The following is a 60,948-nucleotide window of genomic DNA, read 5'->3' as shown; positions in this document are numbered from 1 at the left end:
TCCTGTGCCAATCAGGGACTTGTAACAACAAGAATATACAAAGGAAGACACAAGGTAATCAGGTTGTCCCAGATGAGGCTCACAGTCTTAATCCCCATTTTACAGATGAGGTAACGGAGGCACGGAAAAGTTAAGTGGCTTGTCTAAGGTCACACAGCAGACAAGTGGCAGAGGCGGAATTAGAATCCATGTCCTCTTACTCCCAAGCCCGTGCTCTTTCTACCAAGCCATGCTTCTCAGCGTATATTGTGCTACGTGCTTGGAAAAGTACACTATATCAGAGTTAGAAGACACATTCTCTGCCCACAAGGAGCGGGAAAATGGGACTTCATCAGGGAAGGCCTCTTGGAGGAGGTGTGACCTTAAAAAGGCTTTGAAGGTGAGGAGAGAGGGCAAGAGAGTTCAGGCCAGAGGGAGAATGTGCGAAAGGGGTTGGCAGTGAAAAAGATGAAACTGGGCTACCACCACAGTCCTTAGCACAGTGCTTGGCACATAGGAAGTGCTTAACAAATACCATGATTATTATAATTATCATTATTATTATTATCATTAAAGGCACAGGTGTAGGAATGAATACGCAGTAGGGCAGAGGGAGTGAATCGGAAATAGAGGGAGGAAGTTAAGACATCAGGAAGGCAAATTGAGACACTATTGAATGCGATGGATGTTAAATGAGTTTGAAGTGGCAGAGCAAAGGTCAGTGACTTACCCAAGGTCATACAGCAGACAAGTGGCAGAGTTGGGATTAGAACCCAGTTCCTTCTGGCTCCCAGGGCTGTGCTGTACCCATTAGGCTGCATGTTTTCTCTGTTCATCTCAGGCACTTAGAAGTTTATGATCTACGCACCCCCTTTCCCCGGCCTCAATTGCCAGAAATGAGCAAATTTCCATTCTCTTCTGTTTCTCAAGCCAGCTGGTTAATAATAATAGTAATTGTGATATTTGTAAAGTGCCTACTCTGTACCAAGCACTGTTCTAAGCACTGGAGTACTTCCAAGTACTCCAAGTACTGGAGTACTTCCCAAGAGCTTAGTACAGTGCTCTGCACACAGTAAGCGCTCAATAAATGCAATTGATGATGGAATAGATACAAGGTAATCTGGTTAGACACAATCCCCATCCCACATGGGGCTCACCGTCTTGATTCCCATTTAACAGATGAGGTAACTGGGGCACAGAGAAGTGAAGGGACTTGTCCAAGGTCACAGAGCAGACATGTGGCGGAGCCAGGACTAGAACCCACGATCTCTGATTCCCCGGCTCGTGCTTTTTCTACTAGGCCAGCTGCTTCTAAAGATAAGGTTACAGACTTCAGATTGTTGCATGCAGTAGAAAAAAGAAAGAATTCCCCACTTGAAGCTCACAACAATGGTTCCGACCCTCGTCATTGTCAAAAATAACTGCAGATGCGAAAAGTGAGTGGGTTTGAAAGGTCCAATCTTGTCTAGCTCGTGAGGAGCAGCCTGGCTTGGCCTCTCTCCCTGGCCAACAGAGAACCTCTTTATGTGACAGAGTGCACAGATCCTCCGCTTCCTCCGTCTCAGATGTGGAAGTTGGGAAAAAGCCCAGGGCGGACTCCCCAGCTCTGTCTAACAGGCAGGATTTTTCCTCGGAGCTCAGTCGACGTTCCCATTCCCAGGCAGAGCTGAAGGGCTTCAAGGGTCTTTGGTCTTCCCCTTCCCGCCCGAAGGACCTCAGGAAGTGCAGGTGAATTTTCCCTATGCAGACCTCCGGGTTTTGGGTTTGCTTTTTAATGGTATTTAAGCACTTATGATGTTGTTAAACTCTTTGCTAAGCACCAGGATCCTTCTTTTTCAAATGCCATCGAGTCGTTTCTGACCCATAGCGACTCCATGCATACACCCTCTTCAGAACCTCTTATTTTCTGTCATAAAGTGATCCTGCTGTTGGGTAGGGACCGTCTCTATATGTTGCCAACTTGTACTTCCCAAGCACTTAGTACAGTTCTCTGCACACAGTAAGCACTCAATAAATACAATTGAATGAATGAATGAATGGTTTGTGCATCCGTAGAGTTTTACTTGGTAAAGATGCAGAAGTGCTTTACCAGTACCTTCTTCCATGCCAAAAAAACTTGAGTCTCTGCTGTTTTCTTTGATCGATGTTTCGATCACTTAATCATCCGCCTTTGACGCTTTCTCATTCATTCAGTCATATTTATTGAGCACTTACTGTGCACAGAGCACTGTACTAAGTGCTTGTGCAGCTAAGAGAAGCGGCGTGGCTCAGTGGAAAGTGCACGGGCTTTGGCGTCAGAGGTCATGGGTTCAAATCCCAGCTCTGCCAATTGTCAGCTGTGTGACTTTGGGCAAGTCACTTAACTTCTCTGTGCCCCAGTTCCCTCATCTGTAAAATGGGGATTAAGACTGTGAGCCCCCCGTGGGACAACCTGATTATCTTGTAACCTCCCCAGCACTTAGAACAGTGCTTTGCACATAGTAAGCACTTAATAAATGCCATTATTATTATTATTATTATGCCCAGCACTGCTCTAAGTGCCAGGATAGATACAAGATAATTAGGTTGTATACAGTTCCTGCCCCACATGGGGTTCACAGCCTCCAATGTGGTAAGTGGAATATTTACTCCAACCATAAATGCTGGCGCAGATATGAGATAATCAGGTTGGACAGTCCCTGTCCCACTTGCAGCTCACAGTCCAAGTAGGAGGGAGGATTTAATTCCCATTTTACAGTTGAGGAAACTGAGGCCCAGAGAAGTGAAGTAACTTGCCTGAGGTCACACAACAGACAAGTGGCAGAGCCGGGATTAGAACCCAGGTCTTTCTGACTCTCAGGCCCAGGATCTAACCATTAGGCAACACTGCTTCCTCTCAAGTTTGTTTGCCTGAAGCCCGACTCTCATCAATTCTCTCAGTCTTGCCTTTAATAACAATAATAATAATGATGATGGCATTTATTAAGCGCTTACTATGTGCAAAGCACTGTTCTAAGCGCTGGGGAGGTTACAAGGTGATCAGGTTGTCCCATGGGGGGCTCACAGTCTTAATCCCCATTTTACAGATGAGGTAACTGAGGCCCAGAGAAGTCACCCAGCTGACAATTGGCGGAGCCGGGATTTGAACCCATGACCTCTGACTCCAAAGCTCGTGCTCCTTCTACTGAGCCACGTTGCTTCTCTGACTGGAAGCTCATTGTGGGCAGGGAATGGCTCCGTTATATTAGTGTGTTGTGCTCTCCCAAGCACTTAGGACAATGCTTTGCACACAGTAAGGGCTCAATAAATGCAAATGGCTGACTGACAGGCAGGAGCGATGTTGGGCAGGGGAGGGGGATCTGGACAGAGGAAACCCACAAATGCATTTCATTCGAAAGGAAAAACAATTTTCACACAAAGCAATGGGCGGCTTTTTATATTGAAATCCCCCAACAGGCAAGGATCCTGCCTAATTTCCAGTTGCAGTCTTTCCCAGCACTTAGCACAGTGTTCTGCACACGGGAAGCAATCAATAAATATGATTGAATTAATAAGTGTGAGAAGCAGTGTGGCCTAGTGGAAAGAGCCAAGCTCTGGGTTCAAACCCCTGTCCCTCCACTTGCCTGCTGCATGACCTTGGGCAAGTCATTTTATTTGTACTGATGTCTGTCTCTCCCCCCCCCCCCCCCCCCATCTAGACTGTGAGCTTGTTGTGGGCAGGGATTGTCACTTCTTATTGTTTTATTGTTCTTTCCCAAGTGCTTAGTGCAGTGCTCTGCCCACAGCAAGTGCTTAATAAATGCAATTGAATGAATGAAAGAATGAATGAACTTCTCTGTGCCTCCATTTTCTCACCTGTAAAATGGGGATTTGATAGCTGTTCTCCTGCCTACTTGGGCTGTGAGCCCCATGTGGGACAGGGACTGTGTCCAACCTGATTATCCTCTATTTACCATAGGGCTTAGTACAGTGCTTGGCACCTAGTAAGCGCTTAACAAATACCACAATTGTTATTCATAAATATTGTTACTCCTACCAAGGGATCCTAACGGCACAGAAGAACGGAAACTATACTGCCTTTTCTTCCGTTCACCCTTCTTGCTGTCTACAGCAAAACCAGACAAGGAGGAAATGTGGCTTGCTGGAGAGAGTGTGGGCCTGAAAGTGAAAGGATCTCGGTCCTGATCCCACCACTTGTCTGCTCTGTGAGACCTAGGGCAAGTCACTTGGCTTCTCTGTGCCTCAGTTTCCTCATCTGTAAAATGGGGATTCAATATTAAATAATAATAATGATGGCATTTGTTAAGCGCTTACTATGTGTGATCCTCCTCCCTCCTACTGAGTCTGTGAGCCCCAGGCGGGACAGGGACTGTGTCCAACTTGACTATCTTAACTTGATTAGAGAAGTAGCGTGGCTAGAAGTACCGTGGAGTCAGACGTCATGGGTTCAAATCCCGACTCCACCAATTGTCAGCTGTGTGACTTTGGGTAAGTCACTTCACTTCTCTGGGCCTCAGTTCCCTCATATGTAAAATGGGGATTAAAACTGTGAGCCCCCCATGGGACAACCTGATCACCTTGTAACCTCCCCAGCACTTAGAACAGTGCTTTGCACATAATAAGCACTTAACAAATACCATCATTATTATTATTATTATTATCTTGTATTCATTCAATCATATTTATTGAGCGATCTACCATAGCGCTTATAGTTGGAGTAAATATTCCATTGATCTCATTGGCAGATGTCTTCTACTATAATCAATTAATCATTTTACTGAGCACTTCCTGTGTGCAGTGCACTGTACTAAGTTCTTGGGAGAGTACGATATAGCAACGTAGCAGACACATTCCCTGCTCACAACAAGCTTCCAGTTTAGAAGGGATACAGGCATTAATATAAATAAATGATTTAAGGATTTGTACATAATCGCTGTGTGGCTGGGATGGGGGATAAATAAAGGGAGCAAGAGAGAGTGATGCAAAGGGAGTGGAAGAAAAGGAAAAGAGGATTTAGGGAAGGCCTTATGGAGGAGAAATCCCTTCGATAAGGCTTTGAAGGGGAGAGAGTAATTGTCAGTTATAATAATAATAGTAATAATTATGTTATTTGTTAAACGCTTACTGTGTGCCAAGCACTGTTCTAAGCACGGGGTAGATACAAGACAATCAGGTTGGACACAGTCCCTGTCCCACAGGGGCTCACACTCTTAATCCCCATTTTACAAATGAGGTTACTGAGGCCCAGAAAAGTGAAGTGACTCACCCACAGTCACACAGCAGACATGGGTGGAGCCAGGATTAGAATCCAGGGCCTTCTGACTCTCAGGCCTGGGCTCTATACACTAAGCCTTGCTGGGGGCGAGAGGTCAGCGGGGAGACAGGCGAGATCGAGGCATAGTGAGTAGGCTGGCATTGAGAAGCAGCGTGGCTCAGTGGAAAGAGCATGGGCTTTGGAGTTAGAGGTCATGGGTTCTAATCCCGGCTCTGCCAATTGTCAGCTGTGTGACTTTGAGCAAGTCATTTAACTTCTCTGTGCCTCAGTTACCTCATCTGTAAAATGGGGATTAAGACTGTGAGCCCCCCATGGGACAACCTGATCACCTTGTATCCCCCCCAGCGCTTAGAACAGTGCTTTGCACATAGTAAGTGCTTAATAAATGCCATTATTATTATTATTGGAAGAGTGAAGTGTATGGGCTGAGTTGGAGTGGGAAAGGACCCAGGTGAGGTAGGAGAGGGATTGAGTGTTTTAAAGTGGATGGTAAGGAGTTTCCGTTGGATGCGGAGGTGGATGGGCCACCACTGGAGGTTCTCAAGGAGTGGAGAGACATGGACTGAACGGTTTTGTAGAAAAATGACCCGGGGAAGCAGAACGAAGTATGGACTGGAGTGGAGAGAGATAGGTTGCAGGGAGCTTGGCAAGGAGGCTAATATAGTAATCAGGGTTAGATAGGATAAGTGCTTGGATTAACATGACAATAGTTTGGATGGAGAGGAAAGGGCAGATTTTAGTGATTTTTTGAAAATAGAGCTGGAAGAATTTAGTGATAGATTGAATATGTGGGTTGAATGAGAGAGAGGAGTCAAGGAAAACGCCAAGGCTCTAGGCTTGTGAGACAGGAGGGATGGTGGATGCCGTCTTAAGTGATGGAAAAGTCAGGGGAAGGACAAGATTTGAGTGGCAAGATAAGGAGATCTGTTAAAGTTTGAGGTGACAGGTGGACCTCCAAGGAGAGATGCCTTGAAGACAGGAGAAAATGTGAGACTGCGGAGAGGAAGAGAGATCAGGGCTGGGGATGGAGATTTGGCCTGTCCAAAGTCACAAGCAGACAAATGGTGAAGCTGTAATTAGAACCCAGGTCCTTCAGATGCCCAGGCCCGTACAGAGCACCGTGCTAAGCTCTTGGGAGAGGACAATACAACAGAATTGGTAGAGAAGTTCCCTGCCCATAACCAACTTATGATCTTGAGGGAGAGACAGACATTAATATAAATAAATAAATAAATTACGGCTATGGACATAAATGCTGTGGGGCTGAGGGAGGGGTGAATAAAGGGTGAAAATCCAAATGCAAGAAATGATGATGATGATGATGATGGCATTTATTTAGCCATCTCTTCTAGACTGTGAGCCCACTGTTGGGTAGGGATCATCTCTATATGTTGCCAACTTGTACTTCCCAAGCTCTTAGTACAGTTCTCTGCACACAGTAAGCGCTCAATAAATACAATTGATTGATTATTAAGCGCTTACTATGTACAAAGCACTATTCTAAGCACTGGGGAGGTTACAAGGTGATCAGGTTGTCCCACAGGGGGCTCACAGTCTTAATCCCCATTTTTACAGATGAGGGAACTGAGGCACAGAGAAGTGAAGTGACTTGCCCAAAGTCACACAGCTGACAATTGGCGGAGCCGGAATTTGAACCCATGACCTCTGACTCCAAAGCCCGGGCTTTTTCCACCGAGGCACGCTGATTCTCAGCAGCAGAGGACAAAAAGAGGAAATGCAGCAGTGACTAGAGCATAGGCCTAAGAATCAGAAGGAACTGGCTTCCATTCCAGTTCAGCCACTTGTCTTCTCTGTGACCTTGGGCAGGTCACTTAGCTTATCTGTGGCACAGTGATCTCATCTGTAAAATGGGGATTAATATTGTGAGCCCCATGTGGAACACGGACTGTGTCCAACCCGATTAGGGTGTTCCTACCACAACGCTTAGTACAGTGCTTTGCACATAGTAAGGGTTTAAAAATTACCAAATTCTTTTTTAAAAAAAGCAGAATCCGGGGTGGTGTTCAGATTGTGCCAGTGAAAGGGAGTTCTCCATTCATTCATTCAATCGTATTTATTGAGCACTTACTGTGTGTAGAGCACTGTACTAAGCGCTTGGGAAGTAAAAGTTGGTAACATATAGAGATGGTCTCTACTCAATAGTGGGCTCACAGTCTAGACTGTAATCTCACTGTGGGCAGGGAATGTGTCTGTTTATTGTTCTTTTGTACGCTCCCAAGCACTTAGTACAGTGCTCTGCCCACAGTAAGCGCTCAGTGAATGTGACTGGCCGAATGAACCACCATTTACTGCCTTTCCCCTGGAAAGCCCCATTTCCCTTTGTAATAATAATAATAATGACGATATTTGTTAAGCACTTACTATGTGCAAAGCATTATTCTAAGCACTGGGGAGGTTAAGAGGTGATCAGGTTGTCCCACGGGGGGCTCACAGTTTTAATCCCCGTTTCGCAGATGAGGTAACTGAGGCACAGAGAAGTTAAGCGACTTGCCCAAAGTCACACAGCTGACAGTTGGCGGAGCCGGAGTTTGAACTCATGACCTCTGACTCCAAAGCCCGGGCTCTTTCCACTGAGCCACGCTGCTTTTAATCATCTGGGCATTGCAATGCGTCAGGGGAGATTGAAGATAATCGGCTCACCCCCAGTCTCTGTTCCATATTTGGTTCCCAGCCTGAAAGGGAGGGAGAGAACTTATTTTTTCTCCATTTTGTCGATGAGCGAACAGAGGTTCCGAGAGGTGAAGTGATTTGTCTGAGGTCACAGACCAAGCTAGTGGCAGAGGGAACTGAAATTCAGATCTCCTGACTCTCTGATCAACGTCCTTTAGGCCTCCCCTTCATTTCACCCAGCTAGACTCAGCATAAAAGTTGTTTTCCTGGCCTGTTTCCAGCAAACACCCCATAGTCAGAATGAGGAAAGGAGACAAGAAGGAAAGAATAATCTGACAGTCTTAGCAGACAGTTCTTTTCTTTACACACTTTACGGGAAGCAGCATGGCATAGTAAATACAGCACGGTTAGAATAATAATAATAATAATAATAATGGCATTTATTAAGCGCTTACTATGTGCAAAGCACTGTTCTAAACGCTGGAAGAGTCAGAAGAGTCATGGGTTTTAAACCCAGGCCTGCTACTTGTCCTCTGTGTGACCTTAGGCAAGTCACTTCACTTCTCTGTGCCTCACTAGAGAAGCAGCATGGCCTAGTGGTAAGAGCGCAGGAGACAGAGGACGTGGGTCCTAATCCTGGCTCCACCATTTGTCTGCTGTGTGACCTTGGGCGAGTCACCTAACTCCTCTGGGTCTCAGTTAACTCATCTGTAAAATGGGGATTAAGACTGTGAGCCCCACGTGGGACAACCTGATTACTTTGTTATCTGCCGCAATGCTTAGAACAGTGCTTGGCATGTAGTAAATGCTTAAAAAATACTATTATTATTATTATTATTATTATTATTATTATTACTTAGTTCATCTGTAAAATGGGGATTGAGACTGTGAGCCCCACTTGGGACAAGGGACTGTGCCCAACCCGAATTGCTTGCATCCACCCCAGCACTTAGTACAGTGTTTGACACATTGTAAGTGCTTAACAAATATAGAAGCAGCGTGGCTCAGTGGAAAGAGCCCGGGCTTTGGAGTCAGAGGTCACGGGTTCAAATCCCAGCTCCACCAATTGTCAGCTGTGTGACCTTGGGCAAGTCACTTAACTTCTCTGTGCCTCATTTCCCTCATCTGTAAAATGGGGGTTAAGACTGTGAGCCCCCCATGGGACAACCTGATCACCTTGTAACCTCCCCAGCGCTAAGAACAGTGCTTTGCACATAATAAGCACATAATAAAATGCCATACAAAATATATCATAATTATTTTATGGTTTTTTTGAGAAACAGCATGGCTTACTGGATAGAGCTCAGGCCTGTGAGTCAGAAGGTCATGGGTTCTAATCCCTGCTCCGCTACATGTCTGTTGTGTGACCTTGGGCAAATCACTTCACTTCTCTGAGCCTCAGTTACCTCATCTGTAAAATGGGGATTAAGACTGTGAGCCCCATGTGGGACAACCTTATTATCTTGTACCCCCCACAGTGCTTAGAACAGTGCTTGGCACGTAGTAAGCGCTTAACAAATGCCATCATTATTATTATTATCTGTTTGTGTCTGTTGTTGTATTGCACTCTCCCAACAACACGTAATTATTCATTCAGTCGTATTTATTGAGTGCTTACTGTGGGCAAAACACTGTACTAACCGCACTGCTTTGCCCACAGTAAGCACTCAGTAAATACATCTGAAAGAACAATTACGTGTTTTTTAGAATTTCCCAAATGATTAAATCTTTTGTGAAAAGAGGATATCCTACAAATGACCGGACCGACTGCTGTTGCCTTCTTCCCCTCATTTCCCCCAATCCCAGAAATCATCTGGACCAGGGATGGGAGAGGGATGCGTCTAGATGCGCTTGAATACTCTCATCACTTGTTTCTTGCTTTGATGGGAGTCAACTTCTGCAAAGACAAGAAATGAGCTTTAATTTGACCTGCTTGGGAGGGAAAGCTACATGAACCGAGTAAATCTCCCTCTGCTCAAAACCATTCAGAAAGGGGGACGATTTGAGCCCACCCTCCTCTTCCCACACACCCGTCCTTTTCCTCTCAGTGGGTAGCAGGGGATCTCTTAGAACTAAGAATGGTTTTCCTGTAAAAGCCCCACGCCGGAGAAACACTGAGGGGGTTTTACTGGAAACCACCTCCTCGTTCCTCTCCTCTCTTCCCTTATGCCTCCTCTCTCCATCCCCAGAGTCACGCTGACCAAGTGTCTGTTCTTCTTTTTGGGGCAATCGTCAGTGTTTCCTGGCTCCAGCCTTAGGCTGATACGAAAGTAAATCACTCTCCATCAACCGATGGTATCAATTCAGTGCTCACTGGGTACAGAGCACTGTACTAAGCGTTTGGGGGAGTCTGCTGCAGTTGGTAGACACTACCTGTGCTCTCAAGAAGGTGACAGTTTAATGGGGGAGATGGACACTAAAATAAATGACAAGGAAGCAACAGGGTAAAAAGATACGCCTTTAAGTTCTTTGGGGAGTGAGTGCCAAATTATTTAGGGATACATTGAGTGAATAGGTGATGTAGCAAGAAGAGAAAGTAGGGTGGGGAGTGTGAATGAGAACTTAATTGGGAAAGTCTTTTTACAACAGGTCTTGCAGAAATAATAATAATAATGACAGCATTTAGGGAGTGTGAATGAGAACTTAATTGGGAAAGTCTTTTTGCAACAGGCCTTGCAGAAATAATAATAATAATAATGACAGCATTTATTAAGCGCTTACTATGTGCAAAGCACTGTTCTAAGCGCTGGGGAGGTTATAAGGTGATGAGGTTGTCCCACGGGGGGCTCACAGTCTTATTCCCCATTTTACAGCTGAGGTCACTGAGGCCCAGAGAAGTGAAGTGACTTACCCAAAGTCACACAGCTGACAAGTGACGGAGCCGGGATTTGAACCCACGCCCTCTGACTCCAAAGCCCGGGCTCTTTCCACTGAGCCACGCTGCCCGGGAGCCAGAGGCCCTGAGATCTAATTCTAGTTCTGCCACTTACATTCTGAGTGACTTTGGGCAAAAAACTTCACTTCTCTGTGCCTCGACCTCTTCTCAGCAAAATGAGAATTTAATACCTATTCTTCCTCCGCCTTAGACAGTGAGACTCATGTGGGGACATGATGACCCCATGCTTAGCGCAGTGCTTGGTACATAGTGAACATTTAACAAATATAGTGAGAAGCAGTGTGGCTTAGTGGCTAGAACCCGGGACTAGGAGTCAGAAGGACCTGGGTTCTAATCCTGTCTCCCCCATGTGTCTGCTCTGGGGGCAAGTCACTTCACGTCTCTGGCCTCAGTTCCCTCATCTGTAAAATAGGGATTAAGAATGGGTGCCCCGTGGGGGACAGGGACTGTGTCCAACCTGATTAACTTCTATCTACTGCAGCACTTAGAACAGCGCTTAGCACATAGTAAGTGCTCGACAAGTACAATGATTACCAAGTACGATGATTATTATAATTATTATTATTAGTAGTAGTAGTAGGAGGAGGAGGAGAAGCAGCGTAGCTCAGTGGAAAGAGCCCGGGCTTCGGAGTCAGAGGTCATGGGTTCAAATCCTGGCTCCACCACTTATCAGCTGTGTGACTTTGGGCAAGTCATTTAACTTCTCTGGGCCTCAGTTCCCTCATCTGTAAAATGGGGATGAAGACTGTGAGCCCTCCGTGGGACAACTGATCGCCTTGTTAACCTCCCCAGCACTTAGAACAGTGCTTTGCATATAGTAAGCGCTTAATAAATGTTATCATTAGTAGTAGTAGCAGTAGTAGTAGTAGTAGTAGTAGTAGTAGTAGTAGTATTGGAGGAGATGCCATTTCGGTAGGAGTATGATGGCCAAGTTGCTTAACTTCTCTGGGCCTCAGTTACCTCATCTGTAAAATGGGGATTAAGACTGTAAGCCCCCAATGAGACAATCTGATCACCTTGTAACCTCCGCAGCACTTAGAACAGTGCTTTGCACATAGTAAGTGCTAAATAAATGCTATCATTATTATTATTATTATTATTATTATTAATTATTACCCGCTTGGCATTTTGAGCATCTGAGCGCGATTCCTGGGAAAAATAGCTCATCCCAGGATGGAATTCTCTTGTGACCACCCCTGCCCACCCGCAACCGTTGGCCTCCAGGTGAAACACTGGATCTTCCCCCCAGCACACACCCTCTGGGTGGTCCCACCCTCCGGATAGACATCCGCCCCACCTTGGACGAAACCCCAAACTGCCTGACGATCACCAGGCGGAGTCACTGGACGCCACTTCCCTCGTCTTCCAGAATTGACAGGTGGGAGAATGCCTTTCCAGACCTGCTCTGACTCTGCAGTAGCCACCAAAGTAGGGATGGTACTTCCTGAGCAACCCTGGGGTGCAGAGTACTGTAGTAGGTGCCAGGGGAATGAACCCCCGAAGATCAAGAGGCCTTTCCCACCCACTGGACCCAACTGTTTCCTCCACATCTGTGTGGACATACGGTCCGTGGGCTCTGAGAACACGCCGTGCTCACCGCACTTCCTCCCATGGCGCTGAGGACCAAATGCCGACTCCAAGTCAGGGGAAGTAGCCCTAGTCCCAGCCCCGAGAGGGTCTCGGCCCTGAGATTAGCAGTGGGGGCGAGTCGGTCACCCCTTAGCCACTGTGGGCAGCCATCGAGGCTGGAGGACCTGCATCAGTTCCCTTAGGCTGTGGCGGTCAGTCAATCATATTTTCTAAGTGCTTACTGCTGGCAGAGCACTGGACGAAGTGCTTTGGAGGAGTCCAGTACAACAGTATGACAGACGCATTCCCTTACAGAAGCAGTGTAGCTCAGTGGAAAGAGCACAGGCTTGGGAGCCAGAGGTCATGGGTTCTAATCCCAGCTCCGCCGCTTATCAGCTGTGTGACTTTGGGCAAGTCACTTCACTTCTCTGGGCCTCAGTTCCCTCATCTGTAAAATGGGGATTAAGACTGTGAGCCCCCTGTGGGACAACCTGATCACCTTGTAACTTCCCCAGTGCTTAGAACAGTGCTTTGCACATAGTGAGCGCTTAATAAATGCCATCATTATTTATTATTTATTTATTATTATAAGGCTCTGGATGCCACTGTACTCAGTATTTTGGATCTTGAACGCCCAGCCGCCCTCCATCTCAGCCGCCGCTGCTGAGTTCCTTGGCTCAGAAGCTCTGCCCGTGATCATTTTACAGTTGAAGAAACCGAGGCCCAGGGAAGTTAAGTGATTTGCCCAAGTTGTCATAGCTGAGCAGGTGGTGGAGCTAGGTTTAGAAGGCTTAGCGGCTAGAGCCCGGTCCAGGGAACCAGAAGGACCTGGGTTCTAATCCTGGCTCCACTGTGTGACCTGGGGCGGGATGCTTAACTTCTCTGGGCCTCAGTTACTTCATCTGTACAATAATGGGGATTAAGGGGATTAAGAGGGTGAGCTCCATGTGAGAGAGGGACATGTCCAATCTGATTAACTTGTATCTATCCCAGTGCTTAGACCAGTGCTTGGCACATAGTAAGTGCTTAACAAGTGCTTAACAACCACGCTGAGAAGCAGCGTGGTTCAGTGGAAAGAGCCCGGGCTCTGGAGTCAGAGGTCATGAGTTCGAATCTCGGCTCCGCCACATGTCTGCTATGTGACCTTGGGCAAGTCACTTCACTTCTCTTAGCCTCAGTTACCTCATCTGTAAAATGGGGATTAAGAATGTGAGCCCCCCCTGGAACAACCTGATCACCTTGTATCCCCCCAGTGCTTAGAACAGTGCTTTGCACATAGTAAGCGCTTAACAAATGCCATCATCATCAAGTACCATAATAATAATTATTATTACTATTATTAATAATAATAACTGTAATTATAATTAAGTGGTTACCATGGGCTAAACCCTGGGATAGGCTCAAGATAATCAGGTCAGCCAGTCTAAAAGCTAAAATGGGTATCCAATCCCCATGAGGGTCCTGAGGCCCAGAGAGGTTACATGGCTGTCTCAAGGTCACACAGCAGACCTGGGACTAGAACCTAGGTCTCCTAACTCCCAGATATGTGCTTTTTCCATTGGGGCACGCCGCGTCTTGGGAGAAAGCTGCATCTTTTCCAGTACTCCCAGCTATATGAAATGGGAACACCTCCAGGGCAACCTCTAAGGGGAAGACAAGGCACCTTCTAGAAGCCCAAGGTCAGGAGTGGATGGAAGGGATTTTTCCAACATTCATTCATTCAATCAATCGTATTTACTGAGTGCTTACTTTGTGCAGAGCACTGTACTAAGCTCTTGGGAAGTACGAGTCGGCCACATATAGAGACGGTCCCTACCCAACAACAGGCTTACTGTCTAGAAGGGGGAGACAGACAACAAAACAAAACATGCGAACAAAAATCCAACTCACCGTGAAAGAAGCAGACTTCAGGGGCCAAGGGCTTTTGGGTAGGATGAGTTTTGCATCCCAGGTACATTCTAGAGGCTTAAAGGTGACATATCTCAATCCCTTTGGTGGCTTGTCTTTCAGAGATTGCAGTCTGTGCACTGGGAGAAAAAAGAGAAAAGCACGCAAGTCAAAGCGACCACATACACCAGTGGCAACTGTATCCCATTCATCATCAATCGTATTTATTGAGCGCTTACTATGTGCAGAGCACTGTACTAAGCGCTTGGGAAGTACAAATTGGCAACATATAGAGACAGTCCCTACCCAACAGTGGGCTCACAGTCTACAAGACTAGTTTCTAGTTTCCCATTCTGAGGAAAACTAGAATCGCTACAGAGCGGCAACGCCGAGTGAGAGGAAAACTGTCAGAACCTGGTGAATTAGTGGCTAAATGCAAATTAATAGAAAGAAATATCCCCCAGGATGGTAGAGATAAGAGCAGAGCATTTCTAGGAAGCTCTTAGCGCGGGATAGATACAAGATCATCAGTTCCCAAATGGGGCTCACAGCCTAAGGAGGGGGGAAAATAGGAATTGAATCCCCATTTTGCCGATGAGGAAACTGAGGCCCAGAGAAGTGAAGTCAGTCGCCCAAGGTCACACAGCAGGTAAGTGGCGGAGACAGGATTAGAACCCCCTGAATCCCAGGCCCAGTCTCTAACCACTAGGCCACACTGCTGCTCATTTAACCATTTAAATGAACATTTAACTATTGCAGGAATCTGGATGGGAAACCTGTCAATTTAAAACAGTCTGGATTGGAAGCCCCGAGGTGCAGCAAAGATAAATTTGCGTGTGGATCTTTCAGCTGCTGCCGTCTAAGGTGAGCTCAGCCTCGGCAATGAGTGTCTTACTCTTTCTGTTGCACTCAGTTCTTGATGACTCTGATTGTCTTTCTGCTTTTTGGATAGAGCAGATGGGGAGTAAGGGGACGTTCTTCGGATAACGTTATGTTGCCAACCTGTACTTCCCAAGGGCTTAGTACAGTGCTCTGCGCACAGTAAGCGCTCAATAAATACGATTGAATGAATGAATGAATAACGTGAAACAATCAATCAGTGGTATTTATTGAGCGTTTACTTCATTCATTCATTCAATCGTATTTACTGAGCGCTTACTGTGTGCAGAGCACTGTACTAAGCACTTGGGAAGTACAAGTTGGCAACATATAGAGATGGTCCCTACCCAATGGGCTCACAGTCTAGAATGGGGAGGCAGACAACAAAACAAAACATGTAGACAGGTGTCAACTCATCAGAACAGTCATGGGTTCAAATCCCGGCTCTGCCATTTGTCAGCTGTGTGACTTTGGGCAAGTCACTTCACTTCTCTGGGCCTCAGTTGCCTCATCTGTAAAAAAATGGGGATTAAGACTGAGTGCCCCGTGGGACAACCTGAGCACCTTGTAACCTTCCCAGCACTTGAAACAGTGCTTTGCACATAGTAAGTCCTTAATAAATGCCATTATTATTATTATTATTATTATTATTATAACAAATAGAATTAAAGCTAAATGCACATCATTAACAATATAAATAGAATAGTTAGTATGTACAAGTAAAATAAATAGAGTAATAAATCTGTACAAACATATATACAGTTGCTGTGGGGAGGGGAAGGAGGTAGGGCTGGGGGGATGGTGAGGAGGAGAGGAAAAAGGGGGCTCAGTGTGGGAAGGCCTCTTGGAGGAGGTGAGCTCTCAGTAGGGCTCTGAAAGGAGGAAGAGAGGTAGCTTGGCAGATGTGTGGAGGGCATTATTGAGCGCTTACTGTGTGCAGAGCACTGTACTAAGCATTTAGAAAGTATAATTCAGCAACAGATAGAGACAATCCCTACCCAACAACGGGCATATGCTGACCACTGAACTAAGGGCTTGGGAGAGAACAATAAAACAGATTCAGAGACAGGTTCCCTGCCCACAAGGAGCTGAAAGCTTTGGGAAGCAGCATGACATAGTGGATAGAACTCGGGCTTGGGAGTCAAAGTCATGAGTTCTAACCCTGGCTCTGATACTTTGCTGTGTGGTTTTAGGCAAGTAACTTTGCTTCTCTGTGCTTCAGTTCCTTCATCTGTAAAATGGGGATTAAGACTGGGAGTCCCAAGCAGGACAAGGACTAGGTCCAATCTGATTTTCTTGTATGCACCCCAGTGCTCAGCACAGTGCTTGGCACACAGTAAGTGCTTAACAAATGTTTTATGTGTAAAAAAGTGCTTATTTAGTAAGCACAAAAAAACACAGTTATTATCGTTATTACCAATTGTCAGCTGTGTGACTTTGGGCAAGTCACTTAACTTCTCTGGGCCTCAGTTATCTCATCTGTAAAATGGGGATTGAGACTGTGAGACTTCTGTTCTCAATCTACACTCACTCCCTTGGTGACCTCATTCGCTCCCACGGCTTCAACTATCATCTCTACGCTGATGACACCCAGATCTACATCTCTGCCCCTGCTCTCTCCCCCTCCCTCCAGGCTCGCATCTCCTCCTGCCTTCAGGACATCTCCATCTGGATGTCCGCCCGCCACCTAAAGCTCAACATGTCGAAGACTGAGCTCCTTGTCTTCCCCCCCAAACCTTGTCCTCTCCCTGACTTTCCCATCTCTGTTGACGGCACTACCATCCTTCCCGTCTCACAAGCCCGCAACCTTGGTGTCATCCTCGACTCCGCTCTCTCATTCACCCCTCACATCCAAGCCGTCACCAAAACCTGCCGGTCTCAGCTCCGCAACATTGCCAAGATCCGCCCTTTCCTCTCCATCCAAACCGTTACCCTGCTCATTCAAGCTCTCATCCTATCCCGTCTGGACTACTGCACCAGCCTTCTCTCTGATCTCCCATCCTCGTGTCTCTCTCCACTTCAATCCATACTTCATGCTGCTGCCCGGATTATCTTTGTCCAGAAACGCTCTGGGCATATTACTCCCCTCCTCAAAAATCTCCAGTGGCTACCAATCAATCTGCGCATCAGGCAGAAACTCCTCACCCTGGGCTTCAAGGCTGTCCATCACCTCGCCCCCTCCTACCTCCCCTCCCTTCTCTCCTTCTACTGCCCAGCCCGCACCCTCCGCTCCTCCACCGCTAATCTCCTCACTGTACCTTGTTCTCGCCTGTCCCGCCATCGACCCCCGGCCCACGTCATCCCCCGGGCCTGGAATGCCCCCAATCCCTCTGCCCCTCCGCCAAGCTAGCTCTCTTCCTCCCTTCAAGGCCCTGCTGAGAGCTCACCTCCTCCAGGAGGCCTTCCCAGACTGAGCCCCTTCCTTCCTCTCCCCCTCGTCCCCCTCTCCATCCCCCCATCTTACCTCCTTCCCTTCCCCACAGCACCTGTATATATGTATATATGGTTGTACATATTTATTACTCTATTTATTTATTTATTTATTTTACTTGTACATTTCTATCCTATTTATTTCATTTTGTTGGTATGTTTGGTTCTGTTCTCTGTCTCCCCCTTTTAGACTGTGAGCCCACTGTTGGGTAGGGACTGTCTCTATGTGTTGCCAATTTGTACTTCCCAAGTGCTTAGTACAGTGCTCTGCACATAGTAAGCGCTCAATAAATACGATTGATTGATTGATTGATTGATTGATTGATTGAGCCCCACGTGGGACAACCTGATCACCTTGTAACCTCCCCAGCGCTTAGAACAGTGCTTTGCACATAGTAAATGCTTAATAAATGCCATCATCATCATCATATAATCTAGATGAGGGAGATGTGCATTAAAATAAATTAAAGATATGTACCGTACATGCTGTGGAGAGAGAACATGTTTTGATCTGGTGGAAAAAGTAATAATAATAATAATAATAATAATAATAATAATAATAATAATGGCATTTTGAAGCACTTACTATGTGCAAAGCACTGTTCTATGTCCTGGGGAGGTTACAAGGTGATCAGGTTGTCCCACATGGGGCTCACAGTCTCCATCCCCATTTTACAGATGAGGGAACTGAGGCACAGAGAAGTGAAGTGACTTGCCCGAAGTCACACAGCTGCCAAGTGGCAGAGCCGGGATTTGAACCCATGACCTCTGACTCCAAAGCCTGGGCTCTTTTCCACTGAGCCACGCTGCCTAGGAATCTGAAGATCTGGTTTCTAATCCACTTGCCTGCTGTGTGACAATGGGAAAATCAGTTTACATCTCTTTGCCTCAGTTTCCTCAACTATAAATGGGGATTCAATACTGTTCTCCCTTCTAATTAGACTGTGAGCCCCACATGAGCTAGGGATGGCAATAATAATAATAATGGCATTTATTAAGCACTTACTATGTGCAAAGCACTGTTCTAAGCGCTGGGGAGGTTACAAGGTGATCAGGTTTCTCCACGGGGGGCTCAAAGTCTTCACCCCCATTTTACAGATGAGGGAACTGAGGCACAGGGAAGTGAAGTGACTTGCCTAAAGTCACTCAGCTGACAATTGGTGGAGCTGGGATTTGAACCCATGACCTCTGACTCCAAAGCCCGTGCTCTTTCCACTGAGCCACGCTGCTTCTTGAGGCAACTGCCCTCTTTATCTTGTTCCTACCTCAGCACTTAATGTAGTGCTTGGCACCTAGTCATTCAGTCAGCCAAGTATTTATTGAGCACTTACTGCATGCAGAGCACTATACTAAGTGCTTGGTATTGTACGATCTGACAATAAATTCATTCATTCATTCAATCGCATTTATTGAGCACTCATTGTGTGCAGAGCACTGTACTAAGTGCTTGGAAAGTACAAGTCGGCAACATCTAGAGATGATCCCTACCCAACGACGGGCTCACCGTCTAGAAGGGGGAGACAGAGAACGAAACAAAACAAGTGGACAGGTGTCAAGTCGTCAGAACAAATAGAATTAAAGCTAAATGCACATCATCAACAAAATAAATAGAATAGTAAATATGTGCAAGTAAAATAAATACAGTAATAAATCTGTACAAACATATATACAGGTGCTGTGGGGAGGAGAAGGAGGTAGGGCAGGGGGAGGAGAAGAGGAAAAAGGGGGCTCAGTCTGGGAAGGCCTCCTAAATAGACACATTCCCTGTCCTCAGTGAGCTTACAGTCTAGAAGGGGAGGCACCTAGAAAGGACTTCATAAAGACCGCAGTTCTTTTATGGTATTTGTTATGCACTTACGACATGACAGGCACTGTACTAAGCACTGGGGTGGATACAAGTTAAGCAGGTTGGACACAGTCCATGTCCCACGTGAGGCTCAAAGTCTTACTCCCCATTTTACAGATGAGGGGACTGAGGCACAGAGAAGAGTCGTGACTTGCCCAAGGTCACACACAGCAGATGATGTAGACCCGATGGAGGAGATGTGCTTTTGGTAGGGTTTCGCAGATGGGGAGAGTGCTGGTCTGTCAGATACATAGAGGGAGGGAAATCCAGGCGGAGGGAAGAACATGACTAAAGGACCTGTGGAGGGTGAGGTGAGAGTGAGGGAGAGCAATAATTATTGAGCGCTTACTGTGTGCAGAGCGCTGTACTGAGAGTGTGGGAGAGTACAAAATAATAATAATAATAATAATAATAATAATAATAATAGTAATAATAATAATAGTATTTGTTAAGTGCTTCCTATGTGCAAAGCACTGTTTTAACTGCTGGCATACAACAAACAGATAAGCAGCATTGCTCAGTGGAAAGATCCCGGGCTTTGGAGTCAAAGGTCATGGGTTCAAATCACGGCTCCACCACTTGTCAGCTGTGTGACTTTGGGCAAGTTGCTTAACTTCTCTGGGCCTCAGTTCCGTCATCTGCAAAATGGGGATTAAGACTGTGAGCCCCACATGGGACAACCTCATCACCTTGTATCCTCCCCAGCGTTTAGAACAGTGCTTAGCACATAGTAAGTGCTTAATAAATGCTATTATTATTATTATTATTATTATTATTATTATTATTATTATACATTCCCTGCCCACAACAAGCTTACAACCTAGGAGAGTAGGTTGGTTTTAGAGGAGGGGAGAGTGCAGGGTGGGTTGTAGTAGCGTATTTTCCAAGAAACAGTATAGTGCTCTGCTCGCAGTAGGTGCTCAATAAGGAATACATAGATTCCTTCAGTCTCTCTGACATCTCCCCTCACCCCGTCCCCCTCCCCTTATCTTTCTTATCTCCAATCACTCAATCATATTTATTGGGTGTTTACTGAGTGCAGAGCACTGTACTAAACACTTGGGAGGGTACAATATAACAACATAAACACATTCCCTGCCCACAATGCACTTATGATATAACAGTGACTCCATAGCATTTTCCACCCTCTGGAAAAGTGCAAGAAATGATCGCACATTCCCCAGGCCAAAGGAAAACTATCTCAGCACTCCAAGCACCAAACGGGAGCTCAATAAGCACCACTGATATTGATCAATTACAATTTAATCATCTGCCCATGGTGACATCCAGGACGGTGACTCACCTGTATCCAGATGCTGTGATTTGAACTTTAAACCAAAAGGGTCGCTGACAGAAGAAGTCACAAAGTTGGGTAAACCAGGTCGATACTGCCCATAGGAAAGGAAGATGACAACGTTAAAACTCACATAATAATAATAATAATAATAGCTTTTATTAAGCGCTTATTATGTGTAAAGCACTGTTCTAAATGCTGGGGAGGTTACAAGGTGATCAGCTTGTCCCACAGAGGGCTCATGGTCTTAATCCCCATTTTACAGAGGAGGTAACCGAGGCCCAGGGAAATGAAGTGACTTGCCCAAAGTCACACAGCTGACAATTGGCGGAGCCGGGATTTGAACCCATGACCTCAGACTCCAAAGCCCGTGCTCTTTCCACTGAGCCACACTGCTTCTCTAAGTGAAGTGACTTGTCCAAGGTCACACAGCAGACAAGTTGAGGAGCTGGAATCTGAACCCATGTCCTGTGACCCTCAGGCCCGGGCTCACTCCACTAGGCCTCACTGCTTTCTAGGTGCCGAAGGCAGGGTGAGTTAACAATAAAGCACTTAGTACAGTGCTCTGCACACAGTAAGCGCTCAATAAATGCGATTGAATGAAAATACGGCCACGCTTTATCTCCACCACCCAAAAGATTTGGGGAACCAGGATTCTATTCAGGAATGACCTCGGGAACTACTTGTCTGTCTTCTCGGATTCCCATGAGGAACAGAGAATTTTCAGACAGGGAAACTGTGTGGTCTAGGAGTAATAGCATTTATCAAGCACTTACTTTGTGAGGAGCACTGTAGTAAGCGCTAGGAAAGACTACACTACAAGAATTAGACACGGTCTCCGGCCCTCAAGGGGTACATCATCTATGGTCTAGTTAGACTGTCAACTCTTTGAGGGCAGAGGTTTCTACCAACTGTATTGTACTCTCCTAAGCGATTAGTACAGTGCTCTGCACAAAGCAAGTGCTCAATACATACACATAGAGCAGGAACCTGAGTATCTAGAAATCTGGGTTCTAGTCCCGGTTTGGTCTCGTACCTGTGTGGCACTAAGTCGCTTAACTTCTCGGTACCTCAATTTCCTCATTTGTAAAATTGATCGATCAGTAGTATTTATTGAATACTTACTATGGATGGTGCACTTACCAATCACCTGGGAGAGTACAATGGAATAAATAGACATGGTCGCTGCCTTCAAGTATTTTATTCATTCATTTATTCAATAGTATTTATTGAGCACTTACTGTGTGCTTGGAACTGTACATCCCAACTTGTACATCCCAAGCGCTTAGTACAGTGCTCTGCACACAGTAAGTGCTCAATAAATGCGATTGAATGAATGAATGAATGAACTGTACTAAGCGCTTGGAAATTTTATTAACTAGACATTAAAATACATTATACAAGAGTTTGGAGGGTAGGTATCTTATCCTCTTGGCTTCAAGGCTGTCCATAACCTCGCCCCCTCCTACCTCACCTCCCTTCTCTCCTTCTCCAGCCCAGCCCACACCCTCCGCTCCTCTGCCGCCGCTCACCTTTTCACTGGGCCTCATTCTGGCCTGTCCCACCGTCGACCCCCAGCCCATGTCCTCCCCCTGGCCCGGAATGCCCTCCCTCCACACACCCGCCAAACTAACTCTCTTCCTCCCTTCAAAGCCCTACTGAGAGCTCACCCCCTCCAAGAGGCCTTCCCAAACTGAACTCTCCCCTTTTTCCTCTCCTCCTCCTCCTCCCCTCCTCATCGTCCCCCTCCCTCCCTCCGCCCTACCCCCTTCCCCTCCCCACAGCACTTGTATATATTTGTACATATTTATTACTCCTCTATTCATTTGTACATATTACTCTATTTATTTTATTAATGTGTATATAGCTATAATTCTATTTATTCTGATGGCACTGACCCCTGTCTACCTGTTTTGTTTTGTTGTCTGTCTCCCCCTTCTAGATTGTGATCCTGTTGTTGGTTAGGGACCGTCTCTATATGTTGCCGATTTGTACTTCCCAAGTACTTAGTACAGTGCTCTGCACACAGTAAGTGCTCAATAAATATGATTGAAGGAATGAATGAATGAATGAAGTGACTTGGCCAAGGTCTCACAGCAGACAAGTGGAGGAGCTAGTATTAGTATCCAGGTCCTGCTGATTTCCAGGCCCCGGCTCTATCCACTAGACCACACTTCTTCTCCTTGTCCTGAGAAGCAGCGTGGCTCAGTGGAAAGAGCCCGGGCTTGGGAATCAGAGGTCATGGGTTCTAATCCTGGCTCTGCCACATGTCTTCTGTGTGACCTTGGGCAAGTCACTTAACTTCTCTCAGCCTCAGTTACCTCATCTGTCAAATGGGGAATAAGACTGTGAGCCCCTCGTGGGACAACCTGATCACCTTGTATCCCCCAGTGCTTAGAACGGTGCTTTGCCCATAGTAAGTGCTTAACAAAATGCCATTATTTGTTGAAAGAGGACTGGTTTGGGAGTCAAAGGACATGGGTTCTAATCCCACCTCTGCCACTTGTCTGCTGTGTGACCTTGGGCAAGTCACTTAACTTCTCTGTGCCTCAGTTATCTCATTTGTAAAATGGGGATTAAGTCTGTGAGCCCCAGCCACGAAAACCTGATCACCTTGTATCTTTCCCCACGCTTAGAACAGTGCTTGGCACACAGTAAGCACTTAGCAAATACCATTGCTATTGTTATTATTGTGGGCAGGGAACATGTCTACCACCTTTGTTATGGTGTACTCTCCCAAGCGTTTAGTGCAGTGCTATGCACAGAGTAAGCTCTCAATAGATATGATTAATCGACTGGTTGAATCTTTTGATCAACAGGGATGAATTCCCTGGGGTGGAATTTGGGTTTTCAAACAGCGCCTTCCAGCATTCAAGTTTGCAGGCTGCCATCTAGTTGCCTGACAGGTTCATCACAAGCTCTTTGAGTTGGTTCAAAAAAAACTTGTTTCAAAGGGTAGAGACAAGAATTCAGCTGAATAAAAAAAAATAATAATAATAATTGTGGTATTTGTTAAGCGCTTACTATGTGCCAGGCCCTGGGGTGGATACAAGCAAACAATCATAATAATTGTGGTATTTGTTAAGCACTTACTAGGTGCCAAGCACTGTACTGAACGCTGGGGTGGACATAAGAAAATCACGGTGGACACAGTCCCTGACCCATATGGGCTCACAGTCTTAATCCCCATTTTACAGGTGAGGGAACTGAGGCACAGAGAAGTGAAGTGACTTGCCCACGGCCATATTTGCTAACTTTCTCATGGTGCCCTTATGTCGTCTATCTTGAGATTCCTCTCTCATGTCCAGCCTGTGGTCTGGAACATCCTCCCTCCTCAAATCCAACAGACGATGATTCTCCCCGCCTTTAAAGCCTTACTGAAGGCTCATCTCCTCCAAGAGGCTTCCCAGACTAAACCCCACTTTTCCTCACCTCCCACTCCCTTCTGCTTCACCCTGACTCCCTCCCTTTGTTCTTCCCCACCCTCTCAGCCCCACAGCCCCACTGTCCATATCTGTCAATTATTTATTTATATTTTTTATGATGGCATTTATTAAGCACTTACTATGTGCAAAGCACCGTTCTAAGCGCTGAGGAGGTTACAAGGTGATCAGGTTGTCCCACGGGGGGCTCACGGTCTTAATCCCCATTTTACAGATGAGGGGACGGAGGCCCAGAGAAGTTAAGTGACTTGCCCAAAGTCACTCAGCTGACAATTGGCAGAGGTGGGATTTGAACCCATGACCTCTGACTCCAAAGCCCGGGCTCTTTCCACTGAGCCACGCTGCTTCGCTAATGTCTGTCTCCCTCTCCTCCCCACCCCCCAGACTGTAGGCTCATTGTGGGCAGGGAATGTATACGTTTATTGGTGCATTGTACTCACCCAAGCTCTTAGTACAGTGCTCTGCACACAGTAAGTGCTCAATAAATACGATTGAATGAAGTGCTGGAGCCAGAATTAGAACCCAAGTCCTTCTGACTCTCGGGCCTGTGATCTATCCACTAGGCCACGCTGCCACATGCCTACTTCAACTGCCACCAATTTTCTAGACCAACTCAGGCCTCTTCTACAAGTCTTAAATGTCCCAGGATCTGACTTGTACTTCCCAAGCGCTTAGTACAGTGCTCTGCACACGGTAAGCGCTCAATAAATATGATTGAATGAATAAGGGGAACTTTAGTTCAGCTTAGGATTCATTCAGTCGTATTTATGAGCGCTTACCGTGTGCAGAGCACTGTACTAAGCGCTTGGGAAGTACAAGTTGGCAACACATAGAGACGGTCTCTACCCAACATCTGAGCAGATACCACATTTGGGAGTTTTCTCACTACTTAGAAGAAAATGAGAAATTTAGAAGCATCCTGACAGACCTCTCATCCTGACAGATTTTTTTTCCCAACACAAAAATGATTCCACAAGGATTTTGCCTCAGTTATTTCAGATTTCCAACACTGTCGTGTCCTTTCATACCTTTCTAAAATCGTGAGGTTTGGGATTATGGTAACTGCCACTCTGATACTTCCCGTGCCTCACAAACATGATCTTGGCTTCGTGAGGACCCAAGGGCGGGAATGTAGTTTTGAATTCAGGCAATGTGGACTTCTTCACGACTGCTGAGGGGTCGTGGTTGATTTGGGAGTGGAGAGTTTGGCCCTCCAAGGAACGGCTTAGATTTCCCTTAGGCTCTTTCTTCCTCGTATCAGCTGGGTTTCTGGGGAGAACCAAAGTCCTGCCGACCTTGTAGCTACAACTGGGGGGCTTGAGTTCCCAGATGTCAAGGTTCGGGTTAGATCTTCGAAGTGGCACAGACTTCCTGCTCCTTGCAACGGCCAAATCTTGGTGTGCGGAGAATTGGATTTTTCTGGAAAACAGAAAGTCAGGTCGCCCGTCTTTCGGAGATTCAAGGACCTTGCTGTGAATCTCTGAATCTGAAAGAGAAATTTGTATCCATTTTAAGTTCAAAAGTGTGTTTGTCAGGATCGCCTTGGTAATTCAGCGGTATTCTTTTTTATGGTATTTATTAAGTGCTTACAGTACATATGTCCATATCTGTCATTTATTTCTTTATAATAATGGTATTTGTTAAGCGCTTACTATGTGCAGAGCACTGTTCTAAGCGCTGGCTACAAGGTGATCAAGTTGCCCCACATGGGGCTCACAGTCTTAATCCCTATTTTACAGATGAGGTAACTGAGGCTCAGAGAAGTTAAGTGACTTGCCCAAGGTTACACAGCAGGCAGGTGGCAGAGCCGGGAGTCGAACCCATGACCTCTGACTCCAAAGCCTGTGCTCTTCTCCACTGAGCCACGCTGCTCCTCTATTATTTATTTCTTTATATTAATGTTTGTCTCCCCCTCTAGACTGTAAGCTCATTGTGGGCAGAGAATGTGTCTGTTTATATTGCTCTGCCCACAATAAGCGCTCAGTAAATACTGTTGAATGAATGAATGAAAGGCTCTTTAAAGCATATTTGCCTAGAGTGGCCCCGTTTGCTTAGAATGAACTCTGAGACTTCCAACACAACTTCTATATAGTGCCTTTTCACAAATCTTTAAACAGAAAGCTTCCCAAACTCCTATAAGCAGAATATTTGCCAATACAATCCAAGTCTAATGGTTCAATTTTTTTCTGCTCCAGCCCAATGAATCCTTAGCTTTTCTACTATTCTTTCTCTCAGGACACAAATACTATTACAACCACTACTATTACCACTACTACTACTACTACTACTAATAATAATAATAATGGCATTTATTAAGTGCTTACTATGTGCAAAGCACTGTTCTAAGCACTGGGGAGGTTACAAGGTGATCAGGTTGTCCCACGGGGGGCTCACAGACTTAATCCCCATTTTACAGATGAGGTAACTGAGGCCCAGAGAATAATAATAATAATAATAATAATAATAATAATAATAATAATAATAATAATGGCATTTATTAAGTGCTTACTGTGCTTGGGGGATACACGGTGATCAGGTTGTCCCATGGGGGGCTCACAGTTCTAATCCCCATTTTACAGATGAGGTAACTGAGGCGCAGAGAAGTGAAGTGACTTGCCCAAAGTCACACAGCTGACAATTGGCGGAGCTGGGATTTGAACCCACGACCCCTGACTCCCAAGCTCATGCTATTTCCACTGAGCCACGCTACTTCCCACGCTGCTACTACCACTATGAGCATGACCTAGTGGAAAGAGCATGGGCTTGGGCGCCAGAGGTCCTGGGTTCCAATCCTGGCTCCGCCACATGTTTGCTGTGTGACCTTGGGCAAATCACTTAACTTCTCAGTGCCTCAGTTACCTCATCTGGAAAATTGGGATTAAGACTGTGAGCCCCCTGTGGGACAGAGACTTTGCCCAACCTGATTACCTTGTATCTACCCAAGCGCTTAGAACAGTCCTTGGCACTTAAAAGTACTGCAATTATTATTACTACTATGACTAATAACAGTATTTGTTAAGTGCTTATGTGCCAAAAGTTGTGCTAAGCGATGCGGCGGAATTGATATAAGAAGATTTGATACAATCTTTGTCCCACACGGGGCTCAGTCTAAGAGGGAGGGAGATGAGAGAAGCAGTGTAACCTAGTGGAAAGAGCTTGGGTTGAGGAGTCAGGGGACCTGGGTTCTAATCTTGGCTCTGTCAATGCTTGTTGTGTGACAATGGGCAACTCACTTCACTTCTCTGTGCCTCAGTTTCCTCAACTGTAAACTATGGATCAAAGCCTCCTCTCTCCTACTTAAACTGTGAGCCTCATGTGGGACAGGACTACGCCCAGCCGATAAACTTGTATGTACCCCAGCACTTAGAACAGTGTTTTTGACACATAGTAAGTGCTTAACATTTACCACTAAAAAAAGCCAAACAGATATTCTATTATTAGAATACTATTCTATTTATTTTATTTTGTTAATATGTTTTGTTTTGTTGTCTGTCTCCCCCTTCTAGACTGTGAGCCCACTGTTGGGTAGTGACCATCTCTAGATGTTGCCAACTTGTACTTCCCAAGCACTTAGTACAGTGCTCTGTACACAGTAAGCACTCAATAAATACAATTGAATGAATATTCAATCCCCATTTTACAGAAGTGGAAACTGAGGCACAAAGAAATCAAGAAGTCATCCAAGGTTCCAGAACAGGGAAGTGGTGGACCTGGGAATTAGAACCCAGGTCCTTCAACTCCCAGGCTCATGTTCTTCGTTCCTTCAGTCCCTTCTCTTCAGCACTTGAGCCACGATAGAAAGAAATTCTGCTGAGATATCTAAAATGACAATGATCCCCGTGAAAGAAACATTAGCTTGAAGAGAAAATCAACTCGGTTACCTGCTTTTCTGTCAGCTTTCCCACACAGCACGTCACTGGCAAATCGTTTCTGCGGAGAGCTAGAAGGATCCAAAAGGCAGTTGCTGTATTTCCACTGCATTTTCTTCTTCCTTCCTTCTCCAGGAGCAACCCAAGTGGAACCTAGCTTGATCCATCTAGGTTGCTAAGAAGCAGAACGCATTTGCCTCGGCACTAGAACCAGAAAGGGGGGAAAAAACAAAGAAAAGAAAGTGGTGACTTTAATTGGTTGCCCCACACTAGACCAAAACTTAGCAACCCAACAACAAGTTCAGTGCCTGCTTTTCAAAAGGTAGAAAAAAGATGGCAACAGAAAGGAGGAGCCCAAGGTAGAGGAACTATTCATTCATTCATTTAGTCAGTCATTCAGTTGTATTTATTGAGCGCTTACTGTGTGCAGAGTACTGTACTAAGCACTTGGGAAAGTACAATACAACAATAAACAGTCACATTCCCCGCTCGCAGTGAGCTTACAGTCTAGTAACTAGTTTAGACATTAATTCTTCTGGACTACTTAAACGACTGCTTGGCTTAGTAGCCACCCTTGAGACCTCCCTGGAGAGTGAGTTTCAGCTGGACCTGTGGAAAATGCCCGATTCTTATTTATTGAGTGCCTACTTAGTGCAGAACACTGTATGGAGCTATTTGGAGAGTACGTCAGAATTGATAGACCTGATCCCCATCTCCTCGCTGACCTCCCTGCCTCCCTACTCTCTCCACTCCAGTTCATCCTTCCCTCTGTTGCCCTGTTCATTTTTTCTGAAATATCATTCAGTCCATGTCTCCCCACTCCTCAAGAACTTCGAGTGGTTGCCCATCCGCTTCTGCAGCAAACAGAAACTCCTTACTATCGGTTTTAAAGCATTCAATCACCTCGTCCCCTCTTCCCTTATTTTTCCTAATTTCCTACTTCCTACAACTCAGTTGGCACACTTCATTCCTCTAATGCCTACCTACTCACTGGACCTCCATCTCATCTACCTCACTGCTGATCCCTCCCCCATATCTTCCCTCTGCCCAGGTCTCCCTCCCCCTTCATATCTGACAGACCACCGCTCTCCCCATCTTTAAACCTTTAAACCTTAATTAAAATCATATCTTCTCCAGGAGGCCTTCTCCAACTAAGCCCTATTCCTTTTCCCTTCTGCATCACCTATATTCTAGGATCTGTACATTTCAAGCCCTTGATATTCACCACACCTTCAGCCCCACAACATTTAAGTACAGATCTATAATTTATTTTATATATTTATTTTATAATTTATTTAATATATAATTTATTTTAATGTCCATCACCCCTCTGGACTGTAAGCTCCTACAATTAATCGTGTCTACCAACTTTGTTGTATTGTTACTCTCCCAAGCACTTAGTACAGTGCTCTACTACCAGTAAGCTCTCAATAATGAGAAGTAGCATGGCCAAGTGGAAAGAGCATGGGCTTAAGAGTCAGAAGGCCCCCGGGTTCTAATTCTGACTCTGCCACTTTTTGCTGTGTGACCCGGGACAATTTATTTAACTTCTCTGTGCCTCAGTTTCCTCATTTGTAAAATGGGGATGAAGATTGTTAGCCCCATATGGGACATGTAATAATAATAATGATGGCATTTATTAAGCACTTACTATGTGCAAAGCACCGGGGAGGTTACAAGGTGATCGGGTTGTCCCATGGGGGGCTCACAGTCTTAATCCCCATTTTACAGATGAGGTAACTGAGGCCCAGAGAAGTTAAGTGAGTTGCCCAAAGTCACAACAGCTAACAATTGGCAGAGCCAGGATTTGAACCCATGACCTCTGACTCCAAAGCCTGGGCTCTTTCCCTGAGCCATGCTGCTTCTCTTTTATGTCGAGCCCAATTAGCTTGCATCTACCCCAGAGCTTAGAACTATATGCCTGGCACATTGTAAGTCCTTAACAAACACCATCAGAAAATAAAAATAAAAAAAAGGAAGGAAAGAAAGAAAGAAAGAAAGAAAGAAAGAAAGAAAGAAAGAAAGAAAGAAAGAAAGAAAGAAAGAAAGAAAGAAAGAAAGAAAGGGAGAAAGAGGGAAAGGGAGAAAGGGAGAAAGGGAGAAAGAAAGAAAGAAGGAAAGAAAAAAGAGAGAAAGAGAGAAAGAAATAAAGAAAGGAAGAAAGAAAGAAAAGAAAGAAAGAAAGAAAAGAAAGAGAAAGAAAAGAAAGAAAAGAAAGAAAGAAAAGAAAGAAAGAAAAGAAAGAAAAGAAAGAAAAGAAAGAAAGAAAGAAAGAAAGAAAGAAAGAAAGAAAGAAAGAAAGAAAGAAAGAAAGAAAGGGAGAAAGAAAGAAAGAAAGAAAGGGAGAAAGGGAGAAAGAGGGAAAGGGAGAAAGGGAGAAAGAAGGAAAGAAGGAAAGAAAAAAGAGAGAAAGGGAGAAAGAAGAAAAGAGAGAAAGGGAGAAAGAAAGAAATGGAGAAAGGGAGAGAGAAAGAAATAAAGAAAGGAAGAAAGAAAGAAAGAAAGAAAGAAAGAAAGAAAGAAAGAAAGAAAGGAAGAAAGAATGGAAAGAAAGAAAAAGAAAGAAAGAAAGAAAGAAAGAAAGAAAGAAAAAGAAAGAAAGAAAGAAAGGAAGGAAGGAAGGAAGGAAGGAAGGAAGGAAGGAAGGAAGGAAGGAAGGAAGGAAGGAAGGAAGGAAGGAAGGAAGGAGGAAGGAGGGAGGGAGAAAGGAAGGAAGGAAGGAAGGAAGGAAGGAAGGAAGGAAGGAAGGAAGGAAGGAAGGAAGGAAGGAAGGAAGGAAGGAAGGAAGGAAGCAGGAGGAAGGAAGGGAGGGAGGAAGGAAAGAAAGAAAGAAAGAAAGAAAGAAAGAAAGAAAGAAAGAAAGAAAGAAAGAAAGAAAGAAAGAAAGAAAGAAAGAAAAGAAAAAAAGAAAGAACAAACGAAAGAAAGAAAGAAAGAAAAGAAAGAAAGAAAGAAAGGAAGGAAGGAAGAAAGGAACAAAGAAAGAAGACGAGCTCTAATCCCAGCTCTGCCACTTGCTTGCTATGTGGTCTTGGGCAAGTCACTAAAATTCTCTGTGTCTTAGTAATTCAATCAATCGTATTTATTGAGCGCTTACTGTGTACAGAGCACTGAAGTGGGTACTCAATACCTATTCTCCCTCCTGCTTAGACTGTGAGCCCCAGCTGGGACCGGATTATCTTGTATCTACCCCAATGTTTAGTACAGTGCTTGGCACATAGTAAGCCCAGAAAAAATACCAGAAGTATTATTATTTTTATTATTACAAATGCTTCTGATAACAATGGAATTGTGTATTTGTCACAATTTAGAGAGCCTTGGCCACTAGATGGCGATATACGATTGTCATTGTCGGACGTCACTGTGACCACCTTTTTCAAAGGGAAGGTTGAAAGATTCAGAAGTTTTTATTCCAACCAATTTCGTTAAAATTGTTCCCTTCCCGGGGAGGAGCATCGGAGAGAGGCATTGGTATGCTTGTTGTATTTTCATAGACTCCCCACAGGAAAATTACCATAATAGAGAGGCATCATGGCCTAGTGGAAAGAGCGCAGGCTGGCAGTCAGAGGACCTGGGTTCTAATCCCAGTTCCGCCACTTATAATAGTAACAATAATAATAATGGTATTTATTAAAAGCTTACTATGTGCCAAGCACAGGTCTAAGCACTGGGGTAGATACAAGGTGATCACGTTGTCCCACGTGGGGCTCACAGTCTTAATCCCCATTTTACAGATGAGGTAACTGAGGCCCAGAGAAGTGAAGTGACTTGCCCAAAGTCACACAGCTCACAAGTGGTGGAGCTGGGATTAGAACCCACAACCTCTGAGTCCCAAGCCCGGGCTCTTTCCTCTAAGCCACGCTGCTTATCTGCTTTGTGACCTTGGTCAGGTCACTTCACTTCTCTGTGCCTCATCAGTAAAATGGGGATTAAGACTGTGAGCCCCATATGGGACATGGACTGTGTCCAAACTGATTAGTTTGCATCTACTCCAATGCCTGGCATATAATAATAATAAAGATTATGGTATTTGCTAAGCACTTACTATATGCTAGGCACTGTACTAATCACTGGCGTGAATACAAGCAAATAATAATAATAATGGTATTTGTTAAGCACTTACTATGTGCAATGCACTGTTCTAAGAGCTGGTCACTGTTCTAAGTGCTGGTCAGATTGGGTACGGTCCCTGTCCCATGTGGGGCTCACAGTCTTAATCCCCATTTTACAGATGAGCTGAGGCAGAGAAGTGAAGTGACTTACCCAAGGCCACACATCAGACAGGTGCTTAACAAATATCATAAAAAAATTTCTCCTTTTCCGCGGTATCCATCATTTTTCAGATACAGAAATACAAAAGCAGTCGATCCCATTAGAGCAATACCGTTTTAAAAGCATTAAATGAATCCAAAACGGTCCACATCTAAAAAGCTATGTCTGTTGCCTGCTTAGTGTTGCCATGACAAGGGAATTGAATGATGAATGTCACTGAACCTCAGACACGCACACACTGTCGCTCAAATAGTCTCTAACCCCACCAGATTCATTTACCCAGAGGCCCACCCTGTTTGACAAACCTGGAAATACAAACAGAGAGACACAGATAGGACACAGCTCAAATAGGCCTGAAAATACCCTGACACAGCATAGAGATGTACATGAAAATGCCCAGCATCACTCGATGTTGGATTGAACCACGATAATAAACTCCTGTACAGTCATAGACAGACACTCACAGATTTTCATAGACACAGACCTTAGCTTCCATATTGAAGTTCTGGTAGATTATTCATTCAATTGTATTTATTGAGTGCTTACTGTGTGCAGAGCACTGTACTATGCGCTTGGGAAGTACAAGTTGGCCACATATAGAGACGGTCCCTACCCAACGACGGGCTCACAGTCTAGAAATTAGGGGAGTAACTAAGGGATCTCAACACACTGAACTCCAAGATTGGTTTTATTCCTCAAGTTTTTGATCATTAAGTATTTATTAAGCACTTACTATGTACTAAGGGTGAGGATAAGTAGCAGTGTGGTCTAATGGATAAAGCTTGGGCTTGGGAGTCACACAAACCTGGGTTCTAATCCCAGCTCCACCACTTTGTTGCTGTGTGACTTAGGGCAAGTCATTTCACTTTTCTGTGCCTCAGTTCCCTCATCTATAAAATGGGGATTAAGACTGCGAGCCCTATATGGAACAGGGACTGTGTCCAACTCGATTACCTTATATCTACCCCAATGCACGATTAGAGCAGTGCCAGATACATAGTAAGTGCTTAATAAATACCATTACAAAAAAGTACCAGAAAATTCCACCAGACACTGTCCCTGTCTCTCATGTTTATGCAATATTGTGAAGTCGCAGGGACCTGACAAGTGACAAAAGGGTCAAACAGGAAGAGACCATAATGTCCTATTAGTAATAATGATGATTGTGATATTCTTTAAGATCTTACTACGTGCCAAGCACTTTGCTAAACTCTGGGGTAGGTAGAATACAACGTGGACAGACAATCCCCGTACCACTTGGGGCTCGCAATCTAAGGGGAGGGAGAACAGGTATTATTTAATTTCCATTTTACAGATGAGGCAACTGAAGCACAGAGAGGTTAAGCAACTTACCCGAAGTCACACAGCAGACAAGTATAACTAAAAAAAAACCACTCACTGACTTGAATACTTTTCCCCCAAAGACAAACTCATACATACGTCGACACTCTAGTTTTATTGTTCCTTTTCAGGTTTTGTTTGATGTGGATTTATTTTGTTCCTTCTAGACTGTGAGCCCGTTGTTGGGTTGGGACCGTCTCTATATGTTGCCAATTTGTACTTTCCAAGCACTTAGTACAGTGCTTCGCACACAGTAAGCGTTCAATAAGTACGATTGAGTGAATGAATTTCAGTTGTGTTTTTCACAGTGGACTCTGGAAGCAGAAAACTCTCTAGAATAGCACAGAATCACTAAGCAACAGATCCTTTGGCTATTCCTTTTGTCTTCAAATCGATCGATATTTTTCCTCTTGAGAGCTGGCACTTAAATGTTCCACGGAAGAATTTAAGAAGGTGGAAAAAATGTCCCATCAGTGAAATCCCCTGCAGGATCATTTACTATGTAGAGCATTAGAGGAGGTAGGGGGAATGTCACTGGAAATATGAGCAGTGAAGAAAGTTCGTTATGGGATCGTGGGCAGTTTAGGGTATGAATGAAATTTAAATCCAAGGAAATGGTAATGGTAGCCATAGGGTAACTGGATAATCAAAATTCTCCTCAGCAGAAGGGCGAAGAGACGAAGAAAATGTCTTACGAGCGTAGATTCGGGAGGTGTTGGAATTCATCGGTCAGTTACATGGTATTTAGACGGCGTCTTACATGTGTGAGCCTGTTGTTGGGTACGGACCGTCTCTATATGTTGCCAATTTGTACTTCCCAAGTGCTTAGTACAATGCTCTGCACACAGTAAGCGCTCAATAAATACAAATGAATGAATGAATGAATGAACTGTGGCCTGGACTGGAAGAACTGGCAAGCGGTAGCTAAAGAGCTCTTACTATGAAACCGTAGTCAAATGAAATAACAATAATAATGACGGCATTTTCTTAGTGCTTACTATGTGTAAAGCACTGTTCCAAGTGCTGGGATAAATACAAGCTAATTAGGTTGGCCACAGTCCCTGTCCCACATGGGGCTCCCAATCTAAATCCTCATTTTACAGATGAGGTAACTGAGACCCGGAGAATAATAATAATGGTATTTGTTAAGCGCTTACTATGTGCCAAGCACTGTTCATTGATTCATTGTCACATTTATTGAGCACTTACTGTGTACAGAGCACTGTACTAAGTGCTTGGGAAGTACAAGTTGGCAACATATAGAGATGGTCCCTACCCAACAGTGGGCTCACAGTCTAGAAGGGGGAGACAGAGAAAAAAACAAAACATATTAACAAAATAAAATAAATAGAATATGTACAAATAAAATAAATACATAAATAGAGTAATAAATACATACAAACATACTGTTCTAAGTGCTAGGGTGGAGGTGGGGGACAAGGTAATCAGATGTCCCACGTGGTGCTCACAGTCTTAATCCCCATTTTACAGGTGAGGTAACTGAGGCACAGAGAAGTGAAGTGACTTGCCCAAAGTCACACAGCTGAGAAGTGGCAGAGCTGGGATTAGAGCCCATGATCTCTGACTCCCAAGCCCGGGCTCTTTCCACTAAGCCATGCTGCTTCTCTTATACACAGCTTTACAAATAATATATTACAGGTTATTTGTTTATGGTCATGTCTGTCTCCCCCTCTAGACTGTAAGCTTATTGTGGGCAGGGCTTGGCACACAGTAAGCACCTAACAAGTACTGTTATTATTATTATTATTATTATTAAGTGTTTGACGTGGTGGGCACTACTGGTCAGAGATATATGATCCAAAAAATGAGTCATTAGATCATGAGTCATGCCACTAATGGATTGAATCAATGACCAGTAGTACTTTGGCTCTGATAATGGAAATAATATATTTAAATGCTCCATATCATTATTGCCTCCAGGACACCCATCCTTATAATTAGAAATATGTCATCAAATACCCCTAATATTCCCTCTTTGTCTTAATTACGTTATTTCACACATACTACGTATTCATTCAATCGTATTCATTCATTCATTCATTCAATCGTATTTATTCATTCATTTATTCATTCAATCGTATTTATTGACCGCTACTGTGTGCAGAGCACTGTACTAAGCGCTTGGGAAGTACAAATCAGCAAAATATAGAGACGGTCCCTATCCAACAACGGGCTGAGCGCTGGGACGATCTTAGAACATCAGATTATATCTAGTTCCTGTCCCACAAAGTAATAGAGAGGGAAAGTAGTTGTTTTAGCTTTCTCCAGGAAATTTTCACGGACTTCTCTCATCCATGAACTAATCCAATCTCCTCTCAAAACTACTGCTATTTTCTGCTACATAACTTCCCTTCAGAATGAATTCCATGTGCTTACCTCCTGCCCATTGGGAGAAGAAATGTTTTCCTGTGTTTGTTTAGAACCTACCGCCCTCCAACTTCAACGTTTGTCCCCTTTCAATTAGTCAATCAATAGTACTTATTGAGAGCCTGACTTTCAATCCCAGCTCTGTCCCTTGTCTGCTGCGGGACCTTGGGCGAAGCACTTTGCTTCTCTGTGCCTCAGTTCCCTCAAAATGGGGATTCAATCCCTGTTCTCCCTCCTACTTAGACTGTGGGCCCCATGAGGGATAAGGACTACGTCTGGCCTGATTATCTCGTTTCTAACCCAGTGATTATTATAATGTTTGCCACATAGTAAGCATTAACAGATATGACTACTATTATTGCTATAGTTGTTATTATTATTACCTACCACAAGCAGAGAATTGAACTAAGCCCATGAGAAACATGATCCCTGCTTAGAAACAAAACAAATCAATTGGTTAAGAGTTTATTAGGCTGTTTTGGGGGCTTTCCCCATAGCACCTGTATGTATGTATATATGTCTGTACATATTTATTACTCTATTTATTTATTTATTTTACTGGCACATATATATTCTATTTATTTTATTTTGTTAATATGTTTGGTTTTGTTCTCTGTCTCCCCCTTCTACACTGTGAGCCCACTGTTGGGTAGGGACTGTCTCTATATGTTGCCAACTTGTACTTCCCAAGTGCTTAGTACAGTGCTCTGCACACAGTAAGAGCTCAATAAATGTGATTGATTGATTGATTGATTGTTACTGCAATAAAACTGGAAGCTCTTTGGGGGCAGGAGTCGTGCCTGCTAATTTGATTGTTCTCTCCCAAGTGCTTAGTTCAATGCTCTGCAACTAAACAATCATTAAATACTATTGATTAAAAAAGGCTGGAGATATTTATGCCTGGAAGAACTTGCTTGCTTTCAAGGTAGACTGGACAGAAACATTCATTCATTCGATTGTATTTATTGAGCGCTTACTGTGTGCAGAGCACCGTACTAAGCACTTGAAAAGTACAATTCAGACACTTTTCCCTCACTGTTGCTATTATTTACAGTTCAGACGGTCATTCTGAGATGACCACGAGAGTGTACAGTTAAACACATCTCGACAATGAGGCAAATCTGTTAGATTGTCTTGTTGGCTAGTTCATTTATCCCTAGCTTAGTTGAAATTTAAAGTCATGGCAAAACTAAAATAATTTGAGTATCACAGGGTTGCAAAACCTTTTCATTGTTTATGGATCAAAGACTCAGGAGCTGAGCTTGTTTGGAGCTAATAAGCTTAAAGAAGTGTCTTTGAAAGCCAGGATTTTAATGGAAAATGAGTAGATTTTTGCAAATGCGTTTCGGGAGATGTTGAAACTTACCCAAAATTCAGTCGTTCACATAGGCATATGCTCCAAAGAAAGGGTAGAACTGCCCCTCTTATTTGGGTGATACTAACGTTCAGTATTTTTCCAACAGATGGGAATAATGACAGTTCATTAAACAATCTCATTCTATTACATTTCTTTAGCTCTTTCCAGTGTGTGTCTAACGCCATTGGATATTATGGATCATTACTCATCATAAATATTGTCACCGAAACACTCCATTTAATCAAATTTCCGATGAATAACATTACACTTATTTTCCACTTACATTATCTGAAGTCAACTTGAAACACGTTCAAAAAAAGTGCTCTGAGACCAATCCTTGTCTTGTTTTATGCTGTGGAGTCATGTCTGACCTATAGCGGTGCCATGGACACATCTCTTCCAGAACACCCCGCTCTCCACCTGCAATTGTTCTGGTAGTGGATCCAGAGAGTTTTCTTGGAAAAAATCTGGAAGCGGTTTTCCATTGCCGCCTTCCGTACAGTCAACTCGAGTCTCCGCCTTCAACTCTCTCCCGTCCTGCTGCCGCCCAGCATGGGTGAGTTTTGACTTGTAGCAGATTGCCTTCCACTCACTAGCCACTGGCCAAGCTAGGAATGGAGTGGACAGGCCTCTGCTTGACTCTCCCTCCCGTAGCCGAGACTGGTAGAGGACTGGAAACTCTCCAGGTGTGGCCCTGAGAGGAAAGAGACCAATCCTACCTAGCAAAAAGAGCAGTTTAGACACTATCAATCGGACAATCATTACATCATGGCCCAGAGGATAGAGCATGGACCTGGGAATCAGAAGGACTGGGGTTCTAATTCCAGCTCTACCGCATGTCTGCTGTGTGACCAGGGGCACGACACTCCACTTCTCTGGGCCACAGCTACCTCATCTGTAAAATGGGGATTGAGACTGTGAGCCCCATATGGGACAGGGACTGGGTCCAACCCAATTTACTTGTATCCACCCCAGTGCTTGGTACATTGCCTGACATATAGTAGGCACTTAACAAATACCTTAACAGTAATAATAATCACTGGTATTTACTGAACATTGACTGGATGTGGAGAAATTGGGAGAGTAGAGTGCAATAGAGTAGGTAGAAATTATCCCTGACCTGGCTTAGGGACAAGAGCCCAGGCTTGGGAGTCGGAGCCCGTGGGTTCTAATCCCACCTCAGCCACTTGTCTGCTGTATGACCCTGGGCAAGTCACTTCACTTCTCCGTGCCTCAGTTACCTCATCTGTAAAATGGGGATTAAGACTGTGAGCCCCACGTGGGATAACCTGATAACCTTGTATCTACCCCAGCACTTAGAACAGTGCTTGGCACATAGGAAGCGCTTAACAAATACCATCATTATTAAGGAGTTTACCATCTAGCAGGGGAGACAGACACGAAAGTAAATTACAGTTAAGAGGAAGAAAAAAGGGTGCAGGCTATGTACATAAATTCTGTGGGGCTGAAGGTGGATTGAGTATCAAAGTGCTTAGGGGCTAGGGGCAACTGGAGACAGAAGGGAGAAGCAGAAGCAGAAAGGAAAGCAGAATGGCATAGTGGAGAGAGCCCGGGCGTCAGAAAGACATGGGTTCTAAATCTGGCCCTGCCACATGTCTGCTGTGTGACCTTGGGCAAGGCACTTCTTTCTTTGTGCCTCAGTTATCTCATCTGTAAAATGAGGATTGAGACTGTGAGCCCCAGTGGGACAGGGATCACGTCCAACCCTATTCATTTGTATCCACCCCAGTGCTTAGTACAGAGCCTAGCCCATAGTAAGTGCTTAACAAATAAGCGCTTAGTACAGTGCTCTGCACATAGTAAGCGCTCAATAAATACGATTGATGATGAACAAATACCATTATTATTATTATTATCACTGGAGCGAGAATAGAGTGAGGAAGTGAGAGAGTAGTCCAGGAATGTTTTGGGCCCAGTCCTGTCCATGTGTACAGTGAAGCCTGCCATAGTAAGCATTTAGTACAGTGCTCTGCACACAGTAAATGCTCAGTAAATACCACTGATGATAAAAGTGGGTTAATTTTGCCTTTTCCTCATTTGTCTCCTGGATCACCCAGAAAGTGGATTCCAGTCTTCACTTTGCCACCATAAATCCACTCTTGATTTAACTGGACTTGTGTGTTGAATATATAGTTCAATATTTTTCCTCTGTCATTACCAGTCATATTTACTGAGCATTTCCTGGGTGCAGAGCACTGTACTAAGCCCTTGGGAGAGTACAGTGCAACATTGTTGGTAGACACTTTCCCTGCCCTCCACAAGTTCACAGTCTCAAGGGGGAGAGCCACTGATTATTAAGCAATGATTAAGAACAAAAATATACCATAGAACTCAAAGACTATTTCATTTAAGATACTTTGTGCAACAAGTGCATAGTCTTCATACTCCAAGGGCTTGGTAAAGCCAACGGTGAAGGGTCTGTCTTTTATTAATGGTATTTGTTAACTGCTTACTATGTGCCAGGCACTGTACTAAGCTTTGGGGTCACGAGCTAATCTGACAAGGAGTCAGAAGGACTCGGGTTCTAATCCCAGTTCCCCCACATGTCTGCTGTGTGACCTAGGACAAGTCACTTCATTTTTCTGGGCCTCAGTTCCCTCCATCTGGGGATTAAGACTGTGAGCCCCATGAGGGACAGGAATCGTGTCCAACCTGATTAGCTTGTATCTACCCCAGCACTTAGAACAGTACTTGACACATAGTAAGCACTTATCAAATACTATTATTATTATTATTATTAATTATTCCTGCCCCAGTCAGAGTGTGGGCATCTTATCTGGAACAGGACAGTTAAGAATCACAAAAGCACTCTTTTCTCCTACTCTTTCATTCATTCAATCGTATTTATTGAGCATTTACTGTGTGCAGAGCACTGTACTAAGCACTTGGGAAATAGTGTGAGAAGCAGCATGGCTCAGTGGAAAGAGCCCGGGCTTTGGACTTTTATTTATTTATTTTACTTGTACATATCTATTCAATTTATTTTATTTTGTTAATATGTTTTGTTTTGTTCTCTGTCTCCCCCTTCTAGACTGTGAGCCCACTGTTGGGTAGGGACTGTCTCTATATGTTGCCAACTTGAACTTCCCAAGCACTTAGTACAGTGCACTGCACACAGTAAGCGCTCAATAAATACGATTGATTGATTGATTGATTGATTGATTGATTTGGAGTCAGAAGTCATGGGTTCAAACCCCAGATCTGCCAATTGTCAGCTGTGTGACTTTGGGCAAGTCACTTCACTTCTCTGTGCCTCAGTTACCTCATCTGTAAAATGAGGATTAAGACTGTGAGCCCTCCGTGGGACAACCTGATCACCTTTTATCCTCCCCAGTGCTTAGAACAGTGCTTTGCACAAAGTAGGTGCTTAATAAATGCCATTATTATTATTATTATTATTATTATTATTATTAAGTACAAGCGTTTGGGAAGTCCCTCATCTATATAAGGGGGATTAAGACTGTGAGCCCCAATTGCTTTTCATCCCTGTCCAGAAATGACCCCTCAGTAGGTACAAAAGGAAGAGTGGACAGGAATTCAGATGTGATGAAGCGAGATTCAGTAGGAGCTTGGGGAAGGAAACTGAACCTGAATTGAAAGTACATTCTCTACCTATAGTTCATTTCGAGGCAAAGGTAAAACATGATTTCAACTGAGAGGAATCATCCGAAGGATGTTCAAAGTAAGTGAAGACAAAGCCGGGTGGATGGAAGTCAGAATGCCGGCTGTGCCTTTATTTGCTAATATTCATTGTGTAGAGAACTGAGGATCATTTCAGGAAGCTGATTTAAGATTTGGGCTAGAATTTAAACCCTTTAGTCTCTTCCCACGTAATTCCACATCACTATCAATCATTGGAGTAATTTAAAAATATTTCAATCCAAAATGATCATTTCTGGCTATTGGAAGAATGTGGTTGAGAATGTAAAATTTTATGAGTATAAAAGTAATTTACACAAGAATATTGCAGAGACACTACCCATCATACAGAATGATCGAAAACAAACTGCCCAAATACAGCTTTTAATGCATTTATTTTATCATCAACTCAGTGTAAGCAATATCCTGAGGCTGGATGTCTAATTTAATGCTTTCAAAACAGATGTTTGTATATTTTCCAGAACAAATGGCTCCCCATGTCTTTAAACCATCTCCTCCCTTGATGGTCCCTAAAGTTAAAAGGGAAATGTCAATGGAAATCTCCTCCAAAGTGCTTTCTTTTGAATGAGAACTGAAAAATATTTCTCCTCACAAAAGCAAATTCACCAGCTCACATAAGCGCACACATGATTTTGGCTACTCTGTGACCCTGGAGGATTATAAACTCCTTGAGGGCAGGGATGTATTTTGTATTGTAGTCTCCCAAGCGCTTAGTACAGTGCTCTGCACACAGGAAGAACTCAGCGAATACCTTTGATTGTTCGATAGGAACAGCCGTTATGGCAAAAGTAGCAATGGCTTCCACCCCAGCTTAGCTATTTGAGAAGCAGCGTGGACTGGTGGAAAAAGCACAGGCCTGAGAGTTGGATGCCCTGGGTTCTAATTCTGGCCCCTCCCCTTTCCTGCTGTGCAGCCTTGGGAAAGTCACTTTGCTTCTCTGGGCCTCAGTTTCCTCATCTGCAATATGGAGCCTCATGTGGGATGGAGATGTCTGCTCTGATGGCAAGGTATCTATCCCAGGGCCCAGGACAGTGTTAGTAAAATGGGAATTAAACTTTTCATCTGCATCCAGTGCATACAACAGTGCTTGGCACATAGTAAGCATTTAACAAATACCATCATTATTATTATAATTATTATCTCCATCTTCTGATTCTTGCAGGGCTCCCTGGAGTTCTCGATTCACTGGGGAGACCAGCAAGAAATAAAAATAGTATTAACTGTGGTATTTGTTAAGCGCTTACTATATGCCGAGCATTGTTCTAAACTCTGGGGGAGATACAAAGTAATCAGACTGGACACAGTCCCTGCCCCACATGGGGCTCTCAATCTTATTCCCCATTTTACAGATGAGGTTACTGAGGCCCAGAGAAGTTAAGTGACTTGCCCAAGTCACACAGCAGAGAAATGGCAGAGCCGGGGTTAGAACCCAGGTCCTCTGACTCCTAAGCCAATGCTCTTGTCACTATTCCATGCTTCTTGGTGAGGAGAGTGCATATTTCAGTCCGGACTATAAGCTCCTCGTGGGCAGGGAATTGGTCTAACAATATTATACTTTTCCCATCGCTTAGTACAGAGCTCTCCATGCAAAAAAAAAAAACCACTCAAAAATCCCAGTTCTTAATTGCTTCAGTCATGTCACCCTGTACGCTTAAATGAGAAGTCAGATTAAGTAGATTCAAGTGACCTCTTTGAACAAAGTTTAGTTTTTAGCCTTTTGTATGAAAAACTAGGCGACAAAAGAAGTGTAGTGTATTTGCCATTATGTCCCAAACTATTGCCTCTACATCCTCCAGCTGTCTCCGGTATATTTCTTTATTCCCATCTGAAGGGTGTAGGTAAATATGTTTATTCAATTGAACATTCATTTCTTTATTTTGATTATTTCAACTATAATTATTTTTATGGAGGTCTCTTCTGTTGGAGAGTAAGCTCCTTGTGGGCAAGAAAAGAATCATTTCTTGGTCATTTCTTAGCCCTTAGAATGCTTATCGTCTAGTATGTGCTCAATAATTAAAATAAATGTGGTATTTTTAAAGTGCTTAACATATACCAAGTACTGGGATAGAAACAGAAAAATCAGATTGGATACTGTCCCTGTCCCACATGGGGCTCAGCTAAGAGGGAGGGAGAACAGGTATTTAATCCCCATTTAACAGATGAGGAAAATGAGACTAATGTATTCTTGATACAAGAATAAGCAAATACAGCCCAAAGATAAAGATCGAAGCAAATATTTTCAAAACCTACCCCAGCGCTTAGTACAATGCCTCTTACATTATAATTGCTTAACAAATACCATAAAAATATCTAAGAGAATCACTCAAGCAAGTAGAGGAGAAAATGTGTAATTAAATAAAAACATTTAATTTCATAGCTCAAAAAAATTATGAGGGCAGTTCCTCCATAATCTGATTGGATGAGAGTTTCTGACATATTGGTGTAATCTGGAGCACAGAGGTTGAGGCACAGAGATGCTAAGTAGCTTTCCTAAAGTCATCCAGCAAGCCACGGGGAGAGCTGAATTGCGAATCTGAAGCTCCTGACTCACAGTCCTGGGTTCTTTCCATATTACCTCATTTTTAATTTTTTTTTTTTCTTAAGAACAGAGTCTAGTTTGGGTTTGACTGAAGGTTTTAGTATGCTTTGATCTTTAATTGGATTGGAATGCTTATTGCTGTATCTTTTCTTTGGCAATAGCACTGTTTCATTGCCAGTCTTGAAGTTTATGTCCCTGGAGCTCACTGACTTCCTGTAGATAGGACTTAAAATCTATTCTGTTCATGCCTTGTTTTTTTCTGTATATTAAGTAAGCATTTGTTAGACTTTTATTAGTTTTCCTAATACCAGATTATGCCACAGAACATAATCAAACCGTGGCCATACTAAATATTACTTAGATTTCTCATAACAAAAGATTATACAACCGCCTAGCCTAGTTGCATGCTAATAGTGTAAAATACAGAAAAATTAAAAGTTTCTAAATTAATCCCAGGAAGGTTTTCTGGTTTCCTTTTGTCGCATTCAGAAGTCTGGAGGAAAATAATAATAATAATAATAACTGTATTTGTTAAGCACTTATTATGTGCGAAGCACTGTTCTAAGCACTGGGGGGGATACAAGGTGATCAGGTTGTCCCACGTGGGGCTCACATTCTTAATCCCCCTTTTACAGATGAGATAACTGAGGCAAAGAGAAGTTAAATGGCTTGCCCAAAGTCACACAGCTGACAAGTGGCAGAGTTGGGATTAGAACCCATGACCTCTGACTCCCAAACCCGGGCTCTTTCCACTGAGCCACGCTGCTTCTTCTGCTTCTCTTCTCTGAAGATGCATTCGGAAGTCTGGAGGAATGAATCCGGTAACTCCTACCGGGCAACAAAAGAGTTTGCCAAAAGCAATTAGCACAAACTGGCTATAGCCACTTGGATAATTCTTATTTCTGATCCTGAGTCTAATTTTCTCACCCCCTTGGCCATCATGGGCAAATCCAATCTCACAGGTTTTTTTTAACGTTTTCACCATAGGTTTCCTCCAGACAATTCACTTAATATGAACACTTCTCTCATGTCCGCTCTAAGGACAGCAGACATTTTTGCCTTGGTTCTATTGATTAAGCCAAAGTGACGCCCAGCCCTAAAGAAATACTAAGAGATAAGCATACCGGAAGATTCCATATCTCCTTTAAAGAAGCATCATTAGAATAACGGTGATGATAATAATAATTAAGTGCTTACCATGTGCTCAGAACTGTATTAAGCGCTAGGGGTAGATAGTAGACGAACAAGTCGGATACAGTCCCTGTCCCCCATGGGGCTCATAATCTAAGTGGGAGGGAGAATAGGAGTTTAACCCCCATTTTAATGATGAGGAAAGTGAAGCAGAGACAAGTGGAATGACTAACCCAAGGTGGTACAGCAGGCAGAGGGAAGGAGGCTCCTTGGTGGTGGGAAAAGCAGGAGGGGAAAAGTGTCTTTCACTTTTATTGACCCTTCCGACTTGCCTAGATCACTCAGTTCAGCCACAATGCGTGTTTTCACTGCGTATTTTGGCCAGGACAAACAGTGTTTAGTACATAGTAGGTGCTTAACGAAAACCGTCATTATTATTATTAGGAAACGGGCATCAGACAGTGGAAGTCTGTGCAGTAAGTGGGTTAACAAGACAGTGGGAGAACTGAGTGTCCAGTGCTCTGCTGCAGATATTCACTGGCTAGTTGGGATGGTTGGACAACAGTAGAGATAGCCCTAATCTGCTCCTTTTATTCACTCCTTCCTTCAGCCCCATAGTAATCAATCAATCAATCAATTGTATTTATTGAGCGCTTACTGTGTGCAGAGCACTGTACTAAGCGCTTGGGAAGTACAAGTTGGCAACATATAGAGACAGTCCCTACCCAACAGTGGGCTCACAGTCTAAAAGGGGGAGACGGAGAACAAAACCAAACATACTAACAAAATAAAATAAATAGAATAGATACGTACTTTCCTCTACATCCATAATTTCTTTCTTTCTACTAATGCCCACCTCCCGCTTTAGACTGCAACCTCGTTGTGGGCAGGAAACCCGCTACCACATCTATTATATTGTTATCTCCAAGGCACTTAGTACAGTGCTCTGCACACAGTAAGTGTTCAGCAAATATGACTGATTGATAGAATTGGCTTGAAAACAGAAAAATGTCCTAGCTGAACTAGTGGGAAGCAGCATAATCTAGAGGAAAGAGTTGGGGCCTGAGAGTCAGAGGACCTGGGATTATTCATTCACTCATTCAATTGTATTAAGCAAGATCATTGTGGACAGACTGTGTTTGTTGTATTGTACTTTCCCAAGCAATTAGTACAGTGCTTTGCACAGAGTAAGGGCTCAATAAATACAACTGAATGGGTGAATGAATGAAGAATAAACGGGCACATTTCCTGCCCACTACGAGCTTCCAGGCTAGAGGGGGAGACAGGCATTAATATAAATGACGGATAGGGACATAAGTGGTGTGGGGCTGGGAGAGGGGCAATGAATAAAAAGATCGAGTCAGGGAGACACAGAGGGGAGTGGGAAGAGAGGAAAGGCCTCTTGGAGGAGATGGGCATTCCATTGGGCTCTAATCCCTGCTCCACCACTTAATAATAATAATAATAATAATGGTATTTGTTAAGCACTTATGATTTGCAAAGCACTGTTCTAAACGCTGGGGAGGTTACAAGGTGATCAGGTTGTCCCACGGGGGGCTAACAGTTTTAATCCCCATTTTAATCAATCAATCAATCGTATTTATTGAGCGCTTACTGTGTGCAGAGCACTGTACTAAGCGCTTGGGAAGTACAAGTTGGCAACATATAGAGACAGTCCCTACCCAACAGTGGGCTCACAGTTACAGATGAAGTAACTGAGGGACAGAGAAGTGAAGTGATTTGCCCAAGGTCACACAGCTGACAGTTGGCGGAGCCGGGATTTGAACCCATGAGTTCTGACTCCAAAGCCCATGCCCTTTCCACTGAGCCACGCTGCTTCTCACTTGTCTACTTGTGTGACCTTGGGTGAGTCACTTCACTTCTCTGGACCTCAATCTCCTTATCTGTAAAATGGGGATTCAGTAGCTTCTCTCTCCACCCAACCTCCCCTTGTCTGGGAGTCCCATGTGGGACAGGGAATGGGTTCCATCTGTATCCATCCCAGTGCTTGGGACAGCGCTTGACTCTCAGCATTTAAAGACCCCTCACTATTACTATTATCAGTCAACCGACTTGAGCTGATCCTAAGCTTTTCTAGGTCACTTTTTTTTAACGGCATTTATTTAGCGCTTACTATGTGCAAAGCACTGTTCTAAGCACTGGGAGGTAACAAGGTGATCAGGTTGTTCACAGTCTTAATCCCCATTTTACAGATGAGGGAACTGAGGCACGGAGAAGTGAAGTAGTACAGTTCTCTGCACACAGTAAGCGCTTAATAAATATGATTGATTGATTCATTGAAGTGACTTGGCCAAAGTCACAGAGCTGACAACTGGTGGAGCCAGGATTTGAACCCATGACCTCTGACTCCAAAGCCCATGCTCATTCCACTGAGCCACACTGTTGGGGTGGCATGTGTAATCATAATAATGATAATGGTATTTGTTAAGCACTTACTATGCATAGTATATGTATATTATGTATATTAATACTGTGAGCCCCACGTGGGATGATCTGATTACCTTGTAACACCCCCAGCGCTTAGAACAGTGCTTGGCACATAGTAAGTGCCTAACAGATGGCAACCTCATTAATATTATTATGTGCCAGGCACTGTTCTAAGCACCTGGGTTCCAGCACTTAGAACAGTGCTTTGCACATAGTAAGCGCTTAACAAATGCCATTATTATTATTATATAAGCAAATGGGGTTGGACACAGTCCTCGTCCCATGTTGGGCTCACAATCTCAATTCCTCATTTTCCAGATGAGGTAACTGAAGCCCAGAGAAGTGAAGTGACTTGCCCAAGGTCACACAGCAGGCAGGTGGCAGAGCCTGGATAAGAACCCATGATCTTCTGACTTCCAGGCCTGTGGTCTTTCCACTCTACTATGCTGCCGGAGCATGCTCAGGGCAACCACATCGAAGGTCCCTCAATCTTGTAATGTGGAACTTCGTGAGGGAGCTAACCCCATAAATATCGGGAGAAACCCTTCCTGAACGCCCCCTTCTCTCCCTCCAACCACCAGTGCCCTTCTGCCTTCACACCCTCTGGTCACCAAGAGGGAAAGGACATCAGTCTGGAAGTTCCATTTTTCAGCCCAAATCAAAAGGCATGACATCGGAATTTACACAATTAAAGGCTTTGACAGTCACAGGGAAAATAACATAAATTTTAAACTAGCCAGATATTTGTGGTATTTGTTAAGTGTTTATTTTATGGCTGGCACTGTACTGCCGGCCAGTACTGACACTGTACTGAGCAAGACACTAATGCTAGGAAAAAAGTCCAAGGAAAACGTGGAAGAGGCAGAACAGCGGCTAGATGGATAGAGACCATAACAACCATATCAATCAATCAATCAATCAATCAATCGTATTTATTGAGTGCTTACTGTATGCAGAGCACTGTACTAAGCGCTTGGGAAGTACAAGTTGGCAACATATAGAGACAGTCCCTACCCAACAGTGGGCTCACAGTCTAAATAATGGAAGAACCGTTTGAAAGTTTGCGGATTACGGCAGAGGACAGGATGTTCTGGAGAAAGTATATCCTTGGAGTCACTATGAATAGGAAATTATTTGGCACTTAATAATAATAATGGTAATGATAACTGTTCTGAGCACTGGGGTGGACACAAGCAAATTGGGTTGGACACAGTTTCTGTCTCACATGGGGCTCACAGTCTTAATCTCCATTTTGCAGATGAGGTCACTGATGCACAGAGAAGTGAAGTGACTTGCCCAAAGCCACACAGAAGACATATGGCAGAGTGGGATTAGAACCCAGTTCCTACTCCACTCCCTCTAAACTTGTAAAGAATAACCCCGAAGTGACTGCTGGTGATGTTTTCAGGTTAAACATCAGATAGAGCAAATGAAAATTAAACTCTCCCTCTAATTCCTTGAACTAGATGTATTCATGGGAAAAGAGATCTTTGCCGAAACAAAACCGCACCTCACAGAAGGAATTCTTTTCACAAATTCATCCAAAAGCAATAAACAATGATATATAGACACACAATCCAGGGAAATATTTCATATTGTGCTTTTGATGCAACTCAGTGTGAATTCTTTCATCAGCTTAGTTTCTTCCTAACTTTATCATTTCTCCACGAAAAGGTGCACTCAATAAATACAATTGAATGAATATGGAGAATTCATTACAACAGACATTTATATATATATATATATATATATATATAAATAAATGTATATATATATATATATATATATAAAGAGAAGCAGTGTGGCTCAGTAGAAAGAGCACGGGCTTTGGAGTCGGAGGTCATGGGTTCAAATTCCAGCTCCGCCACTTGTCAGCTGTGTGACTTTGGGCAAGTCACTTCACTTCTCTGTGCCTTAGAGACCTCATCTGTAAAATGGGGATTAAGACCGTGAGCCCCACGTGGGACAACCTGATCACCTTGTAACCTCCCCAGCACTTAGAACAGTGCTTTGCACATAGTAAGCACTTAATAAATGTCATTATTATAAAAATAATTATACATATATATATATATACACAAATATATGAGGGTATTTGTTAAGTGCTTACTATGTGCCGAGCACTGTACTAAGCACTGGGGTAGATACAAGATAACCAGGTCTCACATGGGGCTCATGGTCTACAAAGGAGGGAGGATAGGTATTGAATCCTCATTTTACAGATGAGGGAACTGAGGCACAGAGAAGTGAAGTGACTTGCCCAAGGTGAAACAGTCAGGTACATGGCAGAACCCAGGGCCTCTGACTCTCAGGCCCGAGTACTTTCCACTAAGCTGTGCTGCTTTCCAAAGCCACACTGGATTCCTTATTGGATTTCCAACACTCAAACTTAAGGATTTCCTGCTATACTAACTTCCAGGTTGGCATTCGGTTATACATATGGTGATTTTTCATAGCCAGCCTCAATTTTAATTAACTAGTTTTATAACAAGCTGTAATTAGCATAAAAATTACCTCAACCTATAATTCAATTTTTTTAAAAAATTAACATCTGTGCTTCAAATGGGAAACAGCTTTCCCGATTCCCACAGTCATTATGCCCATCCAGCTTGATTTCCCTGGTTTGTGGGTCTGAATTAGATCCTCCACGTTTAACATTCTCTAAAACATCTGATGTCCTCGCCTCTTTACTTTACTTCCACGCAGCTGTCCTGAGCGGAAAAGAGCCATTGCATGTGTTTAACTTGTATATATGTTTGTACGTATTTATTACTCTATTTATTTATTTATTTTACTTGTACATATCTATTCTATTTATTTTATTTTGTTAGTATGTTTGGTTTTGTTCTCCGTCTCCCCCTTTTAGACTGTGAGTCCACTGGTGGGTAGGGACTGTCTCTATATGTTGCCAACTTGTACTTCCCAAGTGCTCAGTACAGTGCTCTGCACACAGTAAGCGCTCAATAAATACGATTGATTGATTTAACTTGCAGTCGGGGTTATTTGTGGGCAACTCACCAACAGAGACAATCCCTACCCAACAATGGGTTTACAATCCCATCGCTTCCAGGAAGCCTTCCCTAACTCCCTCCTTCCTGTGTCATCTATGATCTTGTGTCCTTACCCAGAAAACATCAATCAATCAATCAATCAATCGTATTTATTGAGCGCTTACTGTGTGCAGAGCACTGCATAGGTCCTCTTTTATAAGACCTAATGAGCATACGCTTGGTTGCCTCCTCTACCTGTCAGTTTTTTTATTGACCTTCTAGACTGTGAGCCCACTGTTGGGTAGGGGCCATCTCTGGATGTTGCCAACTTGTACTTCCCAAGCGCTTAGTCCAGTGCTCTGCACACAGTGAGTGCTCAATAAATATGATTGAATGAATGAATGAATGAATGAATGTCTGCCTCACCCACTAGACTGCATTCCTTGAGGGCAGGGATCATGTCTACTTACTCTATTGGACTCTCAGTAACATAGCATTTAATACAGTGCCTGGCATATAGTAAGCACTTAACAAATACTATCATGGTCATAATAATAAGAATAATAATAATAATAATGACATTTATTAAGCGCTATGTGCAAAGCACTGTTCGAAGCGCTGGGGAGGTTACAAGGTGATCAGGTTGTCCCACAGGGGGCTCAAAGTCGTAATCCCCATTTTACAGATGGGGGAACTGAGGCCCAGAGAAGTTAAGTGACTTGCCCGAAGTCACACAGTTGACATGTGGCAGAACTGGGATTTGAACCCATGACCTTTGACTCCAAAGCCCATGCTCTTGCCACTGAGCCATGCTGCTTCCCTTCACGCTGCTTCATCATCATAGCTGTCAGTACAAGTGCACTGCCTTCAGTGAGAAGCAGTGTGGTTCAGTGGAAAGAGCCCGGGCTTGGGAGTCAGAGGTCATGGGTTCTAATCCTGACTCCGCCACTTGTCAGCTGTGTGACTTTGGGCAAGTCACTTAACTTCTCTGGGCCTCAGTTCCCTCATCTGTAAAATGGGGATTAAGACTGTGAGCCTCACGTGGGACAACTTTGACTAACCTGTACCTTGGCACATAGTAAGCGCTTAACAAAAACTGACATTATTATTAATAGCAATAAGAATAGCGTTTGTTAAGTGCTTACTATGTGCCATACACTGTACTAAGCGCTGCAGTAGAAACAAGGAAATCAAGAGGGACACCGGCCCTGTCCTACATGGGGCTCACAGCCTTAGGGGGCAGGAGGACAGGACATTGAGTCTGCATTTTGCTGATTAAGAAACTGGGCCACGGAAAAGTTGAGTGACTTGCCCAAGGTCACACAGCAGGAGGTTGGTTGAATTGGGATTAGAACCCAGGTCCTGAGAAGCAGTGTGGCCTAGTGGCTAAAACACAAGCCTGGGAGTCAGAAGGACCTGGATTCTAATCCAGACTCCGTCACGTGTCTGCTGTGTGACCTTGGGCAAGTTGCTTCACTTTTCTGGCCCTTGGTTCCCTCATCTGTAAAACAGGGATTGAGACTGTGAGCCCCATGTGGGACAGGGGCTGTGTCCTTCCTGATTAGCTTGTATCTACCCCAGTGCTCAGTACAGTGCCCGGCACATAGTAAGTACTTACCATTAAAAAATAAAGGCCCTTGCTCTTCCCACTTGGCCACACTAATTGTATAAATATCAAAGACTGACTGACACTTGCCCTCTTCACTTCATTCATTCATTCAATCGTATTTATTAGGCACTTACTGTGTGCAGAACACTGTCCTAAGTGCTTGGAAAAGCACAATACTGCATAAAGAGTGACAATCCCTGCCCACAGCAAGCTCACATTCATTCATTCATTCAATCCTATTTATTGAGTGCTTACTGTGTGCAGAGCACTGTACTAAATGCTTGGGAAGTACAAGTTGGCAACATATAGAGACAGTCTCTATAACCTATCCACCTAGAGATACCTCATCAAGCCCAGGTCCCAGTTCCCTTCCCTTTTTACTCTGTGGCCCTGCCCTTTGGTATCCATTTGTGGGTTTTCCCTCTGTTACGGTGGATGCTCCTTGAGGACAGGGAACAGGCCTCCTACTTCCGTTGTCCTTTCCCACAGGGTGCTCACTAAATACCAACACTTCTAATAATAATGATGGTATTTGTTAAGCACTTACTGTGTGCAAAGCACTGTTCTAAACTTCTACTCCTCCTTGCCCGCTCATTCTAAGCAGGGAGAGCATTCTGACTGCTCAATCTTACTCTCTAATTAACCCAGGATGAGCTCATTCATTCATTCAACTGTACATATTGAGTGCTTACAGTGTGCAAAGCACTGTACTAAGCGCTAGAGAAGCAGCATGGCTCCGTGGAAAGAGCCCGGGCTTGGGAGTCAGAGGTTGTGGGTTCTAATCCCTCCTCCGCCACTTGTCAGCTGTGTGACTTTGGGCAAGTCACCTAACTTCTCTGTGCCTCAGTTCCCTCATCTGTAAAATGGGGATTAAGACTGTGAGCCCCATGTGGGACAACCTGATCACCTTATATCCTCCCAGAGCTTAGAACAGTGCTTTACACATAGTAAGCTCTTAACAAATACCATCATCATTATTATTATTATTGTCTCTATTTGCCCCAAGCACTTCATACAGTGCTCTGCACACAGTAATCATTCAATAAATACGATTGAATAAATGAATGACTGAATGAATCCATAGAGATTTCTTGGTAAAGATAGGGAAGTGGTTTACTATTGCTTTCTTCCATGCAGTAAAAATGTGAAACTCTGCCGTTGTCTTTGGTCAACGTTTTGATCACTTGATCATATACCTTTGACTCTTTCCTACGCCGCTGCTGCCCAGCACAGACGAATTGAGTTTGTCGCTTTGGTTTACACTTTCCCATTCTGGGTAGCCCTATACGGCTTAGCTCTAAGCTTCATCAGCGGATGCACACTCTCTTGCTACGATAGGCGTCGATTCATAGGAAAGGTGCCTCACTTACCTCAGCTGAAGATGGGCTCCCTTCAAAGCCCTACTGAGAGCTCACCTCCTCCAGGAGGCCTTCCCACACTGAGCCCCCTCCTTCCTCTCCCCCTCTTCCCCCTCCCCATCCCCCCCACCTTACCTCCTTCCCCTCCCCACCACACATGTATGTATGTTTCTACGGATTTATTACTCTATTTATCTACTTTATTTGTACATATTTATTCTATTTATTTTATTTTGTTAATATGTTTTGTTTTGTTGTCTGTCTCCCCCTTCTAGACTGTGAGCCCGCTGTTGGGTAGGTACCGTCTCTATATGTTGCCAACTTGTACTTCCCACGCGCTTAGTACAGTGCTCTGCACACAGTAAGCACTCAATAAATACGATTGAATGAATGAATTGGAATTTATACTACTAATAACAACTGTGGTATGTGTTAAGTGCTTACTATGTTCCAGGCACTGTACTAAGCGCTGGGGTAGACACAAGCAAATTAGGTTGGACACAGTCCCTGTCCCACGTGGGGCTCACAGTCTCCATCCCCATTTTGCAGAGGAGGGAACTGAGGCCCAGAGAAGCAAAGTGACTCGCCCAAGGTCACACAGCAGACAAGTGGCAGAGCTGGGATTTGAACCCATGACCTCTGATTCCCAGGCCTGGCTCTATCCAGTACTCCATGCTGCTCCCCATGTGGGACAGGGACTGCGTCCAACCTGATTACCTTGTATCTACCTAAGCATTTAGTACAGTGCCTGACACATAGTAAGTGCTTAAAAACCTAAAAAAAAAAAAACACAAAAGGAGGAGGAGGTGGAGAAAGAGGAAGAGGAGCTAAAGTGGATTGTTGGCTTCACAACTGCCATTGTGCTACTTTCACACAAGCTACATCCAGCTGACTGTATTGTATAACCTGAGAAAAGAGATAATAATAATAATGTTGAGATTTGTTAAGCTCTTACTATGTGCCAAGCACTGTTCTAAGCACTGGGGGGATACAAGGTAATCAAGGTTGTCCCACGTGGGGCTCACAGTCTTAATCCCCATTTTACAGATGAGGAAACTGAGACATAGAGAAGTGAAGTGACTTGCCCAAAGTCACACAGCTGACAAGTGGCGGAGCCGGGACTTGAACCCATGACCTCTGACTCCCAAGCCCGGGCTCTTTCCACTGAGCCACGTTGCTTCTCTATGGAGTGGACCATGTTTGTAATGAGCTGCTTTTTTGGAAACGTGGGTCTCATACACTAGCTATTGTAGTTGTTATTGACTTTTTCTCCTTCTCAGTGAAACTGCATCAAATTTGATCTGTTAGGGTTCAATATTTGAAACATGGCAGTACTACTCAAGGTAAATACGTGTCCCTCTCACGGCTGAGGCCTCCTCCATTCCTCGGTTGATCAAATGTCTCTCAGGATTTTCCAAAAAATAAAAAATAAATCAGCAGAACCGAGTGCAAGGAAAAGCAGGAGGCTTTAACGGCTTTAAGGGGCAACCCGAGGAGACAAGTTTTAGCAACAGCTAAGAAAACAGTTGGTGCCGCTATGGATCAGACACGACTCAACAGCCTAAGATAAGAACAAGAAAAAAAGAATTTTCATCCCTTGGAATTCTTTTAGAACTACCATAGAAAACTATATTCATTCATTCAACCGTATTTATTGAGCGTTTACTGTGTGCATGGTACTAAGCCCTTGGAAAGTACAAATCAACAATACATATAGAGACGGTCCCTACCCAACAACGGGCTCACAGTCTAGAAGAAGTAGGTATACATATATATCTGTATGTATGTATATATGTTTGAACATATTTATTTCTCTATTTATTTATTTATTTATTTTACTGTACATATCTATTCTATTTATTTTATTTTCTTGGTATGTTTGGTTTTGTTCTCTGTCTCCCCCTTTTAGACTGTGAGCCCACTATTGGGTAGGGACTGTCTCTATATATTGCCAATTTGTACTTCCCAAGCGCTTAGTCCAGTGCTCTGCACACAGTAAGCGCTCAATAAATACGATTGATGATGATGATGAAGCAGCGTGGCTCAGTGGAAGGAGCCCGGGCTTTGGAGTCAGAGGTCATGGGTTCAAATCTTGGCTCCGCCACTTGTCAGCTGTGTGACTTTGGGCAAGACACTTGACTTCTCTGTGCCTCAGCTACCTCATCTGGAAAATGGGGATTAAGACTGTGAGTCCCCTGTGGGCCAACCTGATCACCTTGTAACCTCCCCAGCGCTTAGAACAGTGCTTTCGCACATAGTAAGTGCTTAATAAATGCTATTATTATTATTATTATAGAAGATGCATTGCTTTGAGGCTCCAGTATCCGACTGAACTTGTACTTCCCAAGTGCTTAGTACAGTGCTCTGCACACAGTAAGCGCTCAATAAATACGATTGACTGATTGATTGATTGCTAAGCCAAAGAGACTTCTGTAAAGTCCTAGGCTAGCAGATTTTTAATGGACTTATTGACTTTAAAGCTGTCCATCCCCTCGCCTCCTCCTACCTCACCTCACTTCTCTCCTTCTCCACCCCAGCCCGCACACTCCGCTCCTCTGCCGCCGCTAACATCCTCTCTGGGCCTCCATCTCTCCTGTCTCGCCTCCAACCTTTGGCCCACGCCCTGCCTCTGGCCTGAACGCCCTCCCTCCTCGTGTCCCACAGACAATGACTCTTCCCCCCCTTCAAAGCCCTACTGAAGGTGCACCTCCTCCAAGAGGCCTTCCCAGACTAAGTCCCACTTTTTCTCGTCTCCCGCACCCTTCTGAGTTGCCCTGACTTGCTCCCTTTGAACTTCCCCCATCCCCACCCCACAGCACTTATGTATTAATTAATTAATGACGGCATTTATTAAGCGCTTACTATGTGCAAAGCACTGTTCTAAGTACTGGGGAGGTTACAAGGTGATCAGGTTGTCCCACGGGGGGCTCACAGTCTTAATCCTCATTTTACAGATGAGGTCACTGCAGCCCAGAGAAGTTAAGTCAGAGAAGCAGCGTGGCTCAGTGGAAAGAGCCTGGGCTTTGGAGTCAGAGGTCATGGGTTCGAATCCCGACTCTGCCACATGTCTGCTGTGTGACCTTGGGCAAGTCACTTCACTTCTATGGGCCTCAGTGACCTCATCTGTAAAATGGGGATGAAGACTGTGAGTCCCATGTGGGACAACCTGATCACCTTGTATCCCCCACAGCGCTTAGAACAGTGCTCTGCACATTGTAAGCGCTTAATAAATGCCATCATTATTATTATTATTAAGTGACTTGCCCAAAGTCACAAAGCTGCCAAGTGGCGGAGCCAGAATATGAACCCACGACCTCTGACTCCAAAGCCTGGTCCGAAGCAGTGTGGCTCAGTGGAAAGAGCACGGGTTTGGGAGCCAGAGGTCGTGGGTTCTAATCCTGGCTCTGCCACTTGTCAGCTGTGTGACTTTGGGCAGATCACTTCACTTCTCTATGCCTCAGTGACCTCATCTGTAAAATGGGGATTAGGACTGTGAGTCCCATGTGGGGCAACCTGATTACCTTGTATCTACCCTAGGGTTCAGAACAGTACGTTGCACATAGTAAGCATTTAACAAATACCATTATTATTATTATCAGTCATTTTATTTGTATTGATGTCTGTCTTCCCCCCGCCTTGACTGTGAGCTCGTTGTGGGCAGGGATTGGCACTCTTTGTTGCTGTACTGTACTTTTCCAAGGGTTAAGTACAGTGCTCTGCACACAGTAAATGTTCAATAAATACGATTGAATGAATGAATTCCACCTCTCTTGCCCTTGGACTATTCTCAAAATATCGATTGATGATCCTTTGATGGGCACTTGTACATTCATTCATTCATTCAATCGTATTTATTGAGCACTTACTGTGTGCAAAGCACTGTATAAGTGCTTGGGAAGTACAAGTTGGCAACATATAGAGACGGTCCTTACCCAACAATGGGCTCACTTTTCCCCCCACCTTTCCTTGCTTTCTCCCTGCCCAATCTCCAAGAGAAGAGGTCCAGCCTGCTGGAAAGAGCTCAGAACTGGCATTCAGATGACCTAGGTTCAAATTCTCACTCTTCCCCATATTTTTATTATTATTGTTATTGCATTTAAGCGCTTACCATGAGCCAAACAATGTACCCCACGCACTAGAGTAGATTCAAAACACTCAGCTTGGACACAGTCCCTGTCCCACGCTGGCTTTGGAGTCAGAGGTCGTGGGTTCAAATCCTGGCTCCGCCAATTGTCAGCTGTGTGACTTTGGGCAAGTCACTTCACTTCTCTGTGCCTTAGTTCCCTCATCTGTAAAGTGGGGATTAAGACTGTGAGCCCCCGGGGGGACATCCTGATCACCTTGTAACCTCCCCAGCACTTAGAACAGTGCTTTGCACATAGTAAGCACTTAATAAATGCTATCATTATTATTATTATGTATATATGTTTGTACAAATTTATTACTCTATTTTATTTGTGCATATTTATTCTATTGATTTTATTTTGTTAATATGTTTTGTTTTGTTCTCTGTCTCCCCTTCCTAGACTGTGAGCCCTCTGTTGGGTAGGGACCGTCTCTAAATGTTGCCAATCTGGACTTCCCAAGCGCTTAGTACAGTGCTCTGCACAGAGTAAGCGCTCAATAAATACGATTGAATGAATGAATGAATGACTCACAGTCGAAGTAGAAGGAACAGGAAGGAATCCCTATTTTACAGTTGAGGAAACTGAGGCACAGAGAAGTTATGTGATTAGACCGAGATCATCCAGCAGTTACATGGCAGAGCCAGAATTAGAACCCAGGTCTTCTGACCTCCAGGCCTGTGCCCTTTCCACTTCATTGCTCTATCTTGCATGTTGTGTGATCTTGGGCAAGTTATTTAAAGTTTCTGGGCCTCAGTTTCCTCATCTGTAAAATGGGGATTCAATACCCACTCCTCCTGCCCCTTAGATGGTGAATCCCATGTGGAACAGAAACTGTCTCCTACCTAATGGTACTGTACTATTCCATTGTTTAGTACAGTGCTTGACCCAAAGTAAGTACTTAATAATTAATAATTATGGAACTTGTAAGCATTTACTATGAGCCACACACTGTTCTAAACCCTGGAGTAGATACAAGTTAATCAGGTTGGACCCAGTCCCTGCCCAAGCTGGGGCTCACACTCATCGTGGCTCAGTGAAAAGAGCCTGGGCTTCAGAGTCAGAGGTCATGGGTTCAAATCCTGGCTCCGCCAACTGTCAGCGGTGTGACTTTGGGCAAGTCACTTAACTTCTCTGTGCCTCAGTTACCTCATCTGTAAAATGGGGATTAAGATTGTGAGCCCCACCTGGGACAACCTGATCACCTTGTATCCTCCCCAGTGCTTAGAACAGTGCTTTGCACATAGTAAGCGCTTAATAAATGCCATCATTATTATTATTATTATCACCTTGTATCCTCCTCAGAGCTTAGAACAGTACTTTGCACATAATAAACACAACAAATACCATTATTGTTATTATTATTATCTCCATTTTACAGATGAGGTCCCAAGAGAAGTGAAGTGAGTTTCCCAAGGTCACACAGCAGACATTTGGCGGAGCCGGGACTAGAATCCAGGTCCTTGTGTCTCCCAGGTAAGTGCTCTATCCACTAAAATGCTCCGCTTTTCAACAAGCATCTTAATGATCATCACTGCGATTATATAAAGGAATCTTCTCTACCAAAATGTCTTCTCCTCCAGAGTCTGGGAGGAGCCGAGAGGGCACAGGGAGGAAAGTTTCAGGCTCTTGCCAATGGTCCAGTGATCCAACTGGCCAGTGGTGTCCATCCAGCCCACCCAATCCTCCTGGGATTAGCCAAAGCTGTACTAGACCCCAGAGACCAAAGCATGAAGGGAGAGAAACCATCCAGCGCTTAGAACAGTGCTTTGCACATAGTAAGCGCTTAACAAATGCCATTATTATTATTATCTCTGGTGACCTGGATTCCTCCTCATTCATTCAATCCTATTTGCTGAATGCTTATTCATTCAATCATATTTACTGAGCACTTACTGTGTGCAGAACACTGTACTAAGCTCTTGGGAAGTACAAGTTGGCAACATATAGAGACGGTTCCTACCCAACAACAGGCTCACAGTCTAGAAGGGGGAGACGGACACCAAAACAAAACATGTGGACAGGTGTCAAGTCGTCAGAACAAATGAAATTAAAGCTAAATAATAATGATGGTATTTGTTAAGCGCTTACTATGTGCAAAGCACTGTTCTAAGCGCTGGGGGGATACAAGGTGATCAGGTTGTCCCACATGGGGCTCAGAGTCTTAATCCCCATTTTCCAGATGAGGGAACTGAGGCTTAGAGAAGTTAAGTGACTTGCCCAAGGTCACACAGCAGATATGTGGTGGAGCCGGGATTCGAACCCATGACCTGTGGGTTTTTAGACCCATGACCTTTTAGACTGTGAGCCCACTGTTGGGTAGGGACTGTCTCTATATGTTGCCAATTTGTACTTCCCAAACGCTTAGTACAGTGCTCTGCACATAGTAAGCGCTCAATAAATACGATTGATGATGATGACCTCTGACTCCAAAGCCCATGCTCTTTCCACTGAGCCACACTGCACATCATTAACAAAATAAATAGATTAGTAAATATGTACAAGTAAAATAAATGGAGTAATAAATCTGTATAAACATATATACAAGGGCTGTTAGGAGGGAAAGGAGGTAGGGCCGGGGGTATGGGGAGGAGGAGAGCAGAGCACTGTACTAAGAGCTTGGGAGAGTACAGTAGAACCATAAGTGCAGACATATTCTCTGCCCACAGTGAGCTTACAGTCTAGAGGACTTTACAGTCTAGAGGAGTCTCATAAACACAATAATAATTACGGTACTTGTTAAGCACTTACTATGTGCCAAGCATTCCATGGCTTAGTGAAAAGAGCACAAGTTTGGGGGTCAGAGGTTGTGGGTGCTAATCCCGGCTCCACCACTCATCAGCCTTGTGACTTTAGGCAAGTCACTTAACTTCTCTGTGCCTCAGTTACCTCGTCTGTAAAATGGGGATTAAAACTGTGAGCCCCATGTGGGACAACCTGATTACCTTGTATCTTCCCTGTGCTTTGAACAGTGCTTGGCACATAGTAAGCGCTTAACAAATACCATTATTATCATTATTAATTAATTTATTCAATCATATTTATTGAGCGGTTACTATGAGCAGAGCACTCTACCAAGTGCTTGGAAAGTACAATTCAGCAATATAGAGAGACAATCCCTGCCCACGCCAGGCTTACAGTCTAGAAGACTGTAGCCAGACATCAGATCAAGTAAACAGGCATCAGCGGTTGGATAAGTACAAGTTAATCAGGTTGGACACAGTCCCTGTCCCACATGGGGCTCACATTCAATCCCCATTTTACAGATGAGGGAACATGAGGCACAGAGAAGTTGAGTGATTTACCCAAAGTCACACAGCAGACATGTGGCAGAGCTGGAATTAGAACCCATCTCCACAACTACCCACCAGGACCAGCCAGAAGCACTGACAAGCTGCTAAGGTCTATTTTTCTTTGTTTATTTTTATTTATTTATTTATTTTTGTACTACTTTTCCAGACAGTAATGTAGAAATGTTTGCTTTTCTCTCCTGTCGCTTGATGGCTTTAAATTGACACTGGGTCTGCTGGGGTAGAACACAAAGCGAGAAACAGAGATGTGATGAAATGTCTGTCGGAAACACTTCCCAGTCTAATCAACTGTCATGTGCTTAGGTGGAGCGGGGGCTATTTACATTCGCCTACGAATGAAATACTGTTCTTATGAAATTGAATCTGCCCTTTTGATTACAATGCAATTGCTTCTTTTTTTGGCAGTTAAGTTGTATTTGGTG

General features: G+C 44.1%; 1 protein-coding gene and 1 non-coding gene across 2 annotated transcripts; both read right to left on the bottom strand.

The window, feature by feature from the left end:
• Positions 1-9,728: 9,728 nt before the first annotated feature.
• On the bottom strand, positions 9,729-33,687 carry LOC119939611 (uncharacterized LOC102725191 homolog). Its single transcript, XM_038759737.1, has 7 exons — positions 33,649-33,687; positions 27,990-28,152; positions 25,137-25,594; positions 20,675-20,759; positions 14,220-14,356; positions 12,287-12,376; positions 9,729-9,761 (listed from the first exon to the last, which is right to left on the bottom strand). The coding sequence occupies exons 1-7, from the start codon at positions 33,685-33,687 to the stop codon at positions 9,729-9,731; spliced, it is 1,005 nt and encodes a 334-aa protein (XP_038615665.1).
• A 4,214-nt stretch (positions 33,688-37,901) lies between these two features.
• LOC119924822 lies at positions 37,902-38,039 on the bottom strand. The gene has a single exon (XR_005449512.1). It is a non-coding gene; the product is annotated as a small nucleolar RNA SNORA7 (small nucleolar RNA).
• Between the last annotated feature and the right edge of the window lie 22,909 nt (positions 38,040-60,948).

The sequence above is a fragment of the Tachyglossus aculeatus genome, chromosome 2, assembly GCF_015852505.1.
Source record: "Tachyglossus aculeatus isolate mTacAcu1 chromosome 2, mTacAcu1.pri, whole genome shotgun sequence".
Classification (NCBI taxonomy): domain Eukaryota; kingdom Metazoa; phylum Chordata; class Mammalia; order Monotremata; family Tachyglossidae; genus Tachyglossus; species Tachyglossus aculeatus.
The sequence above is the reverse complement of the archived record's forward strand: the minus strand, read 5'-3'. Positions and strand labels throughout refer to the sequence as shown.

What these genes read in the sequence shown, in the direction of transcription:
- LOC119939611 (XM_038759737.1), bottom strand. Translation starts at nt 33,687, where the DNA reads ATGTATGAGTTTGTCTTTGGGGGAAAAGTATTCAAGTCA. An exon ending in GGGGAAAAGTATTCAAGTCA is followed by an intron (nt 28,153 to 33,648) that starts GTGAGTGGTTTT and finishes TCTGCTTCTTAG; the next exon opens with CAACCTAGATGGATCAAGCT. An exon ending in AACCTCACGATTTTAGAAAG is followed by an intron (nt 20,760 to 25,136) that starts GTATGAAAGGAC and finishes TCCTATGGGCAG; the next exon opens with TATCGACCTGGTTTACCCAA.